This window comes from Danio rerio, chromosome 11 (genome assembly GCF_052040795.2).
Source record: "Danio rerio strain M-AB ecotype USA chromosome 11, GRCz13ab, whole genome shotgun sequence".
Classification (NCBI taxonomy): Eukaryota; Metazoa; Chordata; class Actinopteri; order Cypriniformes; family Danionidae; genus Danio; species Danio rerio.
Window position 1 is genome coordinate 17,398,318 of NC_141031.1, and position 72,089 is coordinate 17,470,406.

Sequence of the window (72,089 nt, forward strand, 5' to 3'; positions counted from 1 at the left end):
TCAACGCGGTTGCATGGCAAAGCTTGCTGGAAATGCAGGTAAGTGAAGTGTTTTTGTATACTGTTAATTGCATAGCGGCCTTTACTCCCCTGTTAGGTTAAAGAGGCGTTGTCCTTTGGACTTCGTCTGTTTTTTGTTTTTGTAGTGTCGCAAAGAGGCGGTTAGTGTTATCTGTTAACGCAGATATCTCGGGAGCACGTCCGTAGGATTTTGTGGGGTCGTCTATTATAGATTGTCTCACAATCCTGCTGGTTTTTAGTGCATAATAACCCGCCGCTGAACTGCGTGAAGACTAGGTGAGTTAGACAGGTGAAGTTCCGTTAGGCAGGCGCAGATAGAGGGGTGTATTTGCTCGCATTTGGTATACTTTGTAACGTTTGTTGTCACTTCACTTTCCTTTGCATTATCTTTCTATTTTATTATATAGTTAATTTGCGGAAGTTTGTATTTTGCTGTTGGATGATTAAGATTTGACGCAGATTTGATTATTTTGTATATTTGTTATTACTATTTTGACTGCGTGTTTTTCAATCTTATTATGGAGTTTAGTTTAGAGGAATTTGTTGCTCATCCGAGCATAGAGAAACTTGAACAGTGTACTAAAAGTAATCTGTTCTCTATTGCTGCTCACTTTGAAGTACCACTCTCTAAACAAGAGAAAAAACAGAAAATTAAAAATGAATTGCATACAGCCTTATGTGAAATGAGTATCCTTCCTCCTGTTAGTGCTGTCACTTCACATGCTGATGTGCAGCCTGACTCTGAATTGCGTAGACTTGAGTTGCAAGTAGAAATACGGCGATTAGAGCTCAAGGAAAAAGAGCTAAAGCATGAATTTGAGCTGCGTAAATTTGAGATACAGGAAATTGGAAGACGTGAATCTGCTCGTTTGTCTAGGCAGTCAAGGGATTTTGATCCGGAAACAGACTTTGACATTAATAAATGCATTCGTTTAATTCCTCCTTTTTCAGAGAGAGATGTGGACAAATATTTTGTACTTTTTGAACGAGTGGCTACGACATTGAAATGGCCTAAAGAGGTATGGACTCTTCTTTTGCAATGTGTATTCACAGGAAAAGCCCAGGAGGCATATGCTTCTCTTTCACCTGAATTAAGTTTAAAATATGATCAGGTGAAATCTGCTGTTTTAAGGTCCTATGAATTAGTACCCGAGGCCTATAGGCAAAAGTTTAGGCGTTATAAAAAAGCTGAAAGCCAAACTTATGTCGAATTTGGTCGTGAAAAAACTGTACTTTTTGATCGTTGGTGTTCTGCACAAGAAGTGAAAAATTTAGAACAGCTTCGTGATCTAATTTTAATGGAGGAATTCAAAAATTGTCTACCAGACAAAATTGCAACATACTTGAATGAACAGAAAGTCACTAATGTACTAGATGCTGCGGTATTAGCCGATGAATATGTTCTGACTCACAGAGAGAGCTTTGAAAAGCCATCTTTCTCTCCGTTGCAGCGTAGTCCTGTCACGCACTTTCACACTGAGCACAGTGCTAAAGATGCAGCTAGGCCAAGGCCAGTATGTGCTTATTGCAAAAAACGTGGTCATTTAATCAACAGCTGTTTTTTGTTGAATAAAAAGAAGCCTAAAACTGTGGCACTGGTAGAAAAAGTCTCAACATCAAACCTTTTTCAGTCAGGGTGTGTTGATTTGGAGATTTACTCACCATTTATAATGAAGGGAGTTGTTTCCTTGTCAGACAGTGATGTAAAAGTTCCTGTAACCATCTTGCGTGATACTGCCGCTTCTAGATCTATCATTCTACAAAGTGTGTTGCCTCTTTCTGATAAAACTTCGTTAAACTGCAATGAGATTGTTCAGGGATTTGGAATGAAACTTGTTAACCTGCCAATGCATTCTGTCCAGCTTGAGTCGGATCTGGTGTCTGGTCCAGTAGCAGTTGCAGCATGCACAGCTTTTCCAATAAAAGGAGTGGATTTTCTCTTGGGGAATGATCTTGCTGGGGGCAAAATCTTAGTGAGTCCTGAAGTAACTGCTGTGCCCTTTTTGTCTGAAGGCCCAGATGAACTGCAGGTGAAGTATCCAACAGTGTTTCCTGTATGTGCTGTCACTCGGTCAATGGCTAAAGCTAACTTGATAGACTCTGATGGCTTGGAGGATAGTTTTATGATAGATCTTGACAAAGAACCTAAAGTAGACTCTGATAGTGGCCCTGTTTTGAGTTCTCCATCTTCAGTCTCTGATTTTACAGAGTTGGATGGAAAATGTGAAAACTCATCAGCTGACAATGTGCTAGAACGTTCTGAGCTGTCTGAGAACTTTAGTGGGGTTCGTATGTCAAAAGAACATCTAATTTCTGAACAAAGGAGTGATGATTCGCTCGTTTCTCTGTATGAATTGGCTGTCCCTGAAGAAAAGCTTATCGACAATGTGTCTGGTTATTTTGTCAAAAATAACATTTTAATGCGCAAGTGGACGCCATATTCTGCTTCTGTGCATGATGATTGGAGCACTGTAACACAAATTGTTGTTCCAAAAAAGCTTCGAGGTGAAATACTCAGTTTAGCTCATGACAACCCCTTAGCTGGTCATTTGGGTGTCACCAAAACCTATGATCGTATTTTGCGTAATTTTTTTTGGCCAGGTCTAAAACGGGATGTGAAGTGGCATTGTAGAACATGTCATACTTGTCAAGTAGCTGGAAAGTCAAATCCACCGATTCCACCTTACCCTTTATATCCTATTCCAGCTGTAGACTCGCCGTTTGACCATGTCGTGGTGGACTGTGTAGGCCCATTGCCTCGTACCAAATCTGGCAGTAAATTTTTGTTGACCATTATGTGCGCTTCAACACGTTTTCCTGAGGCCATACCCATGCGCAAAATTACGGCCACGTCAGTAGTAAAAGCACTGACCAAGTTCTTCTCACTGTTTGGGCTTCCCAAGGTAATTCAAACGGACCAGGGAACAAATTTTATGTCTCGTGTTTTTAAACAGGTCACCAATCAGCTGAAAATATCCCATAACTTTTCAAGTGCTTACCATCCTGAAAGCCAGGGCACATTGGAGAGATTTCATCAGACCCTTAAATCAATGCTTCGTGCATATTGCCTGGAGTTTGAAAAGGATTGGGATGAGGGTGTGCACTTGCTTTTGTTTGCAGCTCGAGAAGTGGTGCAAGAATCTACTGGCTTCAGCCCAGCAGACTTGGTGTTTGCACATAATATCCATGGCCCTTTGAAATTGCTGCGAGACAATTGGTTGAATGAATCGGAACAAAAAAATATACTGGATTATGTTAGCTCTTTTCGGCACAAGCTACATCGTGCATGTGAACTGGCTAAACAGAATTTAGCAGTTGCTCAATCCAGGATGAAAAACTGGTTTGATAAGAACAGTGTGGACAGACAGTTTAAGCCGGGGGACAAAGTTTTGGTATTTTTACCGATTCCTGGCTGTAGCCTTCAAGCGAGGTATAGTGGACCTTATGTCATTGAAAAAAGGGTAAGTGATAGGGATTATGTGGTTGCTACCCCCGACCGTGTTCGTCGTAGCAGACTCTGCCACATCAACATGATCAAACCTTATTATGATCGTGGGCAAATGATTCCTCACAGCTCTAAAAAAATAAAAACAGCTCCATCTATGCCTAACACTGAGTGTTCAACTGTCTCAAGTGTGTTACAGGTACAATCATTTTCCGGGTTGTCATCGGGTGCTGACAGTGTCATTGAGAACTCTGAGTCGCTGTCTGATCTTGAAGCTGGCGGCGACATTGAGAGTCCATCCGTGGCTACAGTTCAAGGATGTTTAAAAAATTCTGAGATGCTTGCTAATCTTGACTCTTGTTTTTTGCATCTTTCTGATTTACAGAGAACAGACATATTTAAATTAATTAAGTGTCATGTTTCCCTGTTTTCAGATGTTCCATCTCAGACTCATGTGCTGCAGCATGACATCGATGTTGGTGCTAATGCTGCGATTAAACAACATCCATACCGCGTCAACCCTGTGAAACGTCAGCGACTACAAAATCAAGTCAATTATATGTTGGCGCATGGTATTGCAGAACCTAGTATTAGCTCATGGAGCTCGCCCTGTCTTTTGGCTATGAAGTCTGATGGATCTGAACGTTTCTGCACGGACTTTAGAAGGGTTAACAGTGTCACAAAACCTGACTGTCACCCTCTTCCTCGTATGGAAGACTGTGTTGACCGTGTGGGGTCGGCTGTGTTTGTGACAAAGTTAGACCTTCTTAAAGGATTTTGGCAGGTGCCATTAACTCAACGTGCAAAGGAAATCTCGGCATTTGTTACACCTGATGCCTTCTTACAGTATACAGTAATGCCTTTTGGGGTACGCAATGCGCCCGCGACATTTCAGCGGTTAGTTAACTGCGTGTTGGGGGGAGTGCCAGGATGTGAGGTGTATCTAGATGACATCGTTGTTCATTCAAAAACGTGGCAAGAACACATCCATCAGTTGACACAGGTTTTTGAGAAACTGACTGATGCCAATTTAACAGTTAATTTGGCCAAATGTGATTTTGCAAAAGCAACGGTAGTCTACTTGGGTAAGATTGTGGGCAGTGGCATGGTAAAACCAGTACACGCCAAGATTGAGGCTATCACGTCATTTCCAGTCCCTTCCACACGTCGCGAATTACAGCGCTTTCTGGGAATGGCGGGATATTACCGTAATTTTTGTAAAAACTTTTCGACAGTAGTTTCTCCTCTCACCGACCTATTAAGTCCGAAGTCGGTTTTTAAATGGTCACCGGAATGTCAACATTCTTTTGAGTCACTTAAACACCTTTTAATGCATGCACCCGTCTTGGCGGCTCCAGTGTACGACCGTACATTCAAATTGGCTGTTGATGCTAGCGATGTAGGGGCAGGCGCTGTGCTTTTGCAGGATGGGCTTGATGGAGTTGAGCACCCAGTGTGCTACTTTTCAAAAAAATTCCAGAAACATCAAAAAGCATACTCCACAATCGAAAAAGAAGCTCTGGCGCTGGTTTTGGCCCTTAACAATTTTGAGGTTTATATTGGATCTTCATCTTATCCAATAACAGTCTACACTGATCACAACCCTCTCATCTTTATTCATAGAATGCGTAATTCTAACCAACGCTTAATGAGATGGGCTTTGTTTGTCCAAGCCTTTAACTTGGACATGAAACATGTTGCCGGTAAAAATAATGTGCTGGCCGATGCGATGTCACGTATTACCATATGGTGATGGGTGGTGTTTATTGTATTTTTGTTTTGTTTACCAGTCACCATTTTGGGGGTGGAGGTGTTGCGTGTGGCGTTCACTCCTGCCATTAATAATTACTTTCGATTGATCTTGTTTGTCCTTTTCCCTTTTCAGTTTTCTATTGGTTAACCTGGTGGCGTCAGGCCTTTAAAACAAACGGAAGCGGACTTCTACGCCCCTCATTCCTCCACGTCACCACAGTCTTTGACGGCTTTATTGTTGTGTTCTCCTTTATGCTTTCCTTTTGATATTTGTTTGGAGTGGGGAGCTCCAACCTGCTTTAGGTTTGTTTGGTTGTTCTTTATTATGTTGTTGGGCTCCCCATCTCTTGTCAATTTGGATTGTTTTGTTGGTTATGTTATATTAATAAATAATTTAGCTGGAGAACTTTGGCCGTTGTTTATTATGTTACGTTGTCTTTTGGTCACGAGTCTTATTTAAGTTAGGGACCGTAACAATGTTAAAGCAAGTTGCAAGTGAAAATCTATGTCTCTGACTGAGTTTGCATTACTGTGATTTGACCTCTCTGCTGGCTGAGATAAGCTCATTTTCAACGTCCAATTCAGAATGTAATAAAACCAGATCCAGCTATAAAATGCATCATTCTTTTTTGTTTTAGACAACATTTCATGCACTGTTAAACATGTTAAAGCAAGTTGCAAGTGAAAATCTATGTCTCTGACTGAGTTTGCATTACTGTGATTTGACCTCTCTGCTGGCTGAGATAAGCTCATTTTCAACGTCCAATTCAGAATGTAATAAAACCAGATCCAGCCATAAAATGCATCATTCTTTTTTGTTTTAGACAACATTTCATGCACTGTTAAACATGTTAAAGCAAGTTGCAAGTGAAAATCTATGTCTCTGACTGAGTTTGCATTACTGTGATTTGACCTCTCTGCTGGCTGAGATAAGCTCATTTTCAACGTCCAATTCAGAATGTAATAAAACCAGATCCAGCTATAAAATGCATCATTCCTTTTTGTTTTAGACAACATTTCATGCACTGTTAAACATGTTAAAGCAAGTTGCAAGTGAAAATCTATGTCTCTGACTGAGTTTGCATTACTGTGATTTGACCTCTCTGCTGGCTGAGATAAGCTCATTTTCAACGTCCAATTCAGAATGAAATAAAACCAGATCCAGCCATAAAATGGATCATTCTTTTTTTTTTTAGACAACATTTCTTGCACTGTTAAACATGTTAAAGCAAGTTGCAAGTGAAAATCTATGTCTCTGACTGAGTTTGCATTACTGTGATTTGACCTCTCTGCTGGCTGAGATAAACTCATTTTCAACGTCCAATTCAGAATGTAATAAAACCAGATCCAGCCATAAAATGCATCATTCTTTTTTGTTTTAGACAACATTTCATGCACTGTTAAACATGTTAAAGCAAGTTGCAAGTGAAAATCTATGTCTCTGACTGAGTTTGCATTACTGTGATTTGACCTCTCTGCTGGCTGAGATAAGCTCATTTTCAACGTCCAATTCAGAAAGTGATAAAAACAGATCCAGCCATAAAATGCATCATTCTTTTTTGTTTTAGACAACATTTCATGCACTGTTAAACATGTTAAAGCAAGTTGCAAGTGAAAATCTATGTCTCTGACTGAGTTTGCATTACTGTGATTTGACCTCTCTGCTGGCTGAGATAAGCTCATTTTCAACGTCCAATTCAGAATGTAATAAAACCAGATCCAGCTATAAAATGCATCATTCTTTTTTTGTTTTAGACAACATTTCATGCACTGTTAAACATGTTAAAGCAAGTTGCAAGTGAAAATCTATGTCTCTGACTGAGTTTGCATTACTGTGATTTGACCTCTCTGCTGGCTGAGATAAGCTCATTTTCAACGTCCAATTCAGAATATAATAAAACCTGATCCAGCTATAAAATGCATCATTCTTTTTTGTTTTAGACAACATTTCATGCACTGTTAAACATGTTAAAGCAAGTTGCAAGTGAAAATCTATGTCTCTGACTGAGTTTGTATTACTGTGATTTGACCTCTCTGCTGGCTGAGATAAGCTCATTTTCAACGTCCAATTCAGAATGTAATAAAACCAGATCCAGCCATAAAATGCATCATTCTTTTTTGTTTTAGACAACATTTCATGCACTGTTAAACATGTTAAAGCAAGTTGCAAGTGAAAATCTATGTCTCTGACTGAGTTTGCATTACTGTGATTTGACCTCTCTGCTGGCTGAGATAAGCTCATTTTCAACGTCCAATTCAGAATGTAATAAAACCTGATCCAGCTTAAAATGCATCATTCTTTTTTGTTTTAGACAACATTTCATGCACTGTTAAACATGTTAAAGCAAGTTGCAAGTGAAAATCTATGTCTCTGACTGAGTTTGCATTACTGTGATTTGACCTCTCTGCTGGCTGAGATAAGCTCATTTTCAACGTCCAATTCAGAATGTAATAAAACCAGATCCAGCCATAAAATGCATCATTCTTTTTTGTTTTAGACAACATTTCATGCACTGTTAAACATGTTAAAGCAAGTTGCAAGTGAAAATCTATGTCTCTGATTGAGTTTGCATTACTGTGATTTGACCTCTCTGCTGGCTGAGATAAGCTCATTTTCAACGTCCAATTCAGAAAGTGATAAAAACAGATCCAGCCATAAAATGCATCATTCTTTTTTGTTTTAGACAACATTTCATGCACTGTTAAACATGTTAAAGCAAGTTGCAAGTGAAAATCTATGTCTCTGACTGAGTTTGCATTACTGTGATTTGACCTCTCTGCTGGCTGAGATAAGCTCATTTTCAACGTCCAATTCAGAAAGTGATAAAAACAGATCCAGCCATAAAATGCATCATTCTTTTTTGTTTTAGACAACATTTCATGCACTGTTAAACATGTTAAAGCAAGTTGCAAGTGAAAATCTATGTCTCTGACTGAGTTTGCATTACTGTGATTTGACCTCTCTGCTGGCTGAGATAAGCTCATTTTCAACGTCCAATTCAGAATATAATAAAACCAGATCCAGCTATAAAATGCATCATTCTTTTTTGTTTTAGACAACATTTCATGCACTGTTAAACATGTTAAAGCAAGTTGCAAGTGAAAATCTATGTCTCTGACTGAGTTTGCATTACTGTGATTTGACCTCTCTGCTGGCTGAGATAAGCTCATTTTCAACGTCCAATTCAGAATGTAATAAAACCAGATCCAGCCATAAAATGCATCATTCTTTTTTGTTTTAGACAACATTTCGTGCACTGTTAAACATGTTAAAGCAAGTTGCAAGTGAAAGTCTATGTCTCTGACTGAGTTTGCATTACTGTGATTTGACCTCTATGCTGGCTGAGATAAGCTCATTATTTTTAACGTCCAAATCAGAATGTAATAAAACCTGATCCAGCTATAAAATGCATCATTCTTTTTTAATTTAGACAACATTTCATGCACTGTTAAACATGTTAAAGCAAGTTGCAAGTGAAAATCTATGTCTCTGACTGAGTTTGCATTACTGTGATTTGACCTCTCTGCTGGCTGAGATAAGCTCATTTTCAACGTCCAATTCAGAATGTAATAAAACCAGATCCAGCCATAAAATGCATCATTCTTTTTTGTTTTAGACAACATTTCATGCACTGTTAAACATGTTAAAGCAAGTTGCAAGTGAAAATCTATGTCTCTGACTGAGTTTGCATTACTGTGATTTGACCTCTCTGCTGGCTGAGATAAGCTCATTTTCAACGTCCAATTCAGAATGTAATAAAACCAGATCCAGCCATAAAATGCATCATTCTTTTTTGTTTTAGACAACATTTCATGCACTGTTAAACATGTTAAAGCAAGTTGCAAGTGAAAATCTATGTCTCTGACTGAGTTTGCATTACTGTGATTTGACCTCTCTGCTGGCTGAGATAAGCTCATTTTCAACGTCCAATTCAGAATGTAATAAAACCAGATCCAGCTATAAAATGCATCATTCTTTTTTGTTTTAGACAACATTTCATGCACTGTTAAACATGTTAAAGCAAGTTGCAAGTGAAAATCTATGTCTCTGACTGAGTTTGCATTACTGTGATTTGACCTCTCTGCTGGCTGAGATAAGCTCATTTTCAACGTCCAATTCAGAATATAGTAAAACCAGATCCAGCCATAAAATGGATCATTTTTTTTTTTGTTTTAGACAACATTTCATGCACTGTTAAACATGTTAAAGCAAGTTGCAAGTGAAAATCTATGTCTCTGACTGAGTTTGCATTACTGTGATTTGACCTCTCTGCTGGCTGAGATAAACTCATTTTCAACGTCCAATTCAGAATGTAATAAAACCAGATCCAGCCATAAAATGCATCATTCTTTTTTGTTTTAGACAACATTTCATGCACTGTTAAACATGTTAAAGCAAGTTGCAAGTGAAAATCTATGTCTCTGACTGAGTTTGCATTACTGTGATTTGACCTCTCTGCTGGCTGAGATAAGCTCATTTTCAACGTCCAATTCAGAAAGTGATAAAAACAGATCCAGCCATAAAATGGATCATTCTTTTTTGTTTTAGACAACATTTCATGCACTGTTAAACATGTTAAAGCAAGTTGCAAGTGAAAATCTATGTCTCTGACTGAGTTTGCATTACTGTGATTTGACCTCTCTGCTGGCTGAGATAAGCTCATTTTCAACGTCCAATTCAGAATATAATAAAACCAGATCCAGCTATAAAATGCATCATTCTTTTTTGTTTTAGACAACATTTCATGCACTGTTAAACATGTTAAAGCAAGTTGCAAGTGAAAATCTATGTCTCTGACTGAGTTTGCATTACTGTGATTTGACCTCTCTGCTGGCTGAGATAAGCTCATTTTCAACGTCCAATTCAGAATGTAATGAAACCTGATCCAGCTTAAAATGCATCATTCTTTTTTGTTTTAGACAACATTTCATGCACTGTTAAACATGTTAAAGCAAGTTGCAAGTGAAAATCTATGTCTCTGACTGAGTTTGCATTACTGTGATTTGACCTCTCTGCTGGCTGAGATAAGCTCATTTTCAACGTCCAATTCAGAATGTAATAAAACCAGATCCAGCTATAAAATGCATCATTCTTTTTTTGTTTTAGACAACATTTCATGCACTGTTAAACATGTTAAAGCAAGTTGCAAGTGAAAATCTATGTCTCTGACTGAGTTTGCATTACTGTGATTTGACCTCTCTGCTGGCTGAGATAAGCTCATTTTCAACGTCCAATTCAGAATATAATAAAACCTGATCCAGCTATAAAATGCATCATTCTTTTTTGTTTTAGACAACATTTCATGCACTGTTAAACATGTTAAAGCAAGTTGCAAGTGAAAATCTATGTCTCTGACTGAGTTTGTATTACTGTGATTTGACCTCTCTGCTGGCTGAGATAAGCTCATTTTCAACGTCCAATTCAGAATGTAATAAAACCAGATCCAGCCATAAAATGCATCATTCTTTTTTGTTTTAGACAACATTTCATGCACTGTTAAACATGTTAAAGCAAGTTGCAAGTGAAAATCTATGTCTCTGACTGAGTTTGCATTACTGTGATTTGACCTCTCTGCTGGCTGAGATAAGCTCATTTTCAACGTCCAATTCAGAATGTAATAAAACCTGATCCAGCTTAAAATGCATCATTCTTTTTTGTTTTAGACAACATTTCATGCACTGTTAAACATGTTAAAGCAAGTTGCAAGTGAAAATCTATGTCTCTGACTGAGTTTGCATTACTGTGATTTGACCTCTCTGCTGGCTGAGATAAGCTCATTTTCAACGTCCAATTCAGAATGTAATAAAACCAGATCCAGCCATAAAATGCATCATTCTTTTTTGTTTTAGACAACATTTCATGCACTGTTAAACATGTTAAAGCAAGTTGCAAGTGAAAATCTATGTCTCTGATTGAGTTTGCATTACTGTGATTTGACCTCTCTGCTGGCTGAGATAAGCTCATTTTCAACGTCCAATTCAGAAAGTGATAAAAACAGATCCAGCCATAAAATGCATCATTCTTTTTTGTTTTAGACAACATTTCATGCACTGTTAAACATGTTAAAGCAAGTTGCAAGTGAAAATCTATGTCTCTGACTGAGTTTGCATTACTGTGATTTGACCTCTCTGCTGGCTGAGATAAGCTCATTTTCAACGTCCAATTCAGAAAGTGATAAAAACAGATCCAGCCATAAAATGCATCATTCTTTTTTGTTTTAGACAACATTTCATGCACTGTTAAACATGTTAAAGCAAGTTGCAAGTGAAAATCTATGTCTCTGACTGAGTTTGCATTACTGTGATTTGACCTCTCTGCTGGCTGAGATAAGCTCATTTTCAACGTCCAATTCAGAATATAATAAAACCAGATCCAGCTATAAAATGCATCATTCTTTTTTGTTTTAGACAACATTTCATGCACTGTTAAACATGTTAAAGCAAGTTGCAAGTGAAAATCTATGTCTCTGACTGAGTTTGCATTACTGTGATTTGACCTCTCTGCTGGCTGAGATAAGCTCATTTTCAACGTCCAATTCAGAATGTAATAAAACCAGATCCAGCCATAAAATGCATCATTCTTTTTTGTTTTAGACAACATTTCGTGCACTGTTAAACATGTTAAAGCAAGTTGCAAGTGAAAGTCTATGTCTCTGACTGAGTTTGCATTACTGTGATTTGACCTCTATGCTGGCTGAGATAAGCTCATTATTTTTAACGTCCAAATCAGAATGTAATAAAACCTGATCCAGCTATAAAATGCATCATTCTTTTTTAATTTAGACAACATTTCATGCACTGTTAAACATGTTAAAGCAAGTTGCAAGTGAAAATCTATGTCTCTGACTGAGTTTGCATTACTGTGATTTGACCTCTCTGCTGGCTGAGATAAGCTCATTTTCAACGTCCAATTCAGAATGTAATAAAACCAGATCCAGCCATAAAATGCATCATTCTTTTTTGTTTTAGACAACATTTCATGCACTGTTAAACATGTTAAAGCAAGTTGCAAGTGAAAATCTATGTCTCTGACTGAGTTTGCATTACTGTGATTTGACCTCTCTGCTGGCTGAGATAAGCTCATTTTCAACGTCCAATTCAGAATGTAATAAAACCAGATCCAGCCATAAAATGCATCATTCTTTTTTGTTTTAGACAACATTTCATGCACTGTTAAACATGTTAAAGCAAGTTGCAAGTGAAAATCTATGTCTCTGACTGAGTTTGCATTACTGTGATTTGACCTCTCTGCTGGCTGAGATAAGCTCATTTTCAACGTCCAATTCAGAATGTAATAAAACCAGATCCAGCTATAAAATGCATCATTCTTTTTTGTTTTAGACAACATTTCATGCACTGTTAAACATGTTAAAGCAAGTTGCAAGTGAAAATCTATGTCTCTGACTGAGTTTGCATTACTGTGATTTGACCTCTCTGCTGGCTGAGATAAGCTCATTTTCAACGTCCAATTCAGAATGTAATGAAACCTGATCCAGCTTAAAATGCATCATTCTTTTTTGTTTTAGACAACATTTCATGCACTGTTAAACATGTTAAAGCAAGTTGCAAGTGAAAATCTATGTCTCTGACTGAGTTTGCATTACTGTGATTTGACCTCTCTGCTGGCTGAGATAAGCTCATTTTCAACGTCCAATTCAGAATGTAATAAAACCAGATCCAGCCATAAAATGCATCATTCTTTTTTGTTTTAGACAACATTTCATGCACTGTTAAACATGTTAAAGCAAGTTGCAAGTGAAAATCTATGTCTCTGACTGAGTTTGCATTACTGTGATTTGACCTCTCTGCTGGCTGAGATAAGCTCATTTTCAACGTCCAATTCAGAAAGTGATAAAAACAGATCCAGCCATAAAATGCATCATTCTTTTTTGTTTTAGACAACATTTCATGCACTGTTAAACATGTTAAAGCAAGTTGCAAGTGAAAATCTATGTCTCTGACTGAGTTTGCATTACTGTGATTTGACCTCTCTGCTGGCTGAGATAAGCCCATTTTCAACGTCCAATTCAGAATGTAATAAAACCAGATCCAGCCATAAAATGGATCATTCTTTTTTTGTTTTAGACAACATTTCATGCACTGTTAAACATGTTAAAGCAAGTTGCAAGTGAAAATCTATGTCTCTGACTGAGTTTGCATTACTGTAATTTGACCTCTCTGCTGGCTGAGATAAGCTAATTTTCAACGTCCAATTCAGAATGTAATAAAACCAGATCCAGCCATAAAATGCATCATTCTTTTTTGTTTTAGACAACATTTCATGCACTGTTAAACATGTTAAAGCAAGTTGCAAGTGAAAATCTATGTCTCTGACTGAGTTTGCATTACTGTGATTTGACCTCTCTGCTGGCTGAGATAAGCTCATTTTCAACGACCAATTCAGAATGTAATAAAACCTGATCCAGCTATAAAATGCATCATTCTTTTTTGTTTTAGACAACATTTCATGCACTGTTAAACATGTTAAAGCAAGTTGCAAGTGAAAATCTATGTCTCTGATTGAGTTTGCATTACTGTGATTTGACCTCTCTGCTGGCTGAGATAAGCTCATTTTCAACGTCCAATTCAGAAAGTGATAAAAACATATCCAGCCATAAAATGGATCATTCTTTTTTGTTTTAGACAACATTTCATGCACTGTTAAACATGTTAAAGCAAGTTGCAAGTGAAAATCTATGTCTCTGACTGAGTTTGCATTACTGTGATTTGACCTCTCTGCTGGCTGAGATAAACTCATTTTCAACGTCCAATTCAGAATGTAATAAAACCTGATCCAGCCATAAAATGCATCATTCTTTTTTGTTTTAGACAACATTTCATGCACTGTTAAACATGTTAAAGCAAGTTGCAAGTGAAAATCTATGTCTCTGACTGAGTTTGCATTACTGTGATTTGACCTCTCTGCTGGCTGAGATAAGCTCATTTTCAACGTCCAATTCAGAATGTAATAAAACCAGATCCAGCTATAAAATGCATCATTCTTTTTTGTTTTAGACAACATTTCATGCACTGTTAAACATGTTAAAGCAAGTTGCAAGTGAAAATCTATGTCTCTGACTGAGTTTGCATTACTGTTATTTGACCTCTCTGCTGGCTGAGATAAGCTAATTTTCAACGTCCAATTCAGAATGTAATAAAACCAGATCCAGCCATAAAATGCATCATTCTTTTTTGTTTTAGACAACATTTCATGCACTGTTAAACATGTTAAAGCAAGTTGCAAGTGAAAATCTATGTCTCTGACTGAGTTTGCATTACTGTGATTTGACCTCTCTGCTGGCTGAGATAAGCTAATTTTCAACGTCCAATTCAGAATATAATAAAACCTGATCCAGCTATAAAATGCATCATTCTTTTTTGTTTTAGACAACATTTCATGCACTGTTAAACATGTTAAAGCAAGTTGCAAGTGAAAATCTATGTCTCTGACTGAGTTTGCATTACTGTGATTTGACCTCTCTGCTGGCTGAGATAAGCTCATTTTCAACGTCCAATTCAGAATATAATAAAACCTGATCCAGCTATAAAATGCATCATTCTTTTTTGTTTTAGACAACATTTCATGCACTGTTAAACATGTTAAAGCAAGTTGCAAGTGAAAATCTATGTCTCTGACTGAGTTTGTATTACTGTGATTTGACCTCTCTGCTGGCTGAGATAAGCTCATTTTCAACGTCCATTTCAGAATGTAATAAAACCAGATCCAGCCATAAAATGCATCATTCTTTTTTGTTTTAGACAACATTTCATGCACTGTTAAACATGTTAAAGCAAGTTGCAAGTGAAAATGGTAACACTTTAGAATAACTATCCGTTATAGGTAGTTTATAAATCATTAACAAACTGTTAGTTAATGGGTTATAAGTGACTTGTTAAATAATAGTTAATAGTTTGTTAATTGTTTATAACTATCCGTTACAACTAGTTAATTGACTATTAATAAATTGTTAGTTAATGGTTTATAAATGGCTTGTTAAATAATAGTTAATAATTTGTTAATTGCTTATAAATATCCGTTTTAACTAGTTAATTGACTATTATTAAACTGTTAGTTAACAGTTTATAAATGGCTTGTTAAATAATAGTTAATAATTTGTTAATTGTTTTTAACTATCCGTTATAACTAGTTAATAGATTATTAATAAACTGTTAGTTAATAAGTTATAAATGACTTGTTAAATAATAGTTAATAGTTTATTAATTGTTTACAACTATTGTTATAACTAGTTAATAGACTATTAATAAACTGTTAGTTAATGAGTTGTAAATTACTTATTAAATAAAAGTTACTAGTTTGTTAATTGTTTATAACTGTACCTTGTAGATGGCTAAAGATAACTTACAAGCTGTTAGTTAACAAGTTATAAATGACTTGTTAACAGTATTTTAATGATTTATAACTATACATAATACATTAGTAATAGATCATGAACAAGCTGTTAGTAAATTACTAACTAAAGGCTTGTTAAGTATCAGTTAATAGTTTATATATGTTATTGGGACGTTATTCTAAAGTTGCAACTGTTCATCATTTATTAACTGTTAGTAAATGAGGAATAGTTGCAACTTTAGAATAACGTCCCAATAACACACATAAGCTAATAACTAACACTTAACTAATATATTAACTTACACTTTACAGATCAGTTGTTCATAGTTTGTTAACCATCTACTAATACCGGTGAAATTTTTTAGAACAGCAAATGATGGAACAAGTTCAAGCTACAGAAATTTGATGTGATATTTAAAATATTATTTTTTGTACCTTAATCTTGTTCCACTCATAGGCTTTTCTGTGTACTGTATTTTACAAAAAAAAAAAACAAAAAAAAAACTCCACAGATGAAATGTTGAACATTGTGTTTAATGTATAGAAACACACATGGCAGAACAGCAGTATATAACAAAATACAAACCCATGAGGTTTGGGCACTTTTGGTGCTAAACATGAAAACAAAATAAATAAAAATCTAGCCATTGGCAATATTGATATGAACATATTTTAATCACACCTTAGACCCTCTATACTGAGTAAACCAGACCCAAGCCACAACCAAACTGCTCTAGGGCACCATCCTAACACCTAAGCTTTTGTAGACAAAGGAATCAGTTTTCCCTTTTTCTTTTGATGTTCAACATCCCTTAAAAGGTTTGGATCATTATTGAACACTTCCAGACATTTTTTTGCAAAGTCTTGAAGTCGTTGCTGTGGTGTATGAGCAACCAGCAACTCCTTGTACTTCTTCGGGGCCACAACAGCCAGCTCACAGATTGGGGCATTGGCGACGATGGTATTTCGGTCAACACCGACCTTTCGATATGCCACACTCAGCTTTTTTCCTTTCTTGTACGCCTTAAGGACTTTGCTGTATCTCTTGATGACCTCCTCAGGATGACGTGCTGAAACGGATAGAAATTTAGTATAACAAGCTTACAAGTAGTGAATTGAACAAGTGAAACACGCAAACAGATGCAAAGGGGTTGCAAAAAGTAATGAAGATTACATGAGCACCGAGCAATTGTAGGGTCCAAGATAACATACCCACCAGGAAGTGCATTTAGGAAAATAAACTTTAAACAGAGAGAGAGAGAAAGAGAGACAGAGAGAGAGACAAAGAGAGAGAGAGAGAGTATCTGAAGAGTATCTGATTTACTGGAATGAAGCAGCCGGAAAACAAAGTAAACTTAAATGTTATTTAAACCTAAATAGAGATTATACCACAGCAACATATCTGAGCGCAGTAAAGGACAGTAAACTAAGAACAACAATGACCAAATACAGGCTGAGTGCTCAGTCTGACTGTAGAGACGGGCAGATACAGACAAAACTGGCAACCTCGAGAGAGACGCATCTGCGCACACTGTGCCCAGGCAGAGGTGGAGACGGAGATCAGAGAAACATTTTACCCCAAACCACAGAGCATTTACCCACAATTTACAGAGTTAGAAAATAAAACTCAGCTTCGATATTTACTAATGGAAAAAATTGACTGTGTCCTTCTAGCGGCATTATATATTATTGCCTGACACAAAAAGTGAGAGCAGACCAATAAAAACAGGAGCACACACACACACACACACACCTAGATTATTATAAATGAATCACTGTAAATATACTGTTATTGTTTTTATTACTGTTTTATACTAAAATTTTGATTGTTAAATGTACACTTTATTCTAATCTATTATTATTTTTGTATTGATTTGTATGAATAATATATGTTGAATAATAAAATAATATATTGAATATTAATGTGATATATTGAATAATATGATGTAATGTTGATATTTTATTTAATTATTATATATAAATATATATATTTTTTACTATTACTATTTACTGTGTTTACTGTTTTTTATTTTGTGTATTTTATGTAAACTTTAAAACTGCTTTGGCAATACATTTGTAACATTAGTCATGCCAATAAAGCAATTATTGAATTGATTTGAGAGAGAGAGAGAGAGAGAGAGAGAGAGAGAGAGAGACACACGTAGATTATTATAAATTAATCATTGTAAATTTACTGATTATTACTACTGTTTTATCCTAAAATGTTGATTGTTAAATGCAGTTTATTCTGATTTATTATATATATAGTGGTGCTGTCAATCGATTAAAAAATATTAACTGATTAATCACACTTTTTTTTATCAATCGCGATTAATCGCATTTAAAAGACTGAAAATTGTAATTTTGGCTATTCTAATGTAAAATTAATGTAAACGCAAGACAAAAACTATTTAAATTCAAAATACAATTCTTTATTTGAATTTTTGTTTAACTTGTAACACAGATTTCTTCATGTAAACAACACCACAATAAACCATCAAGATCCTGGCTTGACAGCCATATTTATTACAGAAATTAAAACACAGGCATGTTAATGCAAATTGAATTTTAAAACAATTAATGCCAATAAAAAAAAAAAAAAAAAACATTGATTTCCAAGTTGGATTTTAAGTGGACTGCAAAAAATGCCAAAATACAGGCATTGCAGATAGGGAAGTTGGAAAATTAAAATTATTAATAATAATAATAATAATAATAATAAAGAATTGAATACAAACAATTGTACTCATTGTAAAGTTGTATTGCTGTGAGTTGAGAACATTTATTATAAAGTAGAAACAATTTTGTTTGCGCGCACAGACACACAGACCAGGGCCGTGCACAGAGGGTTGGCCCGGTGGCTAGAGCCACGTACCCCTCTGCCCTCATTGGCTTAGGTGCCCCTCTCAGGAGGCACTTGCTCTTCCCTTTGCGATCGCATTGCAGCACCTGCTCCTGTAAGGGTCTGTGCTCTGTGCATGGGCCTGACAAACACACTCAAAGACAGACACACACACATAACGCCCGCAGGACTGCGCAGGGAGCGACACGCATGATCGCATTCATCAAATTTGCTTAAACTAAGAGTTCTAAAGTATGGCTGTATTTCACAAGGATTCTGACACAACAGCACGTATAACACGCTTTCGTTGCGTTTAAGGAGGAAACACGTCAAACTTACTGAAACATTGGAGGGCTCATGCTGAAAGGCATTGGAATGCCTTTGACAGCTCGTGACTTCATTGACACTTTCTTTGTAGCCTACATTTACATAAGACACCAATTCTCCGATTTTAATATGATTAAGATAATACTTCTATTAAGAGTCTACTATGTAAGCAGCGATTTGATCACTTTAAAGGACCACCGAGTCACAGAATGCGGAGGTTTTTCTTTCCAATCGGTATGCGGTATCAAATTCCATTAAAACAAAAGTCAAAAGATAAAAATGAAACTTTCATCAACTTAATTAAATTGCATGAAACTCTGGAGAGCCTGGTGATGCGACATTAATTGTTTTATACTGAAACTTGCCTTCAAAAAATGCTTCCTTGGTTTTATCCATATTTCTTTGCATGTTTACCACACGTCGGGCACAACAGGAAGTAAAAAAAAACAGCAACTGCGTTAATTGCGTTAACATTTTTTAAAGCGTTAATTATTTCAAATGAATTTCATGCGTTAACGTAACGTAAGTCCCTTGATTAATCTAGGGTCGCAACAGCAGAATGAACCGCCAACTTAACCAGCATATGTTTTCATATTTTTTTACTCTTCCATCTGCAACCCATCTCTGGGAAACATCCATACACACTCAATCACACTTATACACTATGGACATCCTATTATGGACAGCCTATCCAATTCACCTGTACCGCATGTCTTTGGACTGTGGGGGAAATCGGAGAACCTGGAGGAAACCCACGTGAACAAGGGGAGAACATGCAAACTCCTCATAGAAATGCCAACTGACCCAGTCAAGGCTGGAACCAGCGACCTTCTTGCTGTAAGGCGAAAGCACTACCTACTGCGCCACTGTGTCACTCCGTTCTTTTTAATGTAAACTTTATAAATGCTTTGGCAGTACATTTGTAACATTTGTCATGCCAATAAAGCAATTATTGAATTGAATCGAACTGAATTGAGACAGACACAGATGTCTATTGTCTGACTTGCTGTTATTTGCTTTGCCAACACTGTATTTTAACGGTCATACTAATACAGCGCTTTGAATTTAATTGAATTAAATTGAGAGAGACAAAGAGAAATAGATAGACTGATAGAGAGACACACACAGAGGGGAGCAGCCTTATTTCCTTTCTCTCTTTACACTTACCTCTGCGCTTGCCATGGTGCCTTTTTTCCTTCTTTTTTTTCTTCCTCTTGTCCTTTTTCTTGTGACTTTGGTGGTGGTGCTTCTTTTTCTTCTTGCGTCTTTTCTTTGATTTCTTGTCTGAATCAGAAGAATCAGTTGATGAGGATGATAAGCTGCATGAAGAGGAACTGGATGGACTTGAGGACGAAGAGGAGCTGGATGGACTGGAGGATAAAGAGAAAGAAGATGCACCAGGAGACAACTTGGCAGAGGAAGATGTGTCAATTGTCCAACCGTCATCTGTGCCTACAACATAATAGAAAATACAATAACAAATGCATTACAAACTATGATGATACAAGTCGATTATTATTATCTTCCAGATATTAACTGTGTATTGTTTGGGTAATAACACGCTTATGCTCGGATGAAGGTCTTGTCACCGTGAAATGTTGGCCTTTATACCACTTAATTTTTTTTTTTTTTTTTTTGAAGCACCCAAGTATGATTGTCAGGTGTGCAAACATGTTTTCCCAAGAAAGTGTTAGGCCTACTTACTTTGACCAACTTGTTGCTGGAGGGAGTCTGTCTCCTTTGTCAGGTCACTGATTTTTTCTGTGACTGTGTGCTGCTTCTTCTTGGCCTCACAGATCTGAAGCTGCTTATTCTTAATATGTAAAAATGCAGTTGGAGCTACTGTTGCCTCAGTATCTGGAATAAATAAATAGAAATGATAGAACATTAAAAAAAAGCTCTAATCAAAAGAGCCAGATGAAGGTAAAACAAAATAATGACCAGCTGGCTCTAGATATCTGCACCGGCTCTCTGGATGAGTGAACATAAGTGTATAACTATCATCCATCATCAGTGAATATATGAATGGATATGTACTATCATTATATACATACAGTATACAGTATTTTAGGATATGTCATGGTAATGGTACAATATATATCTTGATATTTTGACTAAACATTGAGTTAAAGCATATTATTGTTTGACTATTTTGCAACCAATTCAGTTAGTCTAGACTAAGTTTTACCAGCTCGACCATATACAGCATACTGGCGCACGACAGACGCAATAAAAAGCGCGCAACACACACATACACACAATTAGTTGGACACTTCACTAATCTGTTTGTATTATGCAGTACATATCTATTAGTCCGTGTTATCCTGATCATCTTTACATCTTTAATGAAAAGAGAGCAAACAGTCTTAACGTTACTTACCGTCATCGTTGTTGTCCATGTGCACAGCATGGTCCACACGCGTGGCTTTCTTTTTACTGGAAGTACCCGCTGTTGATTTCTTTCTCCAGACAGTACCTGGATTTATCTCGCTATTTTGCGCGTCACCGCGGGGAACACTGGTACCGGACATTTTACCAGACCGCGTATTCATTCTTCATCAATGCTAATGCGAGCTAATCGTAGGATGGGAGTGTCTGTGTAGGTTCACAGGTTGGTGATTGACAAGTTGATAACGAGCCAATATGATGGAGGAGGCCAGATGGCTCCTCCTCCAGCCCGCGAATAGAATTACGATTGGCTTGTTTCACGTTCGTCACCCCCGACCTATAATATTCAAATTAAATTCAAACAATCCGGCGGGAGCTACTAGCTAGTCACAGAGACTCGGGAAGCTTGTCATATTGTAAAATCGTAGGTAAAAATGCCTGGTTTAGCCACTGAGCTAAGGGAGCTTATAGAAGGCAGAACTAATTCTAAAAGAAGACACAGAAAAATAATTGAATGGATGCAGAAGAAGAGGCTTCTAAGAAGATGGATGAGATGTCAAAAATGCAAACACAAGATGAAATTAAAGGAATCAGTTTGTGTGGACAACTATGCATGGTAAGTTAATTCTTATTGCATGAAATGACAACATACATGGGCATTTTGGTCCAGAATTCTAGTGAAAATGAAATTTAATTTAACTATATTTAATCTGAGCTGATAGGAGTGCCCAATATATCTTAATTCATGTTTACATTAATTTCTAGAAATACACTTTTGTACACTGCACTAATACTAATGTACAAAATCACACGTCAAAATGTGCGCTTATAGATCTGCTGTTTTTAGAACAAAATACTGAAAAAATGAAACACTTTAGAAACATAATAACTCACATTTTATGGGGGTTCCTGGCACAAAATATTTTTAGATTCTAAATACACATTAATTTGGGAGTCCTTGACATGAAAATGTTTGCGAATCACTGTTCTGACCACTACCCTGGCCTGTGTCATCCATATCTTTATTTGTGTATTTCTTCAGGGTTTGCAAAAACCATAACCACAGAAGGAGGAAACTGAAGAGGTCAATTAGACACAAATCTATGTTCAGCAAGTCAAAGGTCTCCCTCTTCAACTGGATGCGCTTTGTGTACAGGTATGCTATGGCACAGTTATAGAGTTTTAGTCTGTCTGTCTATGATAAAAAAGTATTTAGTTCAATAGAAATACTGTATAACTATGCTGTCATAAACAAAAACTGGAGACTATGTACTAAAGCTTGTGATTATTATGTTATGTAGCATCTCTAGACTCATGATGATAACAGGTGCTTGGAGTTTTTTCACTTTTGTGATTAATTTTGCTAAAAGGTGTAATTTACAGCTTGAATTCTTAACAGTTTAATGGAAAATGTTTATGATAGGCAACATAGGAAATATGTTTAATTGCTGTAATTTATAGGATGCTGTGTCGGTCAGCATTAGGCCTGGTGGGGCAACATGAGTGTCTGACCCTACCTCTTGAAGCTCAATGACAATTAGCATTCTCAATCTATACGCTCTGGCAATGAATATTAATATAAGAAAGATTTTACAAATATCCTACAGTATTATAAGTCCTAAATGTATTGATAGAGCTCTGTATAGAATTCCAAAACATATTTTCCATCATTGATGCTGTTTTTGTTTACACAACAGTGGACAATTTTCACATTAAGTGCAGTTGATGCAAACTATGTCTTTCAAACTAAAAAGATCAAAATACCTGTGCTATAATAATTATTTTCATGGTTCTATCAGATTTGCACAAGGCCTGCATCTACGTCAAGTGGACATGATTAATGACGACATTTCTGGAAGCTCAGCAACCCTGTCCAAGATGGCTCAAAAGCTGCGAGATGTATGCACTACTGCAATGGACAGATATCAGCAAGCAAGAGGCCAATACATTGGGGGGCGCCAGCAGTTTGTCACCGTTGATGAGAGCCACTTTAGACACAAAAGAAAGGCAACCACTATTATTAAGATAATAATGCAAATTACCATTGAATACTAGATTATTAATTTTGTTTAAAAAAAAATAATAATTCCTAATATTTTATGCTTCAACAGTATGGACGGGGACGAATGGCTGGTGGGTGGAAGAGGAAGAAGTGGGTGTTTGGGATGCTAGGTGTGAACCGGAGAGGGAGAAGACATGCAAAGCCTGTTCTTCGCTTAGTCGAGAGAAGAAGAAGGGGAGATCTAGTGCCACTTATAGCTCACCATGTCAAAGTAGGATCGACAATAATAAGTGATGAGTGGCGGGCTTATCGCAATGCTTTACCTCAGCTAGGTTACACCCATTTCACTGTCAATCACAGTGTGTCATATGTTGATGCCCAAACAGGTGCACATACTCAGCACATAGAGAGGGCCTGGAGAACGGTTAAGGAAAATGTGTGGAGACTCAGGGGGAATCGTACAGAGGAGTTACTGGTAGACCATCTCAGAGTTATTGAATGGCATGAGTGGCTTGCCCGAAAACATCGCAAAGGGCCGTTAGGAAGGATAATTCATGACATTGCTGTGATGTATGGACATGTACCTCAGAATTTCTGTTTATCCAGAGTTTAGCCCCAAAAGTGCCCAAACCTCATGGGTTTATATTCTGTTGTATACTGCTGTTCTGCCATGTGTGTTTCTATACATTAAACACAATGTTCAACATTTCATCTGTGGAGTTTTTTTTTTTTTTTTTTTTGTAAAATACAGTACACAGAAAAGCCTATGAGTGGAACAAGATTAAGGTACAAAAAATAATATTTTAAATATCACATCAAATTTCTGTAGCTTGAACTTGTTCCATCATTTGCTGTTCTAAAAAATTTCACCGGTATTAGTAGATGGTTAACAAACTATGAACAACTGATCTGTAAAGTGTAAGTTAATATATTAGTTAAGTGTTAGTTATTAGCTTATGTGTGTTATTGGGACGTTATTCTAAAGTTGCAACTATTCCTCATTTACTAACAGTTAATAAATGATGAACAGTTGCAACTTTAGAATAACGTCCCAATAACATATTTAAACTATTAACTGATACTTAACAAGCCTTTAGTTAGTAATTTACTAACAGCTTGTTCATGATCTATTACTAATGTATTATGTATAGTTATAAATCATTAAAATACTGTTAACAAGTCATTTATAACTTGTTAACTAACAGCTTGTAAGTTATCTATTGGCCATCTACAAGGCAGTTAAAAACAATTAATAAACTATTAACTATTATTTAACAAGTCATTTATAACTCATTAACTAACAGTTTATTAATAATCTTTTAACTAGTTATAACGGATAGTTAAAAACAATTAACAAATTATTACCTATTATTTAACAAGCCATTTAAAAACTGTTAACTAACAGTTTAATAATAGTCAATTAACTAGTTAAAACGGATAGCTATAAACAATTAACAAACTATTAACTATTATTTAACAAGTCACTTATAACCTGTTAACTAACAGTTTGTTAATGATTTATAAACTAGCTAAAACGGATAGTTATTCTAAAGTGTTACCGTAAAAATCTATGTCTCTGACTGAGTTTGCATTACTGTGATTTGACCTCTCTGCTGGCTGAGATAAGCTCATTTTCAACGTCCAATTCAGAATGTAATAAAACCTGATCCAGCTTAAAATGCATCATTCTTTTTTGTTTTAGACAACATTTCATGCACTGTTAAACATGTTAAAGCAAGTTGCAAGTGAAAATCTATGTCTCTGACTGAGTTTGCATTACTGTGATTTGACCTCTCTGCTGGCTGAGATAAGCTCATTTTCAACGTCCAATTCAGAAAGTAATAAAACCAGATCCAGCCATAAAATGCATCATTCTTTTTTGTTTTAGACAACATTTCATGCACTGTTAAACATGTTAAAGCAAGTTGCAAGTGAAAATCTATGTCTCTGACTGAGTTTGCATTACTGTGATTTGACCTCTCTGCTGGCTGAGATAAGCTCATTTTCAACGTCCAATTCAGAATGTAATAAAACCTGATCCAGCTATAAAATGCATCATTCTTTTTTGTTTTAGACAACATTTCATGCACTGTTAAACATGTTAAAGCAAGTTGCAAGTGAAAATCTATGTCTCTGACTGAGTTTGCATTACTGTGATTTGACCTCTCTGCTGGCTGAGATAAGCTCATTTTCAACGTCCAATTTAGAAAGTGATAAAAACAGATCCAGCCATAAAATGGATCATTCTTTTTTGTTTTAGACAACATTTCATGCACTGTTAAACATGTTAAAGCAAGTTGCAAGTGAAAATCTATGTCTCTGACTGAGTTTGCATTACTGTGATTTGACCTCTCTGCTGGCTGAGATAAACTCATTTTCAACGTCCAATTCAGAATGTAATAAAACCAGATCCAGCCATAAAATGCATCATTCTTTTTTGTTTTAGACAACATTTCATGCACTGTTAAACATGTTAAAGCAAGTTGCAAGTGAAAATCTATGTCTCTGACTGAGTTTGCATTACTGTGATTTGACCTCTCTGCTGGCTGAGATAAGCTCATTTTCAACGTCCAATTCAGAAAGTGATAAAAACAGATCCAGCCATAAAATGCATCATTCTTTTTTGTTTTAGACAACATTTCATGCACTGTTAAACATGTTAAAGCAAGTTGCAAGTGAAAATCTATGTCTCTGACTGAGTTTGCATTACTGTGATTTGACCTCTCTGCTGGCTGAGATAAGCTCATTTTCAACGTCCAATTCAGAATGTAATAAAACCAGATCCAGCTATAAAATGCATCATTCTTTTTTGTTTTAGACAACATTTCATGCACTGTTAAACATGTTAAAGCAAGTTGCAAGTGAAAATCTATGTCTCTGACTGAGTTTGCATTACTGTGATTTGACCTCTCTGCTGGCTGAGATAAGCTAATTTTCAACGTCCAATTCAGAATGTAATAAAACCAGATCCAGCCATAAAATGCATCATTCTTTTTTGTTTTAGACAACATTTCATGCACTGTTAAACATGTTAAAGCAAGTTGCAAGTGAAAATCTATGTCTCTGACTGAGTTTGCATTACTGTGATTTGACCTCTCTGCTGGCTGAGATAAGCTCATTTTCAACGTCCAATTCAGAATATAATAAAACCTGATCCAGCTATAAAATGCATCATTCTTTTTTGTTTTAGACAACATTTCATGCACTGTTAAACATGTTAAAGCAAGTTGCAAGTGAAAATCTATGTCTCTGACTGAGTTTGCATTACTGTGATTTGACCTCTCTGCTGGCTGAGATAAGCTCATTTTCAACGTCCAATTCAGAATGTAATAAAACCAGATCCAGCTATAAAGTGCATCATTCTTTTTTGTTTTAGACAACATTTCATGCACTGTTAAACATGTTAAAGCAAGTTGCAAGTGAAAATCTATGTCTCTGACTGAGTTTGCATTACTGTGATTTGACCTCTCTGCTGGCTGAGATAAGCTCATTTTCAACGTCCAATTCAGAATATAATAAAACCTGATCCAGCTATAAAATGCATCATTCTTTTTTGTTTTAGACAACATTTCATGCACTGTTAAACATGTTAAAGCAAGTTGCAAGTGAAAATCTATGTCTCTGACTGAGTTTGTATTACTGTGATTTGACCTCTCTGCTGGCTGAGATAAGCTCATTTTCAACGTCCAATTCAGAATGTAATAAAACCAGATCCAGCCATAAAATGCATCATTCTTTTTTGTTTTAGACAACATTTCATGCACTGTTAAACATGTTAAAGCAAGTTGCAAGTGAAAATCTATGTCTCTGACTGAGTTTGCATTACTGTGATTTGACCTCTCTGCTGGCTGAGATAAGCTCATTTTCAACGTCCAATTCAGAATGTAATAAAACCTGATCCAGCTTAAAATGCATCATTCTTTTTTGTTTTAGACAACATTTCATGCACTGTTAAACATGTTAAGGCAAGTTGCAAGTGAAAATCTATGTCTCTGACTGAGTTTGCATTACTGTGATTTGACCTCTCTGCTGGCTGAGATAAGCTCATTTTCAACGTCCAATTCAGAATGTAATAAAACCAGATCCAGCCATAAAATGCATCATTCTTTTTTGTTTTAGACAACATTTCATGCACTGTTAAACATGTTAAAGCAAGTTGCAAGTGAAAATCTATGTCTCTGATTGAGTTTGCATTACTGTGATTTGACCTATCTGCTGGCTGAGATAAGCTCATTTTCAACGTCCAATTCAGAAAGTGATAAAAACAGATCCAGCCATAAAATGCATCATTCTTTTTTGTTTTAGACAACATTTCATGCACTGTTAAACATGTTAAAGCAAGTTGCAAGTGAAAATCTATGTCTCTGACTGAGTTTGCATTACTGTGATTTGACCTCTCTGCTGGCTGAGATAAGCTCATTTTCAACGTCCAATTCAGAAAGTGATAAAAACAGATCCAGCCATAAAATGCATCATTCTTTTTTGTTTTAGACAACATTTCATGCACTGTTAAACATGTTAAAGCAAGTTGCAAGTGAAAATCTATGTCTCTGACTGAGTTTGCATTACTGTGATTTGACCTCTCTGCTGGCTGAGATAAGCTCATTTTCAACGTCCAATTCAGAAAGTGATAAAAACAGATCCAGCCATAAAATGGATCATTCTTTTTTTGTTTTAGACAACATTTCATGCACTGTTAAACATGTTAAAGCAAGTTGCAAGTGAAAATCTATGTCTCTGACTGAGTTTGCATTACTGTAATTTGACCTCTCTGCTGGCTGAGATAAGCTCATTTTCAACGTCCAATTCAGAATGTAATAAAACCAGATCCAGCCATAAAATGCATCATTCTTTTTTGTTTTAGACAACATTTCATGCACTGTTAAACATGTTAAAGCAAGTTGCAAGTGAAAATCTATGTCTCTGACTGAGTTTGCATTACTGTGATTTGACCTCTCTGCTGGCTGAGATAAGCTCATTTTCAACGTCCAATTCAGAATGTAATAAAACCAGATCCAGCCATAAAATGCATCATTCTTTTTTGTTTTAGACAACATTTCATGCACTGTTAAACATGTTAAAGCAAGTTGCAAGTGAAAATCTATGTCTCTGACTGAGTTTGCATTACTGTGATTTGACCTCTCTGCTGGCTGAGATAAGCTCATTTTCAACGTCCAATTCAGAATATAATAAAACCTGATCCAGCTATAAAATGCATCATTCTTTTTTGTTTTAGACAACATTTCATGCACTGTTAAACATGTTAAAGCAAGTTGCAAGTGAAAATCTATGTCTCTGACTGAGTTTGCATTACTGTGATTTGACCTCTCTGCTGGCTGAGATAAGCTCATTTTCAACGTCCAATTCAGAATGTAATAAAACCAGATCCAGCTATAAAGTGCATCATTCTTTTTTGTTTTAGACAACATTTCATGCACTGTTAAACATGTTAAAGCAAGTTGCAAGTGAAAATCTATGTCTCTGACTGAGTTTGCATTACTGTGATTTGACCTCTCTGCTGGCTGAGATAAGCTCATTTTCAACGTCCAATTCAGAATGTAATAAAACCAGATCCAGCCATAAAATGGATCATTCTTTTTTGTTTTAGACAACATTTCTTGCACTGTTAAACATGTTAAAGCAAGTTGCAAGTGAAAATCTATGTCTCTGACTGAGTTTGCATTACTGTGATTTGACCTCTCTGCTGGCTGAGATAAACTCATTTTCAACGTCCAATTCAGAATGTAATAAAACCAGATCCAGCCATAAAATGCATCATTCTTTTTTGTTTTAGACAACATTTCATGCACTGTTAAACATGTTAAAGCAAGTTGCAAGTGAAAATCTATGTCTCTGACTGAGTTTGCATTACTGTGATTTGACCTCTCTGCTGGCTGAGATAAGCTCATTTTCAACGTCCAATTCAGAAAGTGATAAAAACAGATCCAGCCATAAAATGCATCATTCTTTTTTGTTTTAGACAACATTTCATGCACTGTTAAACATGTTAAAGCAAGTTGCAAGTGAAAATCTATGTCTCTGACTGAGTTTGCATTACTGTGATTTGACCTCTCTGCTGGCTGAGATAAGCTCATTTTCAACGTCCAATTCAGAATGTAATAAAACCAGATCCAGCTATAAAATGCATCATTCTTTTTTGTTTTAGACAACATTTCATGCACTGTTAAACATGTTAAAGCAAGTTGCAAGTGAAAATCTATGTCTCTGACTGAGTTTGCATTACTGTGATTTGACCTCTCTGCTGGCTGAGATAAGCTCATTTTCAACGTCCAATTCAGAATATAATAAAACCTGATCCAGCTATAAAATGCATCATTCTTTTTTGTTTTAGACAACATTTCATGCACTGTTAAACATGTTAAAGCAAGTTGCAAGTGAAAATCTATGTCTCTGACTGAGTTTGTATTACTGTGATTTGACCTCTCTGCTGGCTGAGATAAGCTCATTTTCAACGTCCAATTCAGAATGTAATAAAACCAGATCCAGCCATAAAATGCATCATTCTTTTTTGTTTTAGACAACATTTCATGCACTGTTAAACATGTTAAAGCAAGTTGCAAGTGAAAATCTATGTCTCTGACTGAGTTTGCATTACTGTGATTTGACCTCTCTGCTGGCTGAGATAAGCTCATTTTCAACGTCCAATTCAGAATGTAATAAAACCTGATCCAGCTTAAAATGCATCATTCTTTTTTGTTTTAGACAACATTTCATGCACTGTTAAACATGTTAAAGCAAGTTGCAAGTGAAAATCTATGTCTCTGACTGAGTTTGCATTACTGTGATTTGACCTCTCTGCTGGCTGAGATAAGCTCATTTTCAACGTCCAATTCAGAATGTAATAAAACCAGATCCAGCCATAAAATGCATCATTCTTTTTTGTTTTAGACAACATTTCATGCACTGTTAAACATGTTAAAGCAAGTTGCAAGTGAAAATCTATGTCTCTGATTGAGTTTGCATTACTGTGATTTGACCTATCTGCTGGCTGAGATAAGCTCATTTTCAACGTCCAATTCAGAAAGTGATAAAAACAGATCCAGCCATAAAATGCATCATTCTTTTTTGTTTTAGACAACATTTCATGCACTGTTAAACATGTTAAAGCAAGTTGCAAGTGAAAATCTATGTCTCTGACTGAGTTTGCATTACTGTGATTTGACCTCTCTGCTGGCTGAGATAAGCTCATTTTCAACGTCCAATTCAGAAAGTGATAAAAACAGATCCAGCCATAAAATGCATCATTCTTTTTTGTTTTAGACAACATTTCATGCACTGTTAAACATGTTAAAGCAAGTTGCAAGTGAAAATCTATGTCTCTGACTGAGTTTGCATTACTGTGATTTGACCTCTCTGCTGGCTGAGATAAGCTCATTTTCAACGTCCAATTCAGAAAGTGATAAAAACAGATCCAGCCATAAAATGGATCATTCTTTTTTTGTTTTAGACAACATTTCATGCACTGTTAAACATGTTAAAGCAAGTTGCAAGTGAAAATCTATGTCTCTGACTGAGTTTGCATTACTGTAATTTGACCTCTCTGCTGGCTGAGATAAGCTCATTTTCAACGTCCAATTCAGAATGTAATAAAACCAGATCCAGCCATAAAATGCATCATTCTTTTTTGTTTTAGACAACATTTCATGCACTGTTAAACATGTTAAAGCAAGTTGCAAGTGAAAATCTATGTCTCTGACTGAGTTTGCATTACTGTGATTTGACCTCTCTGCTGGCTGAGATAAGCTCATTTTCAACGTCCAATTCAGAATGTAATAAAACCTGATCCAGCTATAAAATGCATCATTCTTTTTTGTTTTAGACAACATTTCATGCACTGTTAAACATGTTAAAGCAAGTTGCAAGTGAAAATCTATGTCTCTGACTGAGTTTGCATTACTGTGATTTGACCTCTCTGCTGGCTGAGATAAGCTCATTTTCAACGTCCAATTCAGAAAGTGATAAAAACAGATCCAGCCATAAAATGGATCATTCTTTTTTGTTTTAGACAACATTTCATGCACTGTTAAACATGTTAAAGCAAGTTGCAAGTGAAAATCTATGTCTCTGACTGAGTTTGCATTACTGTGATTTGACCTCTCTGCTGGCTGAGATAAACTCATTTTCAACGTCCAATTCAGAATGTAATAAAACCAGATCCAGCCATAAAATGCATCATTCTTTTTTGTTTTAGACAACATTTCATGCACTGTTAAACATGTTAAAGCAAGTTGCAAGTGAAAATCTATGTCTCTGACTGAGTTTGCATTACTGTGATTTGACCTCTCTGCTGGCTGAGATAAGCTCATTTTCAACGTCCAATTCAGAAAGTGATAAAAACAGATCCAGCCATAAAATGCATCATTCTTTTTTGTTTTAGACAACATTTCATGCACTGTTAAACATGTTAAAGCAAGTTGCAAGTGAAAATCTATGTCTCTGACTGAGTTTGCATTACTGTGATTTGACCTCTCTGCTGGCTGAGATAATCTCATTTTCAACGTCCAATTCAGAATGTAATAAAACCAGATCCAGCTATAAAATGCATCATTCTTTTTTGTTTTAGACAACATTTCATGCACTGTTAAACATGTTAAAGCAAGTTGCAAGTGAAAATCTATGTCTCTGACTGAGTTTGCATTACTGTGATTTGACCTCTCTGCTGGCTGAGATAAGCTAATTTTCAACGTCCAATTCAGAATGTAATAAAACCAGATCCAGCCATAAAATGCATCATTCTTTTTTGTTTTAGACAACATTTCATGCACTGTTAAACATGTTAAAGCAAGTTGCAAGTGAAAATCTATGTCTCTGACTGAGTTTGCATTACTGTGATTTGACCTCTCTGCTGGCTGAGATAAGCTCATTTTCAACGTCCAATTCAGAAAGTGATAAAAACAGATCCAGCCATAAAATGGATCATTCTTTTTTGTTTTAGACAACATTTCATGCACTGTTAAACATGTTAAAGCAAGTTGCAAGTGAAAATCTATGTCTCTGACTGAGTTTGCATTACTGTGATTTGACCTCTCTGCTGGCTGAGATAATCTCATTTTCAACGTCCAATTCAGAATGTAATAAAACCAGATCCAGCTATAAAATGCATCATTCTTTTTTGTTTTAGACAACATTTCATGCACTGTTAAACATGTTAAAGCAAGTTGCAAGTGAAAATCTATGTCTCTGACTGAGTTTGCATTACTGTGATTTGACCTCTCTGCTGGCTGAGATAAGCTAATTTTCAACGTCCAATTCAGAATGTAATAAAACCAGATCCAGCCATAAAATGCATCATTCTTTTTTGTTTTAGACAACATTTCATGCACTGTTAAACATGTTAAAGCAAGTTGCAAGTGAAAATCTATGTCTCTGACTGAGTTTGCATTACTGTGATTTGACCTCTCTGCTGGCTGAGATAAGCTCATTTTCAACGTCCAATTCAGAATGTAATAAAACCAGATCCAGCTATAAAATGCATCATTCTTTTTTGTTTTAGACAACATTTCATGCACTGTTAAACATGTTAAAGCAAGTTGCAAGTGAAAATCTATGTCTCTGACTGAGTTTGCATTACTGTGATTTGACCTCTCTGCTGGCTGAGATAAGCTAATTTTCAACGTCCAATTCAGAATGTAATAAAACCAGATCCAGCCATAAAATGCATCATTCTTTTTTGTTTTAGACAACATTTCATGCACTGTTAAACATGTTAAAGCAAGTTGCAAGTGAAAATCTATGTCTCTGACTGAGTTTGCATTACTGTGATTTGACCTCTCTGCTGGCTGAGATAAGCTCATTTTCAACGTCCAATTCAGAAAGTGATAAAAACAGATCCAGCCATAAAATGGATCATTCTTTTTTGTTTTAGACAACATTTCATGCACTGTTAAACATGTTAAAGCAAGTTGCAAGTGAAAATCTATGTCTCTGACTGAGTTTGCATTACTGTGATTTGACCTCTCTGCTGGCTGAGATAAACTCATTTTCAACGTCCAATTCAGAATGTAATAAAACCAGATCCAGCCATAAAATGCATCATTCTTTTTTGTTTTAGACAACATTTCATGCACTGTTAAACATGTTAAAGCAAGTTGCAAGTGAAAATCTATGTCTCTGACTGAGTTTGCATTACTGTGATTTGACCTCTCTGCTGGCTGAGATAAGCTCATTTTCAACGTCCAATTCAGAAAGTGATAAAAACAGATCCAGCCATAAAATGCATCATTCTTTTTTGTTTTAGACAACATTTCATGCACTGTTAAACATGTTAAAGCAAGTTGCAAGTGAAAATCTATGTCTCTGACTGAGTTTGCATTACTGTGATTTGACCTCTCTGCTGGCTGAGATAAGCTCATTTTCAACGTCCAATTCAGAATGTAATAAAACCAGATCCAGCTATAAAATGCATCATTCTTTTTTGTTTTAGACAACATTTCATGCACTGTTAAACATGTTAAAGCAAGTTGCAAGTGAAAATCTATGTCTCTGACTGAGTTTGCATTACTGTGATTTGACCTCTCTGCTGGCTGAGATAAGCTAATTTTCAACGTCCAATTCAGAATGTAATAAAACCAGATCCAGCCATAAAATGCATCATTCTTTTTTGTTTTAGACAACATTTCATGCACTGTTAAACATGTTAAAGCAAGTTGCAAGTGAAAATCTATGTCTCTGACTGAGTTTGCATTACTGTGATTTGACCTCTCTGCTGGCTGAGATAAGCTCATTTTCAACGTCCAATTCAGAATATAATAAAACCTGATCCAGCTATAAAATGCATCATTCTTTTTTGTTTTAGACAACATTTCATGCACTGTTAAACATGTTAAAGCAAGTTGCAAGTGAAAATCTATGTCTCTGACTGAGTTTGTATTACTGTGATTTGACCTCTCTGCTGGCTGAGATAAGCTCATTTTCAACGTCCAATTCAGAATGTAATAAAACCTGATCCAGCTATAAAATGCATCATTCTTTTTTGTTTTAGACAACATTTCATGCACTGTTAAACATGTTAAAGCAAGTTGCAAGTGAAAATCTATGTCTCTGACTGAGTTTGCATTACTGTGATTTGACCTCTCTGCTGGCTGAGATAAGCTCATTTTCAACGTCCAATTCAGAAAGTGATAAAAACAGATCCAGCCATAAAATGCATCATTCTTTTTTGTTTTAGACAACATTTCATGCACTGTTAAACATGTTAAAGCAAGTTGCAAGTGAAAATCTATGTCTCTGACTGAGTTTGCATTACTGTGATTTGACCTCTCTGCTGGCTGAGATAAGCTCATTTTCAACGTCCAATTCAGAATGTAATAAAACCAGATCCAGCCATAAAATGCATCATTCTTTTTTGTTTTAGACAACATTTCATGCACTGTTAAACATGTTAAAGCAAGTTGCAAGTGAAAATCTATGTCTCTGACTGAGTTTGCATTACTTTGATTTGACCTCTCTGCTGGCTGAGATAAGCTCATTTTCAACGTCCAATTCAGAATGTAATAAAACCTGATCCAGCTATAAAATGCATCATTCTTTTTTGTTTTAGACAACATTTCATGCACTGTTAAACATGTTAAAGCAAGTTGCAAGTGAAAATCTATGTCTCTGACTGAGTTTGCATTACTGTGATTTGACCTCTCTGCTGGCTGAGATAAGCTCATTTTCAACGTCCAATTCAGAATGTAATAAAACCAGATCCAGCTATAAAATGCATCATTCTTTTTTGTTTTAGACAACATTTCATGCACTGTTAAACATGTTAAAGCAAGTTGCAAGTGAAAATCTATGTCTCTGACTGAGTTTGCATTACTGTGATTTGACCTCTCTGCTGGCTGAGATAAGCTAATTTTCAACGTCCAATTCAGAATGTAATAAAACCAGATCCAGCCATAAAATGCATCATTCTTTTTTGTTTTAGACAACATTTCATGCACTGTTAAACATGTTAAAGCAAGTTGCAAGTGAAAATCTATGTCTCTGACTGAGTTTGCATTACTGTGATTTGACCTCTCTGCTGGCTGAGATAAGCTCATTTTCAACGTCCAATTCAGAAAGTGATAAAAACAGATCCAGCCATAAAATGGATCATTCTTTTTTGTTTTAGACAACATTTCATGCACTGTTAAACATGTTAAAGCAAGTTGCAAGTGAAAATCTATGTCTCTGACTGAGTTTGCATTACTGTGATTTGACCTCTCTGCTGGCTGAGATAAACTCATTTTCAACGTCCAATTCAGAATGTAATAAAACCAGATCCAGCCATAAAATGCATCATTCTTTTTTGTTTTAGACAACATTTCATGCACTGTTAAACATGTTAAAGCAAGTTGCAAGTGAAAATCTATGTCTCTGACTGAGTTTGCATTACTGTGATTTGACCTCTCTGCTGGCTGAGATAAGCTCATTTTCAACGTCCAATTCAGAAAGTGATAAAAACAGATCCAGCCATAAAATGCATCATTCTTTTTTGTTTTAGACAACATTTCATGCACTGTTAAACATGTTAAAGCAAGTTGCAAGTGAAAATCTATGTCTCTGACTGAGTTTGCATTACTGTGATTTGACCTCTCTGCTGGCTGAGATAAGCTCATTTTCAACGTCCAATTCAGAATGTAATAAAACCAGATCCAGCTATAAAATGCATCATTCTTTTTTGTTTTAGACAACATTTCATGCACTGTTAAACATGTTAAAGCAAGTTGCAAGTGAAAATCTATGTCTCTGACTGAGTTTGCATTACTGTGATTTGACCTCTCTGCTGGCTGAGATAAGCTAATTTTCAACGTCCAATTCAGAATGTAATAAAACCAGATCCAGCCATAAAATGCATCATTCTTTTTTGTTTCAGACAACATTTCATGCACTGTTAAACATGTTAAAGCAAGTTGCAAGTGAAAATCTATGTCTCTGACTGAGTTTGCATTACTGTGATTTGACCTCTCTGCTGGCTGAGATAAGCTCATTTTCAACGTCCAATTCAGAATATAATAAAACCTGATCCAGCTATAAAATGCATCATTCTTTTTTGTTTTAGACAACATTTCATGCACTGTTAAACATGTTAAAGCAAGTTGCAAGTGAAAATCTATGTCTCTGACTGAGTTTGTATTACTGTGATTTGACCTCTCTGCTGGCTGAGATAAGCTCATTTTCAACGTCCAATTCAGAATGTAATAAAACCTGATCCAGCTATAAAATGCATCATTCTTTTTTGTTTTAGACAACATTTCATGCACTGTTAAACATGTTAAAGCAAGTTGCAAGTGAAAATCTATGTCTCTGACTGAGTTTGCATTACTGTGATTTGACCTCTCTGCTGGCTGAGATAAGCTCATTTTCAACGTCCAATTCAGAAAGTGATAAAAACAGATCCAGCCATAAAATGCATCATTCTTTTTTGTTTTAGACAACATTTCATGCACTGTTAAACATGTTAAAGCAAGTTGCAAGTGAAAATCTATGTCTCTGACTGAGTTTGCATTACTGTGATTTGACCTCTCTGCTGGCTGAGATAAGCTCATTTTCAACGTCCAATTCAGAATGTAATAAAACCAGATCCAGCTATAAAATGCATCATTCTTTTTTGTTTTAGACAACATTTCATGCACTGTTAAACATGTTAAAGCAAGTTGCAAGTGAAAATCTATGTCTCTGACTGAGTTTGCATTACTGTGATTTGACCTCTCTGCTGGCTGAGATAAGCTCATTTTCAACGTCCAATTCAGAATGTAATAAAACCAGATCCAGCCATAAAATGCATCATTCTTTTTTGTTTTAGACAACATTTCATGCACTGTTAAACATGTTAAAGCAAGTTGCAAGTGAAAATCTATGTCTCTGACTGAGTTTGCATTACTGTGATTTGATATCTCTGCTGGCTGAGATAAGCTCATTTTCAACGTCCAATTCAGAATATAATAAAACCTGATCCAGCTATAAAATGCATCATTCTTTTTTGTTTTAGACAACATTTCATGCACTGTTAAACATGTTAAAGCAAGTTGCAAGTGAAAATCTATGTCTCTGACTGAGTTTGCATTACTGTGATTTGACCTCTCTGCTGGCTGAGATAAGCTCATTTTCAACGTCCAATTCAGAAAGTGATAAAAACAGATCCAGCCATAAAATGCATCATTCTTTTTTGTTTTAGACAACATTTCATGCACTGTTAAACATGTTAAAGCAAGTTGCAAGTGAAAATCTATGTCTCTGACTGAGTTTGCATTACTGGGATTTGACCTCTCTGCTGGCTGAGATAAGCTCATTTTCAACGTCCAATTCAGAAAGTGATAAAAACAGATCCAGCCATAAAATGCATCATTCTTTTTTGTTTTAGACAACATTTCATGCACTGTTAAACATGTTAAAGCAAGTTGCAAGTGAAAATCTATGTCTCTGACTGAGTTTGCATTACTGTGATTTGACCTCTCTGCTGGCTGAGATAAGCTCATTTTCAACGTCCAATTCAGAATGTAATAAAACCAGATCCAGCTATAAAATGCATCATTCTTTTTTTGTTTTAGACAACATTTCATGCACTGTTAAACATGTTAAAGCAAGTTGCAAGTGAAAATCTATGTCTCTGACTGAGTTTGCATTACTGTGATTTGACCTCTCTGCTGGCTGAGATAAGCTCATTTTCAACGTCCAATTCAGAATATAATAAAACCTGATCCAGCTATAAAATGCATCATTCTTTTTTGTTTTAGACAACATTTCATGCACTGTTAAACATGTTAAAGCAAGTTGCAAGTGAAAATCTATGTCTCTGACTGAGTTTGTATTACTGTGATTTGACCTCTCTGCTGGCTGAGATAAGCTCATTTTCAACGTCCAATTCAGAATGTAATAAAACCAGATCCAGCCATAAAATGCATCATTCTTTTTTGTTTTAGACAACATTTCATGCACTGTTAAACATGTTAAAGCAAGTTGCAAGTGAAAATCTATGTCTCTGACTGAGTTTGCATTACTGTGATTTGACCTCTCTGCTGGCTGAGATAAGCTCATTTTCAACGTCCAATTCAGAATGTAATAAAACCTGATCCAGCTTAAAATGCATCATTCTTTTTTGTTTTAGACAACATTTCATGCACTGTTAAACATGTTAAAGCAAGTTGCAAGTGAAAATCTATGTCTCTGACTGAGTTTGCATTACTGTGATTTGACCTCTCTGCTGGCTGAGATAAGCTCATTTTCAACGTCCAATTCAGAATGTAATAAAACCAGATCCAGCCATAAAATGCATCATTCTTTTTTGTTTTAGACAACATTTCATGCACTGTTAAACATGTTAAAGCAAGTTGCAAGTGAAAATCTATGTCTCTGATTGAGTTTGCATTACTGTGATTTGACCTATCTGCTGGCTGAGATAAGCTCATTTTCAACGTCCAATTCAGAAAGTGATAAAAACAGATCCAGCCATAAAATGCATCATTCTTTTTTGTTTTAGACAACATTTCATGCACTGTTAAACATGTTAAAGCAAGTTGCAAGTGAAAATCTATGTCTCTGACTGAGTTTGCATTACTGTGATTTGACCTCTCTGCTGGCTGAGATAAGCTCATTTTCAACGTCCAATTCAGAAAGTGATAAAAACAGATCCAGCCATAAAATGCATCATTCTTTTTTGTTTTAGACAACATTTCATGCACTGTTAAACATGTTAAAGCAAGTTGCAAGTGAAAATCTATGTCTCTGACTGAGTTTGCATTACTGTGATTTGACCTCTCTGCTGGCTGAGATAAGCTCATTTTCAACGTCCAATTCAGAAAGTGATAAAAACAGATCCAGCCATAAAATGGATCATTCTTTTTTTGTTTTAGACAACATTTCATGCACTGTTAAACATGTTAAAGCAAGTTGCAAGTGAAAATCTATGTCTCTGACTGAGTTTGCATTACTGTAATTTGACCTCTCTGCTGGCTGAGATAAGCTCATTTTCAACGTCCAATTCAGAATGTAATAAAACCAGATCCAGCCATAAAATGCATCATTCTTTTTTGTTTTAGACAACATTTCATGCACTGTTAAACATGTTAAAGCAAGTTGCAAGTGAAAATCTATGTCTCTGACTGAGTTTGCATTACTGTGATTTGACCTCTCTGCTGGCTGAGATAAGCTCATTTTCAACGTCCAATTCAGAAAGTGATAAAAACAGATCCAGCCATAAAATGGATCATTCTTTTTTGTTTTAGACAACATTTCATGCACTGTTAAACATGTTAAAGCAAGTTGCAAGTGAAAATCTATGTCTCTGACTGAGTTTGCATTACTGTGATTTGACCTCTCTGCTGGCTGAGATAAGCTCATTTTCAACGTCCAATTCAGAAAGTGATAAAAACAGATCCAGCCATAAAATGCATCATTCTTTTTTGTTTTAGACAACATTTCATGCACTGTTAAACATGTTAAAGCAAGTTGCAAGTGAAAATCTATGTCTCTGACTGAGTTTGCATTACTGTGATTTGACCTCTCTGCTGGCTGAGATAAGCTCATTTTCAACGTCCAATTCAGAATGTAATAAAACCAGATCCAGCCATAAAATGCATCATTCTTTTTTGTTTTAGACAACATTTCATGCACTGTTAAACATGTTAAAGCAAGTTGCAAGTGAAAATCTATGTCTCTGACTGAGTTTGCATTACTTTGATTTGACCTCTCTGCTGGCTGAGATAAGCTCATTTTCAACGTCCAATTCAGAATGTAATAAAACCTGATCCAGCTATAAAATGCATCATTCTTTTTTGTTTTAGACAACATTTCATGCACTGTTAAACATGTTAAAGCAAGTTGCAAGTGAAAATCTATGTCTCTGACTGAGTTTGCATTACTGTGATTTGACCTCTCTGCTGGCTGAGATAAGCTCATTTTCAACGTCCAATTCAGAAAGTGATAAAAACAGATCCAGCCATAAAATGGATCATTCTTTTTTGTTTTAGACAACATTTCATGCACTGTTAAACATGTTAAAGCAAGTTGCAAGTGAAAATCTATGTCTCTGACTGAGTTTGCATTACTGTGATTTGACCTCTCTGCTGGCTGAGATAAACTCATTTTCAACGTCCAATTCAGAATGTAATAAAACCAGATCCAGCCATAAAATGCATCATTCTTTTTTGTTTTAGACAACATTTCATGCACTGTTAAACATGTTAAAGCAAGTTGCAAGTGAAAATCTATGTCTCTGACTGAGTTTGCATTACTGTGATTTGACCTCTCTGCTGGCTGAGATAAGCTCATTTTCAACGTCCAATTCAGAATGTAATAAAACCAGATCCAGCTATAAAATGCATCATTCTTTTTTGTTTTAGACAACATTTCATGCACTGTTAAACATGTTAAAGCAAGTTGCAAGTGAAAATCTATGTCTCTGACTGAGTTTGCATTACTGTGATTTGACCTCTCTGCTGGCTGAGATAAGCTAATTTTCAACGTCCAATTCAGAATGTAATAAAACCAGATCCAGCCATAAAATGCATCATTCTTTTTTGTTTTAGACAACATTTCATGCACTGTTAAACATGTTAAAGCAAGTTGCAAGTGAAAATCTATGTCTCTGACTGAGTTTGCATTACTGTGATTTGACCTCTCTGCTGGCTGAGATAAGCTCATTTTCAACGTCCAATTCAGAAAGTGATAAAAACAGATCCAGCCATAAAATGGATCATTCTTTTTTGTTTTAGACAACATTTCATGCACTGTTAAACATGTTAAAGCAAGTTGCAAGTGAAAATCTATGTCTCTGACTGAGTTTGCATTACTGTGATTTGACCTCTCTGCTGGCTGAGATAAACTCATTTTCAACGTCCAATTCAGAATGTAATAAAACCAGATCCAGCCATAAAATGCATCATTCTTTTTTGTTTTAGACAACATTTCATGCACTGTTAAACATGTTAAAGCAAGTTGCAAGTGAAAATCTATGTCTCTGACTGAGTTTGCATTACTGTGATTTGACCTCTCTGCTGGCTGAGATAAGCTCATTTTCAACGTCCAATTCAGAAAGTGATAAAAACAGATCCAGCCATAAAATGCATCATTCTTTTTTGTTTTAGACAACATTTCATGCACTGTTAAACATGTTAAAGCAAGTTGCAAGTGAAAATCTATGTCTCTGACTGAGTTTGCATTACTGTGATTTGACCTCTCTGCTGGCTGAGATAAGCTCATTTTCAACGTCCAATTCAGAATGTAATAAAACCAGATCCAGCTATAAAATGCATCATTCTTTTTTGTTTTAGACAACATTTCATGCACTGTTAAACATGTTAAAGCAAGTTGCAAGTGAAAATCTATGTCTCTGACTGAGTTTGCATTACTGTGATTTGACCTCTCTGCTGGCTGAGATAAGCTAATTTTCAACGTCCAATTCAGAATGTAATAAAACCAGATCCAGCCATAAAATGCATCATTCTTTTTTGTTTTAGACAACATTTCATGCACTGTTAAACATGTTAAAGCAAGTTGCAAGTGAAAATCTATGTCTCTGACTGAGTTTGCATTACTGTGATTTGACCTCTCTGCTGGCTGAGATAAGCTCATTTTCAACGTCCAATTCAGAATATAATAAAACCTGATCCAGCTATAAAATGCATCATTCTTTTTTGTTTTAGACAACATTTCATGCACTGTTAAACATGTTAAAGCAAGTTGCAAGTGAAAATCTATGTCTCTGACTGAGTTTGTATTACTGTCATTTGACCTCTCTGCTGGCTGAGATAAGCTCATTTTCAACGTCCAATTCAGAATGTAATAAAACCAGATCCAGCCATAAAATGCATCATTCTTTTTTGTTTTAGACAACATTTCATGCACTGTTAAACATGTTAAAGCAAGTTGCAAGTGAAAATCTATGTCTCTGACTGAGTTTGCATTACTGTGATTTGACCTCTCTGCTGGCTGAGATAAGCTCATTTTCAACGTCCAATTCAGAATGTAATAAAACCTGATCCAGCTTAAAATGCATCATTCTTTTTTGTTTTAGACAACATTTCATGCACTGTTAAACATGTTAAAGCAAGTTGCAAGTGAAAATCTATGTCTCTGACTGAGTTTGCATTACTGTGATTTGACCTCTCTGCTGGCTGAGATAAGCTCATTTTCAACGTCCAATTCAGAAAGTGATAAAAACAGATCCAGCCATAAAATGCATCATTCTTTTTTGTTTTAGACAACATTTCATGCACTGTTAAACATGTTAAAGCAAGTTGCAAGTGAAAATCTATGTCTCTGACTGAGTTTGCATTACTGGGATTTGACCTCTCTGCTGGCTGAGATAAGCTCATTTTCAACGTCCAATTCAGAAAGTGATAAAAACAGATCCAGCCATAAAATGCATCATTCTTTTTTGTTTTAGACAACATTTCATGCACTGTTAAACATGTTAAAGCAAGTTGCAAGTGAAAATCTATGTCTCTGATTGAGTTTGCATTACTGTGATTTGACCTATCTGCTGGCTGAGATAAGCTCATTTTCAACGTCCAATTCAGAAAGTGATAAAAACAGATCCAGCCATAAAATGCATCATGTTTTTTTGTTTTAGACAACATTTCATGCACTGTTAAACATGTTAAAGCAAGTTGCAAGTGAAAATCTATGTCTCTGACTGAGTTTGCATTACTGTGATTTGACCTCTCTGCTGGCTGAGATAAGCTCATTTTAAACGTCCAATTCAGAAAGTGATAAAAACAGATCCAGCCATAAAATGCATCATTCTTTTTTGTTTTAGACAACATTTCATGCACTGTTAAACATGTTAAAGCAAGTTGCAAGTGAAAATCTATGTCTCTGACTGAGTTTGCATTACTGTGATTTGACCTCTCTGCTGGCTGAGATAAGCTCATTTTCAACGTCCAATTCAGAAAGTGATAAAAACAGATCCAGCCATAAAATGCATCATTCTTTTTTGTTTTAGACAACATTTCATGCACTGTTAAACATGTTAAAGCAAGTTGCAAGTGAAAATCTATGTCTCTGACTGAGTTTGCATTACTGTGATTTGACCTCTCTGCTGGCTGAGATAAGCTCATTTTCAACGTCCAATTCAGAAAGTGATAAAAACAGATCCAGACATAAAATGGATCATTCTTTTTTTGTTTTAGACAACATTTCATGCACTGTTAAACATGTTAAAGCAAGTTGCAAGTGAAAATCTATGTCTCTGACTGAGTTTGCATTACTGTAATTTGACCTCTCTGCTGGCTGAGATAAGCTCATTTTCAACGTCCAATTCAGAATGTAATAAAACCAGATCCAGCCATAAAATGCATCATTCTTTTTTGTTTTAGACAACATTTCATGCACTGTTAAACATGTTAAAGCAAGTTGCAAGTGAAAATCTATGTCTCTGACTGAGTTTGCATTACTGTGATTTGACCTCTCTGCTGGCTGAGATAAGCTCATTTTCAACGTCCAATTCAGAATGTAATAAAACCTGATCCAGCTATAAAATGCATCATTCTTTTTTGTTTTAGACAACATTTCATGCACTGTTAAACATGTTAAAGCAAGTTGCAAGTGAAAATCTATGTCTCTGACTGAGTTTGCATTACTGTGATTTGACCTCTCTGCTGGCTGAGATGAGCTCATTTTCAACGTCCAATTCAGAAAGTGATAAAAACAGATCCAGCCATAAAATGGATCATTCTTTTTTGTTTTAGACAACATTTCATGCACTGTTAAACATGTTAAAGCAAGTTGCAAGTGAAAATCTATGTCTCTGACTGAGTTTGCATTACTGTGATTTGACCTCTCTGCTGGCTGAGATAAACTCATTTTCAACGTCCAATTCAGAATGTAATAAAACCAGATCCAGCCATAAAATGCATCATTCTTTTTTGTTTTAGACAACATTTCATGCACTGTTAAACATGTTAAAGCAAGTTGCAAGTGAAAATCTATGTCTCTGACTGAGTTTGCATTACTGTGATTTGACCTCTCTGCTGGCTGAGATAAGCTCATTTTCAACGTCCAATTCAGAAAGTGATAAAAACAGATCCAGCCATAAAATGCATCATTCTTTTTTGTTTTAGACAACATTTCATGCACTGTTAAACATGTTAAAGCAAGTTGCAAGTGAAAATCTATGTCTCTGACTGAGTTTGCATTACTGGGATTTGACCTCTCTGCTGGCTGAGATAAGCTCATTTTCAACGTCCAATTCAGAAAGTGATAAAAACAGATCCAGCCATAAAATGCATCATTCTTTTTTGTTTTAGACAACATTTCATGCACTGTTAAACATGTTAAAGCAAGTTGCAAGTGAAAATCTATGTCTCTGATTGAGTTTGCATTACTGTGATTTGACCTATCTGCTGGCTGAGATAAGCTCATTTTCAACGTCCAATTCAGAAAGTGATAAAAACAGATCCAGCCATAAAATGCATCATGTTTTTTTGTTTTAGACAACATTTCATGCACTGTTAAACATGTTAAAGCAAGTTGCAAGTGAAAATCTATGTCTCTGACTGAGTTTGCATTACTGGGATTTGACCTCTCTGCTGGCTGAGATAAGCTCATTTTCAACGTCCAATTCAGAATATAATAAAACCTGATCCAGCTATAAAATGCATCATTCTTTTTTGTTTTAGACAACATTTCATGCACTGTTAAACATGTTAAAGCAAGTTGCAAGTGAAAATCTATGTCTCTGACTGAGTTTGCATTACTGTGATTTGACCTCTCTGCTGGCTGAGATAAGCTCATTTTCAACGTCCAATTCACAATATAATAAAACCTGATCCAGCTATAAAATGCATCATTCTTTTTTGTTTTAGACAACATTTCATGCACTGTTAAACATGTTAAAGCAAGTTGCAAGTGAAAATCTATGTCTCTGACTGAGTTTGTATTACTGTTATTTGACCTCTCTGCTGGCTGAGATAAGCTCATTTTCAACGTCCAATTCAGAATGTAATAAAACCAGATCCAGCCATAAAATGCATCATTCTTTTTTGTTTTAGACAACATTTCATGCACTGGTAAACATGTTAAAGCAAGTTGCAAGTGAAAATCTATGTCTCTGACTGAGTTTGCATTACTGTGATTTGACCTCTCTGCTGGCTGAGATAAGCTCATTTTCAACGTCCAATTCAGAATGTAATAAAACCTGATCCAGCTTAAAATGCATCATTCTTTTTTGTTTTAGACAACATTTCATGCACTGTTAAACATGTTAAAGCAAGTTGCAAGTGAAAATCTATGTCTCTGACTGAGTTTGCATTACTGTGATTTGACCTCTCTGCTGGCTGAGATAAGCTCATTTTCAACGTCCAATTCAGAATGTAATAAAACCAGATCCAGCTATAAAATGCATCATTCTTTTTTGTTTTAGACAACATTTCATGCACTGTTAAACATGTTAAAGCAAGTTGCAAGTGAAAATCTATGTCTCTGACTGAGTTTGCATTACTGTGATTTGACCTCTCTGCTGGCTGAGATAAGCTCATTTTCAACGTCCAATTCAGAATGTAATAAAACCAGATCCAGCCATAAAATGCATCATTCTTTTTTGTTTTAGACAACATTTCATGCACTGTTAAACATGTTAAAGCAAGTTGCAAGTGAAAATCTATGTCTCTGACTGAGTTTGCATTACTGTGATTTGACCTCTCTGCTGGCTGAGATAAGCTCATTTTCAACGTCCAATTCAGAATGTAATAAAACCAGATCCAGCTATAAAATGCATCATTCTTTTTTGTTTTAGACAACATTTCATGCACTGTTAAACATGTTAAAGCAAGTTGCAAGTGAAAATCTATGTCTCTGACTGAGTTTGCATTACTGTGATTTGACCTCTCTGCTGGCTGAGATAAGCTCATTTTCAACGTCCAATTCAGAAAGTGATAAAAACAGATCCAGCCATAAAATGGATCATTCTTTTTTGTTTTAGACAACATTTCATGCACTGTTAAACATGTTAAAGCAAGTTGCAAGTGAAAATCTATGTCTCTGACTGAGTTTGCATTACTGTGATTTGACCTCTCTGCTGGCTGAGATAAACTCATTTTCAACGTCCAATTCAGAATGTAATAAAACCAGATCCAGCCATAAAATGCATCATTCTTTTTTGTTTTAGACAACATTTCATGCACTGTTAAACATGTTAAAGCAAGTTGCAAGTGAAAATCTATGTCTCTGACTGAGTTTGCATTACTGTGATTTGACCTATCTGCTGGCTGAGATAAGCTTATTTTCAACGTCCAATTCAGAATGTAATAAAACCAGATCCAGCTATAAAATGCATCATTCTTTTTTGTTTTAGACAACATTTCATGCACTGTTAAACATGTTAAAGCAAGTTGCAAGTGAAAATCTATGTCTCTGACTGAGTTTGCATTACTGTGATTTGACCTCTCTGCTGGCTGAGATAAGCTCATTTTCAACGTCCAATTCAGAATGTAATAAAACCAGATCCAGCCATAAAATGCATCATTCTTTTTTGTTTTAGACAACATTTCATGCACTGTTAAACATGTTAAAGCAAGTTGCAAGTGAAAATCTATGTCTTTGACTGAGTTTGCATTACTGTGATTTGACCTCTCTGCTGGCTGAGATAAGCTCATTTTCAACGTCCAATTCAGAATATAATAAAACCTGATCCAGCTATAAAATGCATCATTCTTTTTTGTTTTAGACAACATTTCATGCACTGTTAAACATGTTAAAGCAAGTTGCAAGTGAAAATCTATGTCTCTGACTGAGTTTGCATTACTGTGATTTGACCTCTCTGCTGGCTGAGATAAGCTCATTTTCAACGTCCAATTCAGAAAGTGATAAAAACAGATCCAGCCATAAAATGGATCATTCTTTTTTGTTTTAGACAACATTTCATGCACTGTTAAACATGTTAAAGCAAGTTGCAAGTGAAAATCTATGTCTCTGACTGAGTTTGCATTACTGTGATTTGACCTCTCTGCTGGCTGAGATAAGCTAATTTTCAACGTCCAATTCAGAATGTAATAAAACCTGATCCAGCTATAAAAAGCATCATTCTTTTTTGTTTTAGACAACATTTCATGCACTGTTAAACATGTTAAAGCAAGTTGCAAGTGAAAATCTATGTCTCTGACTGAGTTTGCATTACTGTGATTTGACCTCTCTGCTGGCTGAGATAAGCTCATTTTCAACGTCCAATTCAGAATGTAATAAAACCAGATCCAGCCATAAAATGCATCATTCTTTTTTGTTTTAGACAACATTTCATGCACTGTTAAACATGTTAAAGCAAGTTGCAAGTGAAAATCTATGTCTCTGACTGAGTTTGTATTACTGTGATTTGACCTCTCTGCTGGCTGAGATAAGCTCATTTTCAACGTCCAATTCAGAATGTAATAAAACCTGATCCAGCTATAAAATGCATCATTCTTTTTTGTTTTAGACAACATTTCATGCACTGTTAAACATGTTAAAGCAAGTTGCAAGTGAAAATCTATGTCTCTGACTGAGTTTGCATTACTGTGATTTGACCTCTCTGCTGGCTGAGATAAGCTCATTTTCAACGTCCAATTCAGAAAGTGATAAAAACAGATCCAGCCATAAAATGCATCATTCTTTTTTGTTTTAGACAACATTTCATGCACTGTTAAACATGTTAAAGCAAGTTGCAAGTGAAAATCTATGTCTCTGACTGAGTTTGCATTACTGTGATTTGACCTCTCTGCTGGCTGAGATAAGCTCATTTTCAACGTCCAATTCAGAATGTAATAAAACCAGATCCAGCTATAAAATGCATCATTCTTTTTTGTTTTAGACAACATTTCATGCACTGTTAAACATGTTAAAGCAAGTTGCAAGTGAAAATCTATGTCTCTGACTGAGTTTGCATTACTGTGATTTGACCTCTCTGCTGGCTGAGATAAGCTAATTTTCAACGTCCAATTCAGAATGTAATAAAACCAGATCCAGCCATAAAATGCATCATTCTTTTTTGTTTTAGACAACATTTCATGCACTGTTAAACATGTTAAAGCAAGTTGCAAGTGAAAATCTATGTCTCTGACTGAGTTTGCATTACTGTGATTTGACCTCTCTGCTGGCTGAGATAAGCTAATTTTCAACGTCCAATTCAGAATGTAATAAAACCAGATCCAGCCATAAAATGCATCATTCTTTTTTGTTTTAGACAACATTTCATGCACTGTTAAACATGTTAAAGCAAGTTGCAAGTGAAAATCTATGTCTCTGACTGAGTTTGCATTACTGTGATTTGACCTCTCTGCTGGCTGAGATAAGCTCATTTTCAACGTCCAATTCAGAATATAATAAAACCTGATCCAGCTATAAAATGCATCATTCTTTTTTGTTTTAGACAACATTTCATGCACTGTTAAACATGTTAAAGCAAGTTGCAAGTGAAAATCTATGTCTCTGACTGAGTTTGTATTACTGTGATTTGACCTCTCTGCTGGCTGAGATAAGCTCATTTTCAACGTCCAATTCAGAATGTAATAAAACCAGATCCAGCTATAAAATGCATCATTCTTTTTTGTTTTAGACAACATTTCATGCACTGTTAAACATGTTAAAGCAAGTTGCAAGTGAAAATCTATGTCTCTGACTGAGTTTGCATTACTGTGATTTGACCTCTCTGCTGGCTGAGATAAGCTAATTTTCAACGTCCAATTCAGAATGTAATAAAACCAGATCCAGCCATAAAATGCATCATTCTTTTTTGTTTTAGACAACATTTCATGCACTGTTAAACATGTTAAAGCAAGTTGCAAGTGAAAATCTATGTCTCTGACTGAGTTTGCATTACTGTGATTTGACCTCTCTGCTGGCTGAGATAAGCTCATTTTCAACGTCCAATTCAGAATATAATAAAACCTGATCCAGCTATAAAATGCATCATTCTTTTTTGTTTTAGACAACATTTCATGCACTGTTAAACATGTTAAAGCAAGTTGCAAGTGAAAATCTATGTCTCTGACTGAGTTTGCATTACTGTGATTTGACCTCTCTGCTGGCTGAGATAAGCTCATTTTCAACGTCCAATTCAGAAAGTGATAAAAACAGATCCAGCCATAAAATGGATCATTCTTTTTTGTTTTAGACAACATTTCATGCACTGTTAAACATGTTAAAGCAAGTTGCAAGTGAAAATCTATGTCTCTGACTGAGTTTGCATTACTGTGATTTGACCTCTCTGCTGGCTGAGATAAGCTAATTTTCAACGTCCAATTCAGAATGTAATAAAACCTGATCCAGCTATAAAAAGCATCATTCTTTTTTGTTTTAGACAACATTTCATGCACTGTTAAACATGTTAAAGCAAGTTGCAAGTGAAAATCTATGTCTCTGACTGAGTTTGCATTACTGTGATTTGACCTCTCTGCTGGCTGAGATAAGCTCATTTTCAACGTCCAATTCAGAATGTAATAAAACCAGATCCAGCCATAAAATGCATCATTCTTTTTTGTTTTAGACAACATTTCATGCACTGTTAAACATGTTAAAGCAAGTTGCAAGTGAAAATCTATGTCTCTGACTGAGTTTGTATTACTGTGATTTGACCTCTCTGCTGGCTGAGATAAGCTCATTTTCAACGTCCAATTCAGAATGTAATAAAACCTGATCCAGCTATAAAATGCATCATTCTTTTTTGTTTTAGACAACATTTCATGCACTGTTAAACATGTTAAAGCAAGTTGCAAGTGAAAATCTATGTCTCTGACTGAGTTTGCATTACTGTGATTTGACCTCTCTGCTGGCTGAGATAAGCTCATTTTCAACGTCCAATTCAGAAAGTGATAAAAACAGATCCAGCCATAAAATGCATCATTCTTTTTTGTTTTAGACAACATTTCATGCACTGTTAAACATGTTAAAGCAAGTTGCAAGTGAAAATCTATGTCTCTGACTGAGTTTGCATTACTGTGATTTGACCTCTCTGCTGGCTGAGATAAGCTCATTTTCAACGTCCAATTCAGAATGTAATAAAACCAGATCCAGCTATAAAATGCATCATTCTTTTTTGTTTTAGACAACATTTCATGCACTGTTAAACATGTTAAAGCAAGTTGCAAGTGAAAATCTATGTCTCTGACTGAGTTTGCATTACTGTGATTTGACCTCTCTGCTGGCTGAGATAAGCTAATTTTCAACGTCCAATTCAGAATGTAATAAAACCAGATCCAGCCATAAAATGCATCATTCTTTTTTGTTTTAGACAACATTTCATGCACTGTTAAACATGTTAAAGCAAGTTGCAAGTGAAAATCTATGTCTCTGACTGAGTTTGCATTACTGTGATTTGACCTCTCTGCTGGCTGAGATAAGCTAATTTTCAACGTCCAATTCAGAATGTAATAAAACCAGATCCAGCCATAAAATGCATCATTCTTTTTTGTTTTAGACAACATTTCATGCACTGTTAAACATGTTAAAGCAAGTTGCAAGTGAAAATCTATGTCTCTGACTGAGTTTGCATTACTGTGATTTGACCTCTCTGCTGGCTGAGATAAGCTCATTTTCAACGTCCAATTCAGAATATAATAAAACCTGATCCAGCTATAAAATGCATCATTCTTTTTTGTTTTAGACAACATTTCATGCACTGTTAAACATGTTAAAGCAAGTTGCAAGTGAAAATCTATGTCTCTGACTGAGTTTGTATTACTGTGATTTGACCTCTCTGCTGGCTGAGATAAGCTCATTTTCAACGTCCAATTCAGAATGTAATAAAACCAGATCCAGCTATAAAATGCATCATTCTTTTTTGTTTTAGACAACATTTCATGCACTGTTAAACATGTTAAAGCAAGTTGCAAGTGAAAATCTATGTCTCTGACTGAGTTTGCATTACTGTGATTTGACCTCTCTGCTGGCTGAGATAAGCTAATTTTCAACGTCCAATTCAGAATGTAATAAAACCAGATCCAGCCATAAAATGCATCATTCTTTTTTGTTTTAGACAACATTTCATGCACTGTTAAACATGTTAAAGCAAGTTGCAAGTGAAAATCTATGTCTCTGACTGAGTTTGCATTACTGTGATTTGACCTCTCTGCTGGCTGAGATAAGCTCATTTTCAACGTCCAATTCAGAATATAATAAAACCTGATCCAGCTATAAAATGCATCATTCTTTTTTGTTTTAGACAACATTTCATGCACTGTTAAACATGTTAAAGCAAGTTGCAAGTGAAAATCTATGTCTCTGACTGAGTTTGTATTACTGTGATTTGACCTCTCTGCTGGCTGAGATAAGCTCATTTTCAACGTCCAATTCAGAATGTAATAAAACCTGATCCAGCTATAAAATGCATCATTCTTTTTTGTTTTAGACAACATTTCATGCACTGTTAAACATGTTAAAGCAAGTTGCAAGTGAAAATCTATGTCTCTGACTGAGTTTGCATTACTGTGATTTGACCTCTCTGCTGGCTGAGATAAGCTCATTTTCAACGTCCAATTCAGAAAGTGATAAAAACAGATCCAGCCATAAAATGCATCATTCTTTTTTGTTTTAGACAACATTTCATGCACTGTTAAACATGTTAAAGCAAGTTGCAAGTGAAAATCTATGTCTCTGACTGAGTTTGCATTACTGTGATTTGACCTCTCTGCTGGCTGAGATAAGCTCATTTTCAACGTCCAATTCAGAATGTAATAAAACCAGATCCAGCTATAAAATGCATCATTCTTTTTTGTTTTAGACAACATTTCATGCACTGTTAAACATGTTAAAGCAAGTTGCAAGTGAAAATCTATGTCTCTGACTGAGTTTGCATTACTGTGATTTGACCTCTCTGCTGGCTGAGATAAGCTAATTTTCAACGTCCAATTCAGAATGTAATAAAACCAGATCCAGCCATAAAATGCATCATTCTTTTTTGTTTTAGACAACATTTCATGCACTGTTAAACATGTTAAAGCAAGTTGCAAGTGAAAATCTATGTCTCTGACTGAGTTTGCATTACTGTGATTTGACCTCTCTGCTGGCTGAGATAAGCTCATTTTCAACGTCCAATTCAGAAAGTGATAAAAACAGATCCAGCCATAAAATGGATCATTCTTTTTTTGTTTTAGACAACATTTCATGCACTGTTAAACATGTTAAAGCAAGTTGCAAGTGAAAATCTATGTCTCTGACTGAGTTTGCATTACTGTAATTTGACCTCTCTGCTGGCTGAGATAAGCTCATTTTCAACGTCCAATTCAGAATGTAATAAAACCAGATCCAGCCATAAAATGCATCATTCTTTTTTGTTTTAGACAACATTTCATGCACTGTTAAACATGTTAAAGCAAGTTGCAAGTGAAAATCTATGTCTCTGACTGAGTTTGCATTACTGTAATTTGACCTCTCTGCTGGCTGAGATAAGCTCATTTTCAACGTCCAATTCAGAATGTAATAAAACCTGATCCAGCTATAAAATGCATCATTCTTTTTTGTTTTAGACAACATTTCATGCACTGTTAAACATGTTAAAGCAAGTTGCAAGTGAAAATCTATGTCTCTGACTGAGTTTGCATTACTGTGATTTGACCTCTCTGCTGGCTGAGATAAGCTCATTTTCAACGTCCAATTCAGAAAGTGATAAAAACAGATCCAGCCATAAAATGGATCATTCTTTTTTGTTTTAGACAACATTTCATGCACTGTTAAACATGTTAAAGCAAGTTGCAAGTGAAAATCTATGTCTCTGACTGAGTTTGCATTACTGTGATTTGACCTCTCTGCTGGCTGAGATAAACTCATTTTCAACGTCCAATTCAGAAAGTGATAAAAACAGATCCAGCCATAAAATGGATCATTCTTTTTTGTTTTAGACAACATTTCATGCACTGTTAAACATGTTAAAGCAAGTTGCAAGTGAAAATCTATGTCTCTGACTGAGTTTGCATTACTGTGATTTGACCTCTCTGCTGGCTGAGATAAACTCATTTTCAACGTCCAATTCAGAATGTAATAAAACCAGATCCAGCCATAAAATGCATCATTCTTTTTTGTTTTAGACAACATTTCATGCACTGTTAAACATGTTAAAGCAAGTTGCAAGTGAAAATCTATGTCTCTGACTGAGTTTGCATTACTGTGATTTGACCTATCTGCTGGCTGAGATAAGCTTATTTTCAACGTCCAATTCAGAATGTAATAAAACCAGATCCAGCTATAAAATGCATCATTCTTTTTTGTTTTAGACAACATTTCATGCACTGTTAAACATGTTAAAGCAAGTTGCAAGTGAAAATCTATGTCTCTGACTGAGTTTGCATTACTGTGATTTGACCTCTCTGCTGGCTGAGATAAGCTCATTTTCAACGTCCAATTCAGAATGTAATAAAACCAGATCCAGCCATAAAATGCATCATTCTTTTTTGTTTTAGACAACATTTCATGCACTGTTAAACATGTTAAAGCAAGTTGCAAGTGAAAATCTATGTCTTTGACTGAGTTTGCATTACTGTGATTTGACCTCTCTGCTGGCTGAGATAAGCTCATTTTCAACGTCCAATTCAGAATATAATAAAACCTGATCCAGCTATAAAATGCATCATTCTTTTTTGTTTTAGACAACATTTCATGCACTGTTAAACATGTTAAAGCAAGTTGCAAGTGAAAATCTATGTCTCTGACTGAGTTTGCATTACTGTGATTTGACCTCTCTGCTGGCTGAGATAAGCTCATTTTCAACGTCCAATTCAGAAAGTGATAAAAACAGATCCAGCCATAAAATGGATCATTCTTTTTTGTTTTAGACAACATTTCATGCACTGTTAAACATGTTAAAGCAAGTTGCAAGTGAAAATCTATGTCTCTGACTGAGTTTGCATTACTGTGATTTGACCTCTCTGCTGGCTGAGATAAGCTAATTTTCAACGTCCAATTCAGAATGTAATAAAACCTGATCCAGCTATAAAAAGCATCATTCTTTTTTGTTTTAGACAACATTTCATGCACTGTTAAACATGTTAAAGCAAGTTGCAAGTGAAAATCTATGTCTCTGACTGAGTTTGCATTACTGTGATTTGACCTCTCTGCTGGCTGAGATAAGCTCATTTTCAACGTCCAATTCAGAATGTAATAAAACCAGATCCAGCCATAAAATGCATCATTCTTTTTTGTTTTAGACAACATTTCATGCACTGTTAAACATGTTAAAGCAAGTTGCAAGTGAAAATCTATGTCTCTGACTGAGTTTGTATTACTGTGATTTGACCTCTCTGCTGGCTGAGATAAGCTCATTTTCAACGTCCAATTCAGAATGTAATAAAACCTGATCCAGCTATAAAATGCATCATTCTTTTTTGTTTTAGACAACATTTCATGCACTGTTAAACATGTTAAAGCAAGTTGCAAGTGAAAATCTATGTCTCTGACTGAGTTTGCATTACTGTGATTTGACCTCTCTGCTGGCTGAGATAAGCTCATTTTCAACGTCCAATTCAGAAAGTGATAAAAACAGATCCAGCCATAAAATGCATCATTCTTTTTTGTTTTAGACAACATTTCATGCACTGTTAAACATGTTAAAGCAAGTTGCAAGTGAAAATCTATGTCTCTGACTGAGTTTGCATTACTGTGATTTGACCTCTCTGCTGGCTGAGATAAGCTCATTTTCAACGTCCAATTCAGAATGTAATAAAACCAGATCCAGCTATAAAATGCATCATTCTTTTTTGTTTTAGACAACATTTCATGCACTGTTAAACATGTTAAAGCAAGTTGCAAGTGAAAATCTATGTCTCTGACTGAGTTTGCATTACTGTGATTTGACCTCTCTGCTGGCTGAGATAAGCTAATTTTCAACGTCCAATTCAGAATGTAATAAAACCAGATCCAGCCATAAAATGCATCATTCTTTTTTGTTTTAGACAACATTTCATGCACTGTTAAACATGTTAAAGCAAGTTGCAAGTGAAAATCTATGTCTCTGACTGAGTTTGCATTACTGTGATTTGACCTCTCTGCTGGCTGAGATAAGCTAATTTTCAACGTCCAATTCAGAATGTAATAAAACCAGATCCAGCCATAAAATGCATCATTCTTTTTTGTTTTAGACAACATTTCATGCACTGTTAAACATGTTAAAGCAAGTTGCAAGTGAAAATCTATGTCTCTGACTGAGTTTGCATTACTGTGATTTGACCTCTCTGCTGGCTGAGATAAGCTCATTTTCAACGTCCAATTCAGAATATAATAAAACCTGATCCAGCTATAAAATGCATCATTCTTTTTTGTTTTAGACAACATTTCATGCACTGTTAAACATGTTAAAGCAAGTTGCAAGTGAAAATCTATGTCTCTGACTGAGTTTGTATTACTGTGATTTGACCTCTCTGCTGGCTGAGATAAGCTCATTTTCAACGTCCAATTCAGAATGTAATAAAACCAGATCCAGCTATAAAATGCATCATTCTTTTTTGTTTTAGACAACATTTCATGCACTGTTAAACATGTTAAAGCAAGTTGCAAGTGAAAATCTATGTCTCTGACTGAGTTTGCATTACTGTGATTTGACCTCTCTGCTGGCTGAGATAAGCTAATTTTCAACGTCCAATTCAGAATGTAATAAAACCAGATCCAGCCATAAAATGCATCATTCTTTTTTGTTTTAGACAACATTTCATGCACTGTTAAACATGTTAAAGCAAGTTGCAAGTGAAAATCTATGTCTCTGACTGAGTTTGCATTACTGTGATTTGACCTCTCTGCTGGCTGAGATAAGCTCATTTTCAACGTCCAATTCAGAATATAATAAAACCTGATCCAGCTATAAAATGCATCATTCTTTTTTGTTTTAGACAACATTTCATGCACTGTTAAACATGTTAAAGCAAGTTGCAAGTGAAAATCTATGTCTCTGACTGAGTTTGCATTACTGTGATTTGACCTCTCTGCTGGCTGAGATAAGCTCATTTTCAACGTCCAATTCAGAAAGTGATAAAAACAGATCCAGCCATAAAATGGATCATTCTTTTTTGTTTTAGACAACATTTCATGCACTGTTAAACATGTTAAAGCAAGTTGCAAGTGAAAATCTATGTCTCTGACTGAGTTTGCATTACTGTGATTTGACCTCTCTGCTGGCTGAGATAAGCTAATTTTCAACGTCCAATTCAGAATGTAATAAAACCTGATCCAGCTATAAAAAGCATCATTCTTTTTTGTTTTAGACAACATTTCATGCACTGTTAAACATGTTAAAGCAAGTTGCAAGTGAAAATCTATGTCTCTGACTGAGTTTGCATTACTGTGATTTGACCTCTCTGCTGGCTGAGATAAGCTCATTTTCAACGTCCAATTCAGAATGTAATAAAACCAGATCCAGCCATAAAATGCATCATTCTTTTTTGTTTTAGACAACATTTCATGCACTGTTAAACATGTTAAAGCAAGTTGCAAGTGAAAATCTATGTCTCTGACTGAGTTTGTATTACTGTGATTTGACCTCTCTGCTGGCTGAGATAAGCTCATTTTCAACGTCCAATTCAGAATGTAATAAAACCTGATCCAGCTATAAAATGCATCATTCTTTTTTGTTTTAGACAACATTTCATGCACTGTTAAACATGTTAAAGCAAGTTGCAAGTGAAAATCTATGTCTCTGACTGAGTTTGCATTACTGTGATTTGACCTCTCTGCTGGCTGAGATAAGCTCATTTTCAACGTCCAATTCAGAAAGTGATAAAAACAGATCCAGCCATAAAATGCATCATTCTTTTTTGTTTTAGACAACATTTCATGCACTGTTAAACATGTTAAAGCAAGTTGCAAGTGAAAATCTATGTCTCTGACTGAGTTTGCATTACTGTGATTTGACCTCTCTGCTGGCTGAGATAAGCTCATTTTCAACGTCCAATTCAGAATGTAATAAAACCAGATCCAGCTATAAAATGCATCATTCTTTTTTGTTTTAGACAACATTTCATGCACTGTTAAACATGTTAAAGCAAGTTGCAAGTGAAAATCTATGTCTCTGACTGAGTTTGCATTACTGTGATTTGACCTCTCTGCTGGCTGAGATAAGCTAATTTTCAACGTCCAATTCAGAATGTAATAAAACCAGATCCAGCCATAAAATGCATCATTCTTTTTTGTTTTAGACAACATTTCATGCACTGTTAAACATGTTAAAGCAAGTTGCAAGTGAAAATCTATGTCTCTGACTGAGTTTGCATTACTGTGATTTGACCTCTCTGCTGGCTGAGATAAGCTAATTTTCAACGTCCAATTCAGAATGTAATAAAACCAGATCCAGCCATAAAATGCATCATTCTTTTTTGTTTTAGACAACATTTCATGCACTGTTAAACATGTTAAAGCAAGTTGCAAGTGAAAATCTATGTCTCTGACTGAGTTTGCATTACTGTGATTTGACCTCTCTGCTGGCTGAGATAAGCTCATTTTCAACGTCCAATTCAGAATATAATAAAACCTGATCCAGCTATAAAATGCATCATTCTTTTTTGTTTTAGACAACATTTCATGCACTGTTAAACATGTTAAAGCAAGTTGCAAGTGAAAATCTATGTCTCTGACTGAGTTTGTATTACTGTGATTTGACCTCTCTGCTGGCTGAGATAAGCTCATTTTCAACGTCCAATTCAGAATGTAATAAAACCAGATCCAGCTATAAAATGCATCATTCTTTTTTGTTTTAGACAACATTTCATGCACTGTTAAACATGTTAAAGCAAGTTGCAAGTGAAAATCTATGTCTCTGACTGAGTTTGCATTACTGTGATTTGACCTCTCTGCTGGCTGAGATAAGCTAATTTTCAACGTCCAATTCAGAATGTAATAAAACCAGATCCAGCCATAAAATGCATCATTCTTTTTTGTTTTAGACAACATTTCATGCACTGTTAAACATGTTAAAGCAAGTTGCAAGTGAAAATCTATGTCTCTGACTGAGTTTGCATTACTGTGATTTGACCTCTCTGCTGGCTGAGATAAGCTCATTTTCAACGTCCAATTCAGAATATAATAAAACCTGATCCAGCTATAAAATGCATCATTCTTTTTTGTTTTAGACAACATTTCATGCACTGTTAAACATGTTAAAGCAAGTTGCAAGTGAAAATCTATGTCTCTGACTGAGTTTGTATTACTGTGATTTGACCTCTCTGCTGGCTGAGATAAGCTCATTTTCAACGTCCAATTCAGAATGTAATAAAACCTGATCCAGCTATAAAATGCATCATTCTTTTTTGTTTTAGACAACATTTCATGCACTGTTAAACATGTTAAAGCAAGTTGCAAGTGAAAATCTATGTCTCTGACTGAGTTTGCATTACTGTGATTTGACCTCTCTGCTGGCTGAGATAAGCTCATTTTCAACGTCCAATTCAGAAAGTGATAAAAACAGATCCAGCCATAAAATGCATCATTCTTTTTTGTTTTAGACAACATTTCATGCACTGTTAAACATGTTAAAGCAAGTTGCAAGTGAAAATCTATGTCTCTGACTGAGTTTGCATTACTGTGATTTGACCTCTCTGCTGGCTGAGATAAGCTCATTTTCAACGTCCAATTCAGAATGTAATAAAACCAGATCCAGCTATAAAATGCATCATTCTTTTTTGTTTTAGACAACATTTCATGCACTGTTAAACATGTTAAAGCAAGTTGCAAGTGAAAATCTATGTCTCTGACTGAGTTTGCATTACTGTGATTTGACCTCTCTGCTGGCTGAGATAAGCTAATTTTCAACGTCCAATTCAGAATGTAATAAAACCAGATCCAGCCATAAAATGCATCATTCTTTTTTGTTTTAGACAACATTTCATGCACTGTTAAACATGTTAAAGCAAGTTGCAAGTGAAAATCTATGTCTCTGACTGAGTTTGCATTACTGTGATTTGACCTCTCTGCTGGCTGAGATAAGCTCATTTTCAACGTCCAATTCAGAAAGTGATAAAAACAGATCCAGCCATAAAATGGATCATTCTTTTTTTGTTTTAGACAACATTTCATGCACTGTTAAACATGTTAAAGCAAGTTGCAAGTGAAAATCTATGTCTCTGACTGAGTTTGCATTACTGTAATTTGACCTCTCTGCTGGCTGAGATAAGCTCATTTTCAACGTCCAATTCAGAATGTAATAAAACCAGATCCAGCCATAAAATGCATCATTCTTTTTTGTTTTAGACAACATTTCATGCACTGTTAAACATGTTAAAGCAAGTTGCAAGTGAAAATCTATGTCTCTGACTGAGTTTGCATTACTGTAATTTGACCTCTCTGCTGGCTGAGATAAGCTCATTTTCAACGTCCAATTCAGAATGTAATAAAACCTGATCCAGCTATAAAATGCATCATTCTTTTTTGTTTTAGACAACATTTCATGCACTGTTAAACATGTTAAAGCAAGTTGCAAGTGAAAATCTATGTCTCTGACTGAGTTTGCATTACTGTGATTTGACCTCTCTGCTGGCTGAGATAAGCTCATTTTCAACGTCCAATTCAGAAAGTGATAAAAACAGATCCAGCCATAAAATGGATCATTCTTTTTTGTTTTAGACAACATTTCATGCACTGTTAAACATGTTAAAGCAAGTTGCAAGTGAAAATCTATGTCTCTGACTGAGTTTGCATTACTGTGATTTGACCTCTCTGCTGGCTGAGATAAACTCATTTTCAACGTCCAATTCAGAATGTAATAAAACCAGATCCAGCCATAAAATGCATCATTCTTTTTTGTTTTAGACAACATTTCATGCACTGTTAAACATGTTAAAGCAAGTTGCAAGTGAAAATCTATGTCTCTGACTGAGTTTGCATTACTGTGATTTGACCTCTCTGCTGGCTGAGATAAGCTCATTTTCAACGTCCAATTCAGAATGTAATAAAACCAGATCCAGCTATAAAATGCATCATTCTTTTTTGTTTTAGACAACATTTCATGCACTGTTAAACATGTTAAAGCAAGTTGCAAGTGAAAATCTATGTCTCTGACTGAGTTTGCATTACTGTGATTTGACCTCTCTGCTGGCTGAGATAAGCTAATTTTCAACGTCCAATTCAGAATGTAATAAAACCAGATCCAGCCATAAAATGCATCATTCTTTTTTGTTTTAGACAACATTTCATGCACTGTTAAACATGTTAAAGCAAGTTGCAAGTGAAAATCTATGTCTCTGACTGAGTTTGCATTACTGTGATTTGACCTCTCTGCTGGCTGAGATAAGCTCATTTTCAACGTCCAATTCAGAATATAATAAAACCTGATCCAGCTATAAAATGCATCATTCTTTTTTGTTTTAGACAACATTTCATGCACTGTTAAACATGTTAAAGCAAGTTGCAAGTGAAAATCTATGTCTCTGACTGAGTTTGTATTACTGTGATTTGACCTCTCTGCTGGCTGAGATAAGCTCATTTTCAACGTCCAATTCAGAATGTAATAAAACCTGATCCAGCTATAAAATGCATCATTCTTTTTTGTTTTAGACAACATTTCATGCACTGTTAAACATGTTAAAGCAAGTTGCAAGTGAAAATCTATGTCTCTGACTGAGTTTGTATTACTGTGATTTGACCTCTCTGCTGGCTGAGATAAGCTCATTTTCAACGTCCAATTCAGAATGTAATAAAACCAGATCCAGCCATAAAATGCATCATTCTTTTTTGTTTTAGACAACATTTCATGCACTGTTAAACATGTTAAAGCAAGTTGCAAGTGAAAATCTATGTCTCTGACTGAGTTTGCATTACTGTGATTTGACCTCTCTGCTGGCTAAGATAAGCTCATTTTCAACGTCCAATTCAGAATGTAATAAAACCTGATCCAGCTTAAAATGCATCATTCTTTTTTGTTTTAGACAACATTTCATGCACTGTTAAACATGTTAAAGCAAGTTGCAAGTGAAAATCTATGTCTCTGACTGAGTTTGCATTACTGTGATTTGACCTCTCTGCTGGCTGAGATAAGCTCATTTTCAACGTCCAATTCAGAAAGTGATAAAAACAGATCCAGCCATAAAATGCATCATTCTTTTTTGTTTTAGACAACATTTCATGCACTGTTAAACATGTTAAAGCAAGTTGCAAGTGAAAATCTATGTCTCTGACTGAGTTTGCATTACTGGGATTTGACCTCTCTGCTGGCTGAGATAAGCTCATTTTCAACGTCCAATTCAGAAAGTGATAAAACCAGATCCAGCCATAAAATGCATCATTCTTTTTTGTTTTAGACAACATTTCATGCACTGTTAAACATGTTAAAGCAAGTTGCAAGTGAAAATCTATGTCTCTGATTGAGTTTGCATTACTGTGATTTGACCTATCTGCTGGCTGAGATAAGCTCATTTTCAACGTCCAATTCAGAAAGTGATAAAAACAGATCCAGCCATAAAATGCATCATGTTTTTTTGTTTTAGACAACATTTCATGCACTGTTAAACATGTTAAAGCAAGTTGCAAGTGAAAATCTATGTCTCTGACTGAGTTTGCATTACTGTGATTTGACCTCTCTGCTGGCTGAGATAAGCTCATTTTCAACGTCCAATTCAGAAAGTGATAAAAACAGATCCAGCCATAAAATGCATCATTCTTTTTTGTTTTAGACAACATTTCATGCACTGTTAAACATGTTAAAGCAAGTTGCAAGTGAAAATCTATGTCTCTGACTGAGTTTGCATTACTGTGATTTGACCTCTCTGCTGGCTGAGATAAGCTCATTTTCAACGTCCAATTCAGAAAGTGATAAAAACAGATCCAGCCATAAAATGCATCATTCTTTTTTGTTTTAGACAACATTTCATGCACTGTTAAACATGTTAAAGCAAGTTGCAAGTGAAAATCTATGTCTCTGACTGAGTTTGCATTACTGTGATTTGACCTCTCTGCTGGCTGAGATAAGCTCATTTTCAACGTCCAATTCAGAAAGTGATAAAAACAGATCCAGCCATAAAATGGATCATTCTTTTTTTGTTTTAGACAACATTTCATGCACTGTTAAACATGTTAAAGCAAGTTGCAAGTGAAAATCTATGTCTCTGACTGAGTTTGCATTACTGTAATTTGACCTCTCTGCTGGCTGAGATAAGCTCATTTTCAACGTCCAATTCAGAATGTAATAAAACCAGATCCAGCCATAAAATGCATCATTCTTTTTTGTTTTAGACAACATTTCATGCACTGTTAAACATGTTAAAGCAAGTTGCAAGTGAAAATCTATGTCTCTGACTGAGTTTGCATTACTGTGATTTGACCTCTCTGCTGGCTGAGATAAGCTCATTTTCAACGTCCAATTCAGAATGTAATAAAACCTGATCCAGCTATAAAATGCATCATTCTTTTTTGTTTTAGACAACATTTCATGCACTGTTAAACATGTTAAAGCAAGTTGCAAGTGAAAATCTATGTCTCTGACTGAGTTTGCATTACTGTGATTTGACCTCTCTGCTGGCTGAGATGAGCTCATTTTCAACGTCCAATTCAGAAAGTGATAAAAACAGATCCAGCCATAAAATGGATCATTCTTTTTTGTTTTAGACAACATTTCATGCACTGTTAAACATGTTAAAGCAAGTTGCAAGTGAAAATCTATGTCTCTGACTGAGTTTGCAAAACTGTGATTTGACCTCTCTGCTGGCTGAGATAAACTCATTTTCAACGTCCAATTCAGAATGTAATAAAACCAGATCCAGCCATAAAATGCATCATTCTTTTTTGTTTTAGACAACATTTCATGCACTGTTAAACATGTTAAAGCAAGTTGCAAGTGAAAATCTATGTCTCTGACTGAGTTTGCATTACTGTGATTTGACCTCTCTGCTGGCTGAGATAAGCTCATTTTCAACGTCCAATTCAGAAAGTGATAAAAACAGATTCAGCCATAAAATGCATCATTCTTTTTTGTTTTAGACAACATTTCATGCACTGTTAAACATGTTAAAGCAAGTTGCAAGTGAAAATCTATGTCTCTGACTGAGTTTGCATTACTGTGATTTGACCTCTCTGCTGGCTGAGATAAGCTCATTTTCAACGTCCAATTCAGAATGTAATAAAACCAGATCCAGCTATAAAATGCATCATTCTTTTTTGTTTTAGACAACATTTCATGCACTGTTAAACATGTTAAAGCAAGTTGCAAGTGAAAATCTATGTCTCTGACTGAGATTGCATTACTAAGATTTGACCTCTCTGCTGGCTGAGATAAGCTAATTTTCAACGTCCAATTCAGAATGTAATAAAACCAGATCCAGCCATAAAATGCATCATTCTTTTTTGTTTTAGACCACATTTCATGCACTGTTAAACATGTTAAAGCAAGTTGCAAGTGAAAATCTATGTCTCTGACTGAGTTTGCATTACTGTGATTTGACCTCTCTGCTGGCTGAGATAAGCTCATTTTCAACGTCCAATTCAGAATATAATAAAACCTGATCCAGCTATAAAATGCATCATTCTTTTTTGTTTTAGACAACATTTCATGCACTGTTAAACATGTTAAAGCAAGTTGCAACTGAAAATCTATGTCTCTGACTGAGTTTGCATTACTGTGATTTGACCTCTCTGCTGGCTGAGATAAGCTCATTTTCAACGTCCAATTCAGAATATAATAAAACCTGATCCAGCTATAAAATGCATCATTCTTTTTTGTTTTAGACAACATTTCATGCACTGTTAAACATGTTAAAGCAAGTTGCAAGTGAAAATCTATGTCTCTGACTGAGTTTGTATTACTGTGATTTGACCTCTCTGCTGGCTGAGATAAGCTCATTTTCAACGTCCAATTCAGAATGTAATAAAACCAGATCCAGCCATAAAATGCATCATTCTTTTTTGTTTTAGACAACATTTCATGCACTGTTAAACATGTTAAAGCAAGTTGCAAGTGAAAATCTATGTCTCTGACTGAGTTTGCATTACTGTGATTTGACCTCTCTGCTGGCTGAGATAGGCTCATTTTTAACGTCCAATTCAGAATGTAATAAAACCTGATCCAGCTTAAAATGCATCATTCTTTTTTGTTTTAGACAACATTTCATGCACTGTTAAACATGTTAAAGCAAGTTGCAAGTGAAAATCTATGTCTCTGACTGAGTTTGCATTACTGTGATTTGACCTCTCTGCTGGCTGAGATAAGCTCATTTTCAACGTCCAATTCAGAATGTAATAAAACCAGATCCAGCTATAAAATGCATCATTCTTTTTTGTTTTAGACAACATTTCATGCACTGTTAAACATGTTAAAGCAAGTTGCAAGTGAAAATCTATGTCTCTGACTGAGTTTGCATTACTGTGATTTGACCTCTCTGCTGGCTGAGATAAGCTCATTTTCAACGTCCAATTCAGAATGTAATAAAACCAGATCCAGCCATAAAATGCATCATTCTTTTTTGTTTTAGACAACATTTCATGCACTGTTAAACATGTTAAAGCAAGTTGCAAGTGAAAATCTATGTCTCTGACTGAGTTTGCATTACTGTGATTTGACCTCTCTGCTGGCTGAGATAAGCTCATTTTCAACGTCCAATTCAGAATGTAATAAAACCAGATCCAGCTATAAAATGCATCATTCTTTTTTGTTTTAGACAACATTTCATGCACTGTTAAACATGTTAAAGCAAGTTGCAAGTGAAAATCTATGTCTCTGACTGAGTTTGCATTACTGTGATTTGACCTCTCTGCTGGCTGAGATAAGCTCATTTTCAACGTCCAATTCAGAAAGTGATAAAAACAGATCCAGCCATAAAATGGATCATTCTTTTTTGTTTTAGACAACATTTCATGCACTGTTAAACATGTTAAAGCAAGTTGCAAGTGAAAATCTATGTCTCTGACTGAGTTTGCATTACTGTGATTTGACCTCTCTGCTGGCTGAGATAAACTCATTTTCAACGTCCAATTCAGAATGTAATAAAACCAGATCCAGCCATAAAATGCATCATTCTTTTTTGTTTTAGACAACATTTCATGCACTGTTAAACATGTTAAAGCAAGTTGCAAGTGAAAATCTATGTCTCTGACTGAGTTTGCATTACTGTGATTTGACCTCTCTGCTGGCTGAGATAAGCTCATTTTCAACGTCCAATTCAGAAAGTGATAAAAACAGATTCAGCCATAAAATGCATCATTCTTTTTTGTTTTAGACAACATTTCATGCACTGTTAAACATGTTAAAGCAAGTTGCAAGTGAAAATCTATGTCTCTGACTGAGTTTGCATTACTGTGATTTGACCTCTCTGCTGGCTGAGATAAGCTCATTTTCAACGTCCAATTCAGAATGTAATAAAACCAGATCCAGCTATAAAATGCATCATTCTTTTTTGTTTTAGACAACATTTCATGCACTGTTAAACATGTTAAAGCAAGTTGCAAGTGAAAATCTATGTCTCTGACTGAGATTGCATTACTAAGATTTGACCTCTCTGCTGGCTGAGATAAGCTAATTTTCAACGTCCAATTCAGAATGTAATAAAACCAGATCCAGCCATAAAATGCATCATTCTTTTTTGTTTTAGACCACATTTCATGCACTGTTAAACATGTTAAAGCAAGTTGCAAGTGAAAATCTATGTCTCTGACTGAGTTTGCATTACTGTGATTTGACCTCTCTGCTGGCTGAGATAAGCTCATTTTCAACGTCCAATTCAGAATATAATAAAACCTGATCCAGCTATAAAATGCATCATTCTTTTTTGTTTTAGACCACATTTCATGCACTGTTAAACATGTTAAAGCAAGTTGCAAGTGAAAATCTATGTCTCTGACTGAGTTTGCATTACTGTGATTTGACCTCTCTGCTGGCTGAGATAAGCTCATTTTCAACGTCCAATTCAGAATATAATAAAACCTGATCCAGCTATAAAATGCATCATTCTTTTTTGTTTTAGACAACATTTCATGCACTGTTAAACATGTTAAAGCAAGTTGCAAGTGAAAATCTATGTCTCTGACTGAGTTTGTATTACTGTGATTTGACCTCTCTGCTGGCTGAGATAAGCTCATTTTCAACGTCCAATTCAGAATGTAATAAAACCAGATCCAGCCATAAAATGCATCATTCTTTTTTGTTTTAGACAACATTTCATGCACTGTTAAACATGTTAAAGCAAGTTGCAAGTGAAAATCTATGTCTCTGACTGAGTTTGCATTACTGTGATTTGACCTCTCTGCTGGCTGAGATAAGCTCATTTTCAACGTCCAATTCAGAATGTAATAAAACCTGATCCAGCTTAAAATGCATCATTCTTTTTTGTTTTAGACAACATTTCATGCACTGTTAAACATGTTAAAGCAAGTTGCAAGTGAAAATCTATGTCTCTGACTGAGTTTGCATTACTGTGATTTGACCTCTCTGCTGGCTGAGATAAGCTCATTTTCAACGTCCAATTCAGAATGTAATAAAACCAGATCCAGCTATAAAATGCATCATTCTTTTTTGTTTTAGACAACATTTCATGCACTGTTAAACATGTTAAAGCAAGTTGCAAGTGAAAATCTATGTCTCTGACTGAGTTTGCATTACTGTGATTTGACCTCTCTGCTGGCTGAGATAAGCTCATTTTCAACGTCCAATTCAGAATGTAATAAAACCAGATCCAGCCATAAAATGCATCATTCTTTTTTGTTTTAGACAACATTTCATGCACTGTTAAACATGTTAAAGCAAGTTGCAAGTGAAAATCTATGTCTCTGACTGAGTTTGCATTACTGTGATTTGACCTCTCTGCTGGCTGAGATAAGCTCATTTTCAACGTCCAATTCAGAATGTAATAAAACCAGATCCAGCTATAAAATGCATCATTCTTTTTTGTTTTAGACAACATTTCATGCACTGTTAAACATGTTAAAGCAAGTTGCAAGTGAAAATCTATGTCTCTGACTGAGTTTGCATTACTGTGATTTGACCTCTCTGCTGGCTGAGATAAGCTCATTTTCAACGTCCAATTCAGAAAGTGATAAAAACAGATCCAGCCATAAAATGGATCATTCTTTTTTGTTTTAGACAACATTTCATGCACTGTTAAACATGTTAAAGCAAGTTGCAAGTGAAAATCTATGTCTCTGACTGAGTTTGCATTACTGTGATTTGACCTCTCAGCTGGCTGAGATAAACTCATTTTCAACGTCCAATTCAGAATGTAATAAAACCAGATCCAGCCATAAAATGCATCATTCTTTTTTGTTTTAGACAACATTTCATGCACTGTTAAACATGTTAAAGCAAGTTGCAAGTGAAAATCTATGTCTCTGACTGAGTTTGCATTACTGTGATTTGACCTATCTGCTGGCTGAGATAAGCTCATTTTCAACGTCCAATTCAGAATGTAATAAAACCAGATCCAGCTATAAAATGCATCATTCTTTTTTGTTTTAGACAACATTTCATGCACTGTTAAACATGTTAAAGCAAGTTGCAAGTGAAAATCTATGTCTCTGACTGAGTTTGCATTACTGTGATTTGACCTCTCTGCTGGCTGAGATAAGCTCATTTTCAACGTCCAATTCAGAATGTAATAAAACCAGATCCAGCCATAAAATGCATCATTCTTTTTTGTTTTAGACAACATTTCATGCACTGTTAAACATGTTAAAGCAAGTTGCAAGTGAAAATCTATGTCTTTGACTGAGTTTGCATTACTGTGATTTGACCTCTCTGCTGGCTGAGATAAGCTCATTTTCAACGTCCAATTCAGAATATAATAAAACCTGATCCAGCTATAAAATGCATCATTCTTTTTTGTTTTAGACAACATTTCATGCACTGTTAAACATGTTAAAGCAAGTTGCAAGTGAAAATCTATGTCTCTGACTGAGTTTGCATTACTGTGATTTGACCTCTCTGCTGGCTGAGATAAGCTCATTTTCAACGTCCAATTCAGAAAGTGATAAAAACAGATCCAGCCATAAAATGGATCATTCTTTTTTGTTTTAGACAACATTTCATGCACTGTTAAACATGTTAAAGCAAGTTGCAAGTGAAAATCTATGTCTCTGACTGAGTTTGCATTACTGTGATTTGACCTCTCTGCTGGCTGAGATAAGCTAATTTTCAACGTCCAATTCAGAATGTAATAAAACCTGATCCAGCTATAAAAAGCATCATTCTTTTTTGTTTTAGACAACATTTCATGCACTGTTAAACATGTTAAAGCAAGTTGCAAGTGAAAATCTATGTCTCTGACTGAGTTTGCATTACTGTGATTTGACCTCTCTGCTGGCTGAGATAAGCTCATTTTCAACGTCCAATTCAGAATGTAATAAAACCAGATCCAGCCATAAAATGCATCATTCTTTTTTGTTTTAGACAACATTTCATGCACTGTTAAACATGTTAAAGCAAGTTGCAAGTGAAAATCTATGTCTCTGACTGAGTTTGTATTACTGTGATTTGACCTCTCTGCTGGCTGAGATAAGCTCATTTTCAACGTCCAATTCAGAATGTAATAAAACCAGATCCAGCCATAAAATGCATCATTCTTTTTTGTTTTAGACAACATTTCATGCACTGTTAAACATGTTAAAGCAAGTTGCAAGTGAAAATCTATGTCTCTGACTGAGTTTGCATTACTGTGATTTGACCTCTCTGCTGGCTGAGATAAGCTCATTTTCAACGTCCAATTCAGAATGTAATAAAACCAGATCCAGCTATAAAATGCATCATTCTTTTTTGTTTTAGACAACATTTCATGCACTGTTAAACATGTTAAAGCAAGTTGCAAGTGAAAATCTATGTCTCTGACTGAGTTTGCATTACTGTGATTTGACCTCTCTGCTGGCTGAGATAAGCTCATTTTCAACGTCCAATTCAGAATGTAATAAAACCAGATCCAGCCATAAAATGCATCATTCTTTTTTGTTTTAGACAACATTTCATGCACTGTTAAACATGTTAAAGCAAGTTGCAAGTGAAAATCTATGTCTCTGACTGAGTTTGCATTACTGTGATTTGACCTCTCTGCTGGCTGAGATAAGCTCATTTTCAACGTCCAATTCAGAATGTAATAAAACCTGATCCAGCTATAAAATGCATCATTCTTTTTTGTTTTAGACAACATTTCATGCACTGTTAAACATGTTAAAGCAAGTTGCAAGTGAAAATCTATGTCTCTGACTGAGTTTGCATTACTGTGATTTGACCTCTCTGCTGGCTGAGATAAGCTCATTTTCAACGTCCAATTCAGAAAGTGATAAAAACAGATCCAGCCATAAAATGGATCATTCTTTTTTTTTTTAGACAACATTTCATGCACTGTTAAACATGTTAAAGCAAGTTGCAAGTGAAAATCTATGACTCTGACTGAGTTTGCATTACTGTGATTTGACCTCTCTGCTGGCTGAGATAAACTCATTTTCAACGTCCAATTCAGAATGTAATAAAACCAGATCCAGCCATAAAATGCATCATTCTTTTTTGTTTTAGACAACATTTCATGCACTGTTAAACATGTTAAAGCAAGTTGCAAGTGAAAATCTATGTCTCTGACTGAGTTTGCATTACTGTGATTTGACCTCTCTGCTGGCTGAGATAAGCTCATTTTCAACGTCCAATTCAGAATGTAATAAAACCTGATCCAGCTATAAAATGCATCATTCTTTTTTGTTTTAGACAACATTTCATGCACTGTTAAACATGTTAAAGCAAGTTGCAAGTGAAAATCTATGTCTCTGACTGAGTTTGCATTACTGTGATTTGACCTCTCTGCTGGCTGAGATAAGCTCATTTTCAACGTCCAATTCAGAATGTAATAAAACCAGATCCAGCCATAAAATGCATCATTCTTTTTTGTTTTAGACAACATTTCATGCACTGTTAAACATGTTAAAGCAAGTTGCAAGTGAAAATCTATGTCTCTTACTGAGTTTGTATTACTGTGATTTGACCTCTCTGCTGGCTGAGATAAGCTCATTTTCAATGTCCAATTCAGAATGTAATAAAACCTGATCCAGCTATAAAATGCATCATTCTTTTTTGTTTTAGACAAGATTTCATGCACTGTTAAACATGTTAAAGCAAGTTGCAAGTGAAAATCTATGTCTCTGACTGAGTTTGCATTACTGTGATTTGACCTCTCTGCTGGCTGAGATAAGCTCATTTTCAACGTCCAATTCAGAAAGTGATAAAAAAAGATCCAGCCATAAAATGGATCATTCTTTTTTGTTTTAGACAACATTTCATGCACTGTTAAACATGTTAAAGCAAGTTGCAATTGAAAATCTATGTCTCTGACTGAGTTTGCATTACTGTGATTTGACCTCTCTGCTGGCTGAGATAAGCTCATTTTCAACGTCCAATTCAAAAAGTGATAAAAACAGATCCAGCCATAAAATGGATCATTCTTTTTTGTTTTAGACAACATTTCATGCACTGTTAAACATGTTAAAGCAAGTTGCAAGTGAAAATCTATGTCTCTGACTGAGTTTGCATTACTGTGATTTGACCTCTCTGCTGGCTGAGATAAGCTCATTTTCAACGTCCAATTCAGAAAGTGATAAAAACAGATCCAGCCATAAAATGGATCATTCTTTTTTGTTTTAGACAACATTTCATGCACTGTTAAAAATGTTAAAGCAAGTTGCAAGTGAAAATCTATGTCTCTGACTGAGTTTGCACTACTGTGATTTGACCTCTCTGCTGGCTGAGATAAGTTCATTTTCAACGTCCAATTCAGAATGTAATAAAACCTGATCCAGCCATAAAATGCATCATTCTTTTTTGTTTTAGACAACATTTCATGCACTGTTAAACATGTTAAAGCAAGTTGCAAGTGAAAATCTATGTCTCTGACTGAGTTTGCATTACTGTGATTTGACCTCTCTGCTGGCTGAGATAAGCTCATTTTCAACGTCCAATTCAGAAAGTGATAAAAACAGATCCAGCCATAAAATGCATCATTCTTTTTTGTTTTAGACAACATTTCATGCACTGTTAAACACGTTAAAGCAAGTTGCAAGTGAAAATCTATGTCTCTGACTGAGTTTGCATTACTGTGATTTGACCTCTCTGCTGGCTGAGATAAGCTCATTTTCAACGTCCAATTCAGAATGTAATAAAACCAGATCCAGCCATAAAATGCATCATTCTTTTTTGTTTTAGACAACATTTCATGCACTGTTAAACATGTTAAAGCAAGTTGCAAGTGAAAATCTATGTCTCTGACTGAGTTTGCATTATTGTGATTTGACCTCTCTGCTGGCTGAGATAAGCTCATTTTCAACGTCCAATTCAGAATGTAATAAAACCTGATCCAGCTATAAAATGCATCATTCTTTTTTGTTTTCAACGTCCAATTCAGAAAGTGATAAAAACAGATCCAGCCATAAAATGCATCATTCTTTTTTGTTTTAGACAACAATTCATGCACTGTTAAACATGTTAAAGCAAGTTGCAAGTGAAAATCTATGTCTCTGACTGAGTTTGCATTACTGTGATTTGACCTCTCTGCTGGCTGAGATAAGCTCATTTTCAACGTCCAATTCAGAAAGTGATAAAAACAGATCCAGCCATAAAGTGCATCATTCTTTTTTGTTTTAGACAACAATTCATGCACTGTTAAACATGTTAAAGCAAGTTGCAAGTGAAAATCTATGTCTCTGACTGAGTTTGCATTACTGTGATTTGACCTCTCTGCTGGCTGAGCAAAGCTCATTTTCAACGTCCAATTCAGAAAGTGATAAAAACAGATCCAGCCATAAAATGCATCATTCTTTTTTGTTTTAGACAACATTTCATGCACTGTTAAACATGTTAAAGCAAGTTGCAAGTGAAAATCTATGTGTCTGACTGAGTTTGCATTACTGTGATTTGACCTCTCTGCTGGCTGAGATAAGCTCATTTTCAACGTCCATTTCAGAAAGTGATAAAAACAGATCCAGCCATAAAATGCATCATTCTTTCTTGTTTTAGACAACAAATCATGCACTGTTAAACATGTTAAAGCAAGTTGCAAGTGAAAATCTATGTCTCTGACTGAGTTTGCATTACTGTGATTTGACCTCTCTGCTGGCTGAGATAAGCTCATTTTCAACGTCCAATTCAGAAA

General features: G+C 35.5%; 1 protein-coding gene and 1 long non-coding RNA gene across 2 annotated transcripts; both read right to left on the reverse strand.

Moving 5' to 3' along the window:
• Positions 1-16,083: 16,083 nt before the first annotated feature.
• LOC141376695 (uncharacterized) lies at positions 16,084-21,372 on the reverse strand. Its single transcript, XM_087273520.1, has 4 exons — positions 21,118-21,372; positions 20,442-20,594; positions 19,905-20,189; positions 16,084-16,638 (listed from the first exon to the last, which is right to left on the reverse strand). The coding sequence occupies exons 1-4, from the start codon at positions 21,287-21,289 to the stop codon at positions 16,322-16,324; spliced, it is 927 nt and encodes a 308-aa protein (XP_087129646.1). The 5' UTR covers positions 21,290-21,372; the 3' UTR covers positions 16,084-16,321.
• A 15,173-nt stretch (positions 21,373-36,545) lies between these two features.
• LOC147841719 (uncharacterized) lies at positions 36,546-41,399 on the reverse strand. Its single transcript, XR_015502503.1, has 3 exons — positions 39,913-41,399; positions 38,053-39,167; positions 36,546-37,492 (listed from the first exon to the last, which is right to left on the reverse strand). It is a non-coding gene; the product is annotated as an uncharacterized LOC147841719 (long non-coding RNA).
• Between the last annotated feature and the right edge of the window lie 30,690 nt (positions 41,400-72,089).

Bases quoted from the DNA above. Each gene is read 5' to 3' on its own strand.
- LOC141376695 (XM_087273520.1), bottom strand. From the start codon at position 21,289: ATGAATACGCGGTCTGGTAAAATGTCCGGTACCAGTGTTCCCCGCGGT. The intron at 20,595-21,117 runs GTAAGTAACGTT...TATTTATTCCAG, and splicing joins CATGGACAACAACGATGACG to ATACTGAGGCAACAGTAGCT. The intron at 20,190-20,441 runs GTAAGTAGGCCT...ATTATGTTGTAG, and splicing joins CCAGCAACAAGTTGGTCAAA to GCACAGATGACGGTTGGACA.